The sequence below is a fragment of the Rutidosis leptorrhynchoides genome, chromosome 5, assembly GCF_046630445.1.
Source record: "Rutidosis leptorrhynchoides isolate AG116_Rl617_1_P2 chromosome 5, CSIRO_AGI_Rlap_v1, whole genome shotgun sequence".
Lineage (NCBI taxonomy): Eukaryota > Viridiplantae > Streptophyta > Magnoliopsida > Asterales > Asteraceae > Rutidosis > Rutidosis leptorrhynchoides.
The window spans coordinates 457,866,886-457,938,974 of record NC_092337.1 but is presented as its reverse complement, the minus strand read 5'-3'; the positions used below and the strand labels follow the sequence as shown (position 1 = coordinate 457,938,974).

Here is a 72,089-nt window from a genome sequence, read left to right as displayed (position 1 = left end):
TAAACCGATCGGTCCTTCTGTTCCACTGAATGATGAGGGCTTGCAAGCTTGAAAAGTTTTGTAAGTGCACCCCACACGAGGATTTGGGTTAACTGCAGCACCTCTTGCAGCCTCGACCCATAACATTCTGTCGTTCACTCGCTGATTGATGAGTTCCTGGATTTCTTGTTCCGTCATTCGGTTCAATCGCGCCATATTCTTCTATAAGAATGAAAAGAAAATAATTATTCACATGGAATATTATAGATGTAGTGTATATTTACAGTACATTATAGCTTATTAATAATATGAACCAGGTATTATTATAAAAGCCTTTTCTTCTTATTAGCGTTTTATAATTATATCTAGGGTAGTACCTACCCGTTAATGTCCATACTTAATAGCTTAGTACAGAATCAATTACTACCATCTAAATAATACTTAACCATGGAAAATTATTGCATTTCACACTTCACTATTTTACATATGCTTATCTTACATCGAACATTAAGCAAACCACACTAATAATATTATACAAAACATTATATGATCCCATGGTTTAATACGGCAGCGCATCGTTTGGTCTATTTTCTAGGACGTTTAGGTTCAAAGAATCGCTTAACGCTTATCCTGGCTGTCTGCCTATATTTTGGCTGTGGGACTGAAGAACTGGATGCCGGGATAGAACGAATAGGAATAGCGGGAATAGGGGTGGTAGTGTCTAGTGGAGTTGGTGCCACATCATCCTTATTAAACTCAGGATTTGAATTTTCTAATTCATTAGCCTTTCGTTTCTTTCCTAGTTCGAACTCTTCTTTTGTAATTTCCTGTATTTCTTCCTCGGGTTCACTTTCCTCCTCGGGTTCACTTTCCTCCTCGGGTTCACTTTCCTCCTCGGGTTCACTTTCCTCCTCGGGTTCACTTTCCGGGTTCTCTATAGTCGGTTCATCCGAAATTTGTGAGTCTTCTCCAAAGATATTATTTTCGTCATCGGATAGGTTAATGACTGGAACACCATCTGAAGATTCTGGTTCGGAGTCGCTGAATGTGATAACAAGTTTTGAGCCCGACATCTATCACACAACAACTAACCCATTAGTACTACATAATATTTACATATAAATTTTAACCAACAATGATAAGCAATGGTTTTTAAATCAGACCCGGTCAAAGTCCAGACTTACTAATGTATCCTAACGACTTATCAGTTAGACACACTAATGCAAACCTGGTTCACTAAGACCACCGCTCTGATACCACATGTCATAACCCGTCCTTAACCCTAAGAACGAGTTAGATAACGTATGATTTCATTGCGAGGTATTGACCTCTATATGAGACATTTTTAAAAGAAAACTGCATATATTTTACATTACAAACTACAAATCTTATTTTTGATACAAGCTTTAGACGATAGAAAGATGATTATCGTTTAGCGATAATCTTCGACTTACAAACTTTACAAATAATGATAACAACACGATTTCTAGTATATTTTACAACACAAATCCTCGGGTATGCAGTTTTATTTTTGACACAAATATGCGTACGCAAGATCCTGCTCAAATTCAACATAATGCAGCGGAAGCTTCTAATTATCACCTGAGAATAAACATGTTTAAAACGTCAACATAAAGTTGGTGAGATATAGGTTTAATGCCGGCAGCAATATATATATAGACCACAAGATTTCGTATATAAACAGTTTAATAAAAATATTCTAAGTGGTTGAGCACTTGGTAACCATACTTAACAATTAATCACGTCGCATATTCCCTTTAATATGAAATCTTACTACACTGTACCAAGTGTAGTCACGAAACGAAGTACTGTGCAACCGTTGAATACTGGTCGTCCAGTCCGGCTGGGGTTGTCAAGCCCGATAGATCTATCAACAGGATTCGCGTTTACAATACCGCTGTAAATATTAGTTACCAAGCTACAGGGAAGTATGCCAGTGGTACAACTCAACGTAGAATATATTTTTCAGTTACTTGTGTCCATAACGTAAAACATAAAATACATGTATTCTCATCCCGAAATATTTAGAGTTTAAAAGTGGGACTATATACTCACTTTCGTCTTGAAGATATGTAATTTCGACTTGGTCTCCGATTGATATCACAAACCTATCCATATATAGTTTATCAATATATTTCTATTTTAAACAATCGTCACATATATATACTTTTTATACTTTTAATAGTTTTAATAATTTCTTAGTCCGTAGTTAGCAGTCCGATGTTAGTAATTCAATTTTAATGGTTCATTTTTAGGTGTTTAATAAACCCCCAATGAAATAAATAAAAACCCCCATCGTATATGTATTGGTCGAGATTAATCTTGACCCATGGTACCGGTGTTGTCAAATGACGTGTTGCGTACATAAAGTACTGGTGTTGTCAAATGACGTGTTGCGTACAATCATGGGATCTTATGATTAATCTTCTCGTATTGTTTACGGGTGATCCTGAACCATATAAAATTAAATTATGAGTACATATATATAAAATATCATGTTATTTTAAAAAGATGTGATTTATTTAATTTTCTCCAATTATTTTCGTAGCCAAACTAGTCTTAGATATCCGATCTCGTTTTGGTCATAGTTTCTTCGTTACAACTCCGTTTTCGTTGATTCAACTTGCCACTTCCTTGGATCGAGTCCCTCTTTAAGACTATGAACTGTAAATACCTTAGTTTGTATTCGAAATCACAGGTCATAGGTCAAACTTTAGTGAAACTTATGAAGTTAATCATTTTCCATCATGTAAACAACCTTAAATAATTATTTTTCTAAAAATACTTATACTTTGAGTTAAATCATGAAATTTTTATGTGTTATCATATTCATAGTAAAAATCATTTTTCCAGAGAATAAACCTCCAATTCAAAGTTTAAGATGGTTTTTAATTATCCAACCCAAAACAGCCCCCGGTTGCACCCCGACGTCATAAAAACAGTTTTTAAGGTGTTCTTTGAAAAACCAAGTTATACCTTGTTAAATTAGCATATTTTTAAGTTATATTACAGGTCTTGAAGTATTTTAAAAGTTAAGTTAGAAGGATCTATTTAGTTTGCGAACAAGTTTGAAATCATTCAAACTATGTTCTAGTTTATAAACTCTTATATATATAGCTATAAATATATGAATTGAAAAAGAGTTGAAGTAGAGTTTTTACCTCAAGTTTAAAATGTAAAGTTGCTGGAAAGAAGTAGTAAAATAAAAGTTGAGAGAGTTCTTGCAAGTGTGTGTGAAAATTGGAAGTAAAATTTGGAAAATGAATGTGTAAAAATGAGTTAGAAATGGTGCTTATTTATTGGCTTGAAAATTTGGTTTTTAGTGAAAATATCTAAGATAAGTTAAAATTTATTATGTCATGAATGACATATTATTCCAATAATTGAAGATTTATATTGGTATATACCAATAGTAAATACTTCTAGAAGCTGTGTATAGTACCCTAGATATACGTATAGGATTATTGAGGAAACGGAACGAGAATTCAAATATAACTATCTTTTGTAAATATACTTATATTGTTTTATGTATAAAATCCCTTTAAAAATGATTAAATACATTACTTATACGATATATGTATAAACATTATAAATCATCAGTATTTATGTCAAATAACGTTACGTATGGTTATTGTTTTGAAAACTTAAGTTAGTAGTTTCAAAATATACTTATGACTTTTTGTTATTAATACAAAATGAGATATTAAAACATCCTTAGATCATGTTAAATATGTATGTATAATTATCATATATTGTATAGTTCGTGATATCATCGGTCAAACTAGACGGTCAAACGTTGTGTAAAACTCTTTTCAAAAACATAAGTCTCAACAATTTGGATTGCTTATCATGTTGGTAAGGTTTAATTTATGTAAATATTAATCTCATAAGTATAGAACGATCGGAAAAGTCCGGGTCATTACAGTATCAAATCTTTTAATATTCTTAAAGAGAAACTCACTAATGCGCCGATCATGATAACACCAAATTGGAATCTACCATTTGAACTAATGTGCGATGCAAGTGATTTTGCAATGGGAGCCGTTTTAGGACAAAGGATTGAAAAATGATTTCAACCTATATATTATGCTAGTAAGACGTTACAAGGAGCACAAATGAACTATACAACTACTGAAAAAGAACTCCTTGCTATTGTCTTTGCTTTTGACAAATTTCGATCATATCTCGTTCTAGCAAAAACGGTAGTTTATACCGACCATTCTGCTCTTAGATACCTATTTTCGAAACAAGATGCTAAACCAAGATTAATCCGTTGGATCTTACTCTTACAAGAGTTTGATATTGAAATCCGAGATAAAAGAGGAGCAGAAAATCTCGCCGCTTATCATCTTTCTCGTCTTGAAAATCCCGAATTAGAAGTTCTAAATGAATCGGCCATACAAGACAACTTTCCTGATGAATATCTATTGAAGATAGATTATAAAGAAATTCCATGGTTTGCAGACTATGCAAACTATTTAGTATGTGGATTCCTTGAAAAAGGATTATCGTACCAACGACGAAAGAAATTCTTCAGTGATATAAAACACTGTTTTTGAGAAGATCCACATCTGTTTAAAAGTTGTCCCGATGGAATAATACGCCGATGTGTATTTGGAGATGAAGCTAGTAAAATATTAAACCATTGTCACACAGGACCAACAGGAGGGCATTATGGGCCTCAACTAACAGCAAGAAAAGTTTATGATGCTGGATTCTATTGGCCTACAATTTACAAAGACGCACACCTTCTTTGCAAATCATGTGATGCTTGTCAAAGGGCCGGAAAAATAAGTCAACGTGATGAAATGCCACAAAATGTCATACAAGTATGTGAAGTATTTGACATTTGGGGTATTGACTTTATGGGTCCATTTCCAAAATCTCATAATAATCTATATATACTCGTAGCCATTGATTATGTATCTAAATGGGCGGAAGCACAAGCTCTCCCAACTAACGATGCACTAGTTGTAGTCAACTTTTTAAAACATCTTTTTGCAAGGTTTGGAACACCGAAAGCTTTAATAAGTGATCGGGGTACTCATTTCTGTAATAATCAACTTGAGAAAGTTCTTAAAAGATATGGAGTAACTCATAAAATCTCCACCGCATATCATCCACAAACAAGTGGACAAGTTGAAAATACCAACCGAGCTTTAAAACGTATTCTAGAGAAAATCGTAGGATCAAATCCGAAGGAATGGTCCATTAAATTGGAGGATGCACTCTGGGCTTTTAGAACAGCCTACAAAACTCCAATTGGAACCACACCTTTTAGACTTGTTTATGGAAAAGCATGTCATCTTCCAGTAGAAATGGAACACAAAGCATTTTGGGCTTTGAAGACATGTAATCTTGATTTACATGAAGCCGGACGCCTACGATTAAGTCAACTAAACGAATTAGAAGAATTAAGACATGAAGCATACGAAAATTCATTAATCTATAAAGAAAGAACGAAGAAATGGCATGATAAAAGAATCAGAAGTTCAAAAGAATTTAAAGAAGGAGACAGAGTTCTTCTTTTCAATTCACGATTCAAGCTATTTCCTGGAAAATTGAAATCAAGATGGTCTGGACCATTCATAGTCAAAAGAGTTTTCCCATACGGAATGATAGAATTAATAAATTCAAATGGGATTGAATTTAAAGTTAATGGTCACAGAGTTAAACACTACATAGATAGTCCGATGGAAGTCGACAACGAAGTTAATCACAATTTCGACACCACAGCTAACTAAGTGTGGGGAGAATCAAGTCTTTAAAGGATAATATGTATTTCTGTTAGAGTTAGATTGTCTGTTTTCGTGTAGTTCTCGAAAATGGAACCCGAATGGTCTTTCCCTAGCAGACCCTAAAGAACTAGTCTTCTCCCCCCATTCTGAATTTTTATTTTTTTAGGTTTTTACAAAATGAAGACTGCCTGTGAACTAAACCATGGTCTAATGCTACACGCTTTGATCACTAAACGTAATAATGACACACTACCGAGTGAAATAGTATCAGTAATCAGAGAAAGATTGGACGGAGTTAGAAAAGAATCCAGATGTGAAGATAATAAGTTACAATTTGGTAAAGGAAAATCAAAATCCGCAGCGAAAAGAAGAGCACGACACCTAGAAAGATGTCACAAATGCGGAAAATGGTCACATGGAGGTAAATGTTCAAATAATCAAACCTATTCAAATACCGAATTTGTTACTTTATGCAGAGACGGACCGTTCATATGTTTAGAAGAAAAGACACTGAATGCTCAAGGTTACGCCTATGTAGCCATGGAAAACCAATAAAACCGACTATCTTATGAATGGGATAGATCATATAACTAAGAAATCTATTTCACAGGTATGTTTGTACAGTTTTTATTTTTTTTATTTTTATTTTTAACCTTTTGATAATAAACGCTAATTTGTTCGCTATAAAGTATTAAATTGGTATTGAATAAAATTAGGTTTGGCGACCGAAATTATTGATATCATTCAAAAATTTATTACATCACTGCGAAATTTAACGTTTATTCTTAAGGTATAAATATCTTTAATCAATCAACCCAAAATATTTCAAAAATTCGTCATGAGTTAAATTAGGTCTTGGAACCGAAATTACTTTACCGAAAAGAGGGGCGCATATTTTTGATAATATTTGATTGATTAAAGTGGGATAAAAAGCCAAAAAGATTTTTAATTTTATTTTTACCATGTTTTTAAAATTAATATTTAAATCTTAAATTAATATTGTAAACTTTGTAAAAACAATATTTTTAAAATTATAAATATTTGAAAAATTAATATAAGTTTGGTGTGAATTTATAATATGAATTTTTAAATTAAGTTTGGTGTGAATTTTTAATTTTTAAAATATGAATTTTTAATTTTATGCATTTCAAATTTTAAGTTTGGTGTGAATTTTTAATATTAATTTTGAATTTTATATTTAAGTTGTGTGAATTTAAAAACAAAAATTTACTTTATCTCATTAAGTTAAAAATATGATTTTTAAAATTCGTCGTGAGTTGAAGACTAGGTCTTTGAACCGAAATTGCTTTACCCGAGAGAGGGACGAGAACTTTTATTATCATTATTTTTAATCTTATTGAATTAAAGTATGCCAAAAACATTAAAAAAACCCAAAAATCTTAGCTTTTAAAACAATCGCTACAAAAAGACAAATTTTAAAATTTTGTCGACGGACGGACTAGGACATCGATCCGAAACGACCTCGTCCTAAATAACAAGGGAAACAAAATTTTAAAATTAATTACTTAATTGTTTTAATTAGTATAAGATGTTATAAAAAAATAAAAAAAATAAACTCCGCGAGTCGCGGAGTTTGAAGGGTAATATACCGCGACTCGCGGAGTTCCTAAAATCCAGAAAAAAAATATAAACGCAGAACTGATCAGTCCCCAACCCACAACACAGAAAAAAACTGCGAAAATACTGCCGAAAAAACCCGCAAAAACACCCCCAAAATCACAATTTTTAACCGTTAATCATCAAATCTTTTACTAAAATCATGTTGAGAAGGATGCCATCAAGGAATTACTCAAGAAAAATGGTAAATTTCTACACCTAAACACCATTTAATCCGAAAATTAGTGTTCTTGAGCAATTTTTTCCCCAATTTGATTTTGATGCTTTTTAGTGTAATTATGCTTAAATTGCTTATGTATTATGCTTGTATAACCTAGATTGATGCTATTTAACATGATTAGAAGCCTTAAACTTCAAATTTTGAGTAATCTAGGGTTTGTGTTCTTGAGCAAATTTGGGGCTTTTTGATATAAACAGGTTATGGCCGATTTTTGTCATGAATTGTTGCTAAATTAAGTAGTGTAACATGTTTAGGTAGTTAAATGATCCAAACTTTGAGCCTAAACATGATTTTGAGAATTAAAGTGGACTTTTTCAAGTCTAAAATTCATGAACTTGATTTTTGAAAGATAATGCCATTTGAAACTTGTTTAATTGCTAGTAATGATTATTTTGACATGTTATTTGAGTTAAATGCTTATGAACTTGGCGAACATTTTCGTATATGCTTATTTGAAAAAGTGTAGATTTGATAAAAATATGAAAATGAGCTTAAGTTTGATATAAATTGATCATGTCATTGTAATTATTTTGATTGATGATTTTGCTGACACTAATGCATATTTGGATGCACAAAAATTATGTTTGATGTGTTTTGCAGACTGAAAGGGGTGAATCTTCATCCCAAGCTCGCAATGCTCCTGCTGAGAATGCGGAACAACAGGAGGTGGATAACTACTACAAACAAGATATACCTCATCCAGTCATGATATTTTCTGATATGCACTTGGAAGATTTGCACCCGAACCTGAGATTTGACAGACTTTGGATAGATTATCCAAAATACCAAAGGGGTTTGCATACTCTTCATTCTAAAGTTGTTGAGGTATCTAGGGTCATAGAATGGGGACCATTAGAAGCTGTAGAATTGGCCGGGCCAATTAGGGAATTACTTGCACAGAGGTACGGTAATTCTACTTTTAATGACTGGGTACGTTTATTCACCATGCGTAGACCTGTATATAAAGTATGGTGTGAAGAATTGTTGTGTAGTATAGAATTAAATGATCGGGTAGCTAGTTTAACCGATCGATCTTTTATTAGATTTTTGTTAGGAGGTTCGATGCACCACATGTCTTTACTAGACATGGCTCAGGCTTTACGTATATATACGCCTGAGGAGTTAGCATCTGCCGATTGTAGAGGGTTGATACTAAATGGTAGAAAGATAGATGAAAATTTTGATACACATGGTGTATGGAGTCAAATGACAAGCCATCACCGATTCAAAGGGGGAAATTACTCTTATTTGGATATAGATAGAGCTGAATTAAGAGTAATTCATAGGTTTTTAGCAAATTCGATTACACAAAGAGGTAAGAACAAGGAAAAGGTAAATGAACAGGATTTGTTTTACCATATGTGTATTCGAGACCCACAAAGCGCTGTAAGTATACCTTATTGTGTGGGTTATTATTTATCAGCTATGGTTAGGGGGATGAGACCGCATAGCATAATAGGAGGTGGTATATTTATTACTTTGATTGCTGAATATCTCGGTGTGGATATAAGTCGGGGGGGATTATTAGTCGAAGAACTAGAACCCCGCGATACAATAGGTTTAAATGTATACCATGGTGCGAAAGTTTTGAAGAGGCGAAATAACGCCGCAGTACGATACCATGGTAGACATCCACAGGTTGAGAGAAACCAACAGCAAGGTAATGTAGGAGGGGGAAATGAAATGCAAGAAATGCAAAGGTTTATAGCTTCACAGAAGTACGAAAATGCTAGACAAAGAGCATTTGAAGATTGGCAAGTTCATCAAAACCAAATCATAGCTTATTACCAACATATAGGTAGAAACTATATTCCTACTCCAAAGCCCATATTCCCTCCCTGGTCTATAGAGATTCAACCACCGTATCCTACGTATAACCCAGCCGAAGCATTTTATAGCACCTATGGTTATGCATGGAACCCCTATTGGAATCAGTATCATCCCTAGTCTACTTAGTTTTATTTATTTTGTAATTTGTAATGTTGATACGTTTAATACTTATGTTAATATTGTAATAGTTTTTATAATTTTCTAACTTTTATTCTTAGATTTTAATAATTTTTGAATGTGGGGTAATATACCAAACTTCAAAAATATGTATATATGTTTGCAGTTTATCTTATGTACAAAACAGGGTAAAACAACGCATTTTCAAAGACTGACATTAAGTTCAGCAAAAGCAACTAATTTTGAGGACAAGATGCAAAATATATGTGAAATAACAACAAGACGGAATGAATAAATGATGTGCACCATTTATCATTCAGCAAACAAACGCCAATATATTTGGAAACTTTGGTAAAATTTAATCATTTTCACACAAATCAAGAACATATGTTTGTCAATAAATGTCTATCAAGCTAGGTCAGGTCATAGTGTATCACAATCCTAATGCTCGAGATCGACATACAAAAGTTATCCAAAGTCGTTTCAAAAAGTCAATTTTGACAATAGTTTAACAAAACGAGACGTGCCTTACATAAGGATTCATTTACTCGGTTGGTAATATTCAAAAATCTAATTTATCAATCTTACAAACAAGTTGTTTAAATATTAATTCCAGATTCAAAAGCAATTCCAATTAACGTCAATCATAATTCAGTTGATCATATCTTTTGATTCGTTCACCGAAATTACGCGATTTCTAAATGAAAAGTTATTGATTTTTCGCCAGCTTTCCAAAAACATGCATATCATATACCTTTTATCAGTAATATATGTATTTAATTCGTGATTCATCATAAACTGTTTAATGATGAAATTTAGCATACAAGCATGCATAAACATATATACTCGAGCACTAGACATGGATACGTTATTAATATATAAAAGATAAGATATGAATACTCACGTATCAATATTGTGATTCAATATTGCAGGAAAGTACGTAGACGTAACAGAGATGATAAACACTAGGGTTGACTTGCAAAATAATACCCACGAACATTACCCATAACCTCCATAGCTATAACCCATAGTTTCCTTAGCTCTATCCCGCTCGAAAACCATTTTGAAGGTGACACGCTCATAACCTCGTCGTAGTATTTTATGTATAATACTAATTAATAATACTAATAATAATAAGATTAATAATAATATTAATCTTAATAATAATAATAATAATAATAATAATAATAATAATAATAATAATAATAATAATAATAATAATAATAATATAAATAATATAAATAGATACTTACGGAGTAATATTAAGAGTGGGAGAAATACATAACTGAAATCGTGCAATTTATAGAACCTTTTCTGAAAAAGTACCCCATGCGATCGCATGGGATTTGTGCTTCAAGGCCATGCGATTGCATGGCCCTCTGATCCAGCTCACAAACTTTTGTTTTCTTGTTTGTCGACATATTTAAATATAATATATATAATATATATATAATTTAAATAATTAATTATATATTATATTAAATTCATGTGCATAGTTGACTTGTAATTTTCGTTCCGATGACTCGTACGTTGTCACTCGACCTATGTCCCGGTTCCGGTTTCTCGAACGCATTTTCGTACGCTTAGAAAACCCGCAATTTACGTTTTGTGACTCGTACCTTTGTCAAAATATAGTCTTAAATTATCAATAAACTATATCATTCAAAGTGTGTCTTAAACTTTCGAGTGTTTTGGTCATTTACTTCTATAAATCATTGTCTCGCTATTTGTTAATATAATAACAAATCGTTTTATGACCAAGTTAATATATATTTTCAACATTCATAAACACGTTTTAAATATACGTCGCAAGTTATTCATACAATTAATATTCCAACTTATCATATATATTCAAATAAATATTTAAACCAATAAGTTTAATGTACAGTATCAAACAATTAATACATTGTTGCGTTTTCAAGTTATAGTATATATATATATATCTATATACATATAATTGTTCGCGAATCGTCGAGAACAACCGAAAGGTATTTGAATATATGAAAGTAGTTCAAAAATTTTGAGATTCAGTTTTACAGACTTTGCTTATCGCGTCGGAAATATTAATCATACAAAGATTAAGTTTAAATTTGGTCAGAAATTTACGGGTCATCACAGTAAGGCGGTCAACGATAACCCAGATGGTATCGTATCCGCCCACCGTCCTTGGTAGCTTGGTAATGAAATCTATTGTTATCCTTTCTCACTTCTATTGTGGGATTTCCGGTTGTTGAAGTAATCCAGAAGGCCTCTGTTGTTCGGCCTTAACTTTTGAGCAAGTCAAACACTTACCAACATAAGTTATAACGTCCTTCTTAAGATTAGACCACCAGTACTGTTCCTTAAGATCGTGATACATTTTGCCCGCTCCGAGATGAATCGAATATCACGACTTGTGGGCTTCATCAAGTATAAGGTTCCGTAGATCCCCATAACGAGGTACCCAAATTCTTCCGGCATAGCATCGGAGTCCAGTCTCCTTAACTTCAAATCGAGAAACGAGAATGTTCAAGTATTCATGAGATATATTCTCCTCCTTGAGAGCCTCATCTTGGGCTACTCGGATCTGGCTATTGAGGTTCGAATGAATGGTGATATTCAGTGCCCGAACACGAAGAGGTGTCATCCTCTCCTTTCGGCTCAAAGCGTCAGCTACAACATTGGCCTTGCCAGGGTGATAATGAAGTTCACAATCATAGTCGTTCAGCGTCTCGATCCATTGATGCTGTCTCATATTCAGTTGCTTCTGATCAAAGATGTGTTGGAGACTTTTATGATCGGTGAAAATAGTGCTCTTAGTTCCATAAAGATAGTGTCTCCACAGCTTTAATGCAAAGACGACAGCTCCAAGCTCGAGATCGTGCGTTGTGTAATTTCGCTCGTGAATCTTCAGTTGACGAGAGGCGTAAGCGATAACCTTTGTGCGTTGCATCAGTACACAACCAAAACCACTTTTCGAAGCATCGCAATAAACGACGAAATCGTCACTGCCTTCAGGAAGTGATAAGATAGGTGCGGTGGTTAACTTCTTTTTCAAGGTTTGAAATGCTGATTCCTGTTTGGGTTCCCAAATGAACTTCTTCCCTTTGTGAGTTAGCACGATCAAAGGACGCGCAATTAGAGAGAAACGTTCAATAAATCTTCGATAGTAACCGGCGAGACCTAAAAATTGGTGAATATGCGTCGGAGTAGTGGGGGTTTCCCACTTGCTGATAGCTTCAATCTGGGCAGGATCAACTTTGATACCCTGGTCGCTCACAACATGACCCAGAAATTGGACTTCCTTCAACCAAAATTCACACCTGGAGAATTTGGCATAAAGTTGCTCTTGTCACAAGAGTTCAAGCACTAATCGGAGATGTGGTTCATGTTCTTCTTCGCTCTTAGAGTAGATGAGGATATCATCTATGAAGACGATAACGAACTTGTCCAAGTATGGTTTGCAGACACGATTCAAGAGGTCCATGAACATGGCAGGTGTGTTGGTTAATCTGAATGGCATCACGAGAAACTCATAATGACCATAACAAGTTCTGAATGAAGTCTTCATCACATCGCTCTCTTTCACCCTCAACTGGTGATAACCGGATCACAAATCGATCTTAGAGTAAATGCTCGATCCTTGTAGTTGATCGAAAAGATCGTCAATTCGGGGAAGGGGATACCGATTCTTAATCGTCAATTTGTTGAGTTCACGGTAGTTGATACACATGCGGAATGATCCGTCCTTCTTCTTCACAAATAAAACATGTGCGCTCCAAGGCGAGAAACTTGGTTGGATAAATCCACAATCTAACATTTCTTGTAATTGACTCTGCAACTCTTGCATTTCGGAAGGTGCGAGTCGATATGGTGCGCAAGCTACAGGTGCAGCTCCTGTCACTAAATCGATCTGAAACTCCACTGCTCTCGGTGGTGGTAATCCAGGCAATTCTTCTGGAAAGACATCGAAAAATTCGTTCACAATTCGTACGTCATCCACGCTCTTCACCTTAGTTTCTAACGTTTTCACATGTGCTAGCACAGCAAGACGTCCTTTCTTCATGATCTTTTGTGCTTTAACGCAACTAATGAGGTTCAGCTTTGAGGTACATCTCTCTCTGTAAATGATCAGTGGCTCACCATCTCCTTGTGGTATACGAAGAGCTTTATCCCCACGGATAATATCGGCCCTTACTTTGGTCAACCAATCCATACCGACAATAACATCAAAGCTTCCCAACTTAATGGGTATCAAGTCAATCTCGAAATCTACACCAGCTATGTTCATAATAGCTCCTCGGCTAATTTGGTCAACTTTCTCAAGTTTTCCATTGGCTACTTCTACAAGCATACTCTCTTTTAAAGGAACTAACGACCAATTTATCTTATCGCAAAAGTGTCTACATACATAACTCCTATCGGAACCAGTATCAAATAAGACAGAAGCTAATAGATTGTTGATAGTGAATATACCTGTCACCAAGTCGGGGTTCTCACTAGCATCCCTTGCATTTACATTGAATGCTCTGCCACGCGGTGGTCCGCCGTCCTTTCACTTGTTGGGACACTCATTTCTGAAGTGGCCCGTTTGTCCGCATTCATAACACTTTCTCTGTCCATTGGGGTTCGGATTCCCAGTCATGGTGGTGATCTTGCAGTCTCTGCCAATATGCTCGGTCTTTTTGCACTTCTCACAAACAACGTTACAATACCCGGTATGGTGCTTGTAGCACCTCTTGCATTGCGGTAGGGTACCCTTGTAGTTGGGGTTCGAGTTGGTGTTCAGATTGGGATTCCCACCGTTGTTGTGCCTCTTAGCGGGGGTTTGATCATAGGCTCTCCCCTTGTTGTTATCCCACTTACGCTTATCACTACTACCCGCTTCGGACTTAGCCTTCTCCGGTTCATCGATGATAATTTGGTTCATTAAGGTATGCGCCATGTGCATTGCTTCCGGGACATTAGGTGGCTTAGACGAGTTGACATTTCCCTTAATGGACTTAGGAAGTCCCCACAAGTACCTTTCTATACGCTTAAACTTTGGGGTAACCATGGTAGGACACATTAGGGCTAATTTCAGATACCTACGGTTGTAACCATCGAGATCATTTCCCACAACCTTCAACTGCATAAACTCTATCTCCATTTTCTGGATCTCTGTCCTAGGGCAATATTCCTCAATCAGGGACCCTTTGAATTCCTCCAATGGGGTAGCAAACGCCTCATCAATACCCTTTGCTTGAGCCAATGTGTTCCACCAAGTTAGTGCGCCGTCAGACAGCGTACATAAGGCATACTTGGTTTTGTTCGTCTCTGAGCAGTTACTAACTCGAAACACAGATTCTAATTTCTCAAACCACCTAGTGAGACCAACTGGCCCTCAGTTTCACTAAAGTTGTGGGGCTTGCAGCTTTGAAACTCTTTGTATGTGCACCCGTTACGAATGGGCTGGATAACCGGTGGCGGTGGAGCTTGGGGGTTCATTTCCGCTAAAGCTGCGGCGACTCGTTCATTGATCTTTCCTCGATTTGGACTGTGGTGGGTGTTGATCTTCCGTTGGCCATTGATGTTCTAAACAAAATTTTTGACTCAAGTCAAAATCCAGTATTCAAATAGTAATAATACAGTATATGGTAACCAACATGGAATCAACTCACACATGCTAATTAAGTAACGCAAATAGATTCAGATACCACAAAGTCATCACACAGTAACGTAAATAGAACACTGTGCAAGAATTAAACAACACAAAGTTCCATTCATTAATAATAAGTTGCATACATCCGCATAGGTTCGTACAATACATAAGTGAAACATAAAACTACAAATGAGATTACATAATGAAATCTACTACAAAAGTCCTAAGGTGATGGTGGGTGTAGGATGTCCATTACGTGGGACATCTGGTCCTCGAGTTCAGCTACCCGAGCACAGAGGATCTCCACTTCCCTTGTCAGTTCCTCGACAGAGGGAGATGGTGGGGCAGGCGGTGCAGTCGGTACGGGTGGTGCTGGTGGTGCAGATGGTCCGGCTCCAGAAGTGGAGGCTGTAAAGCGGTAAGGCTTACACACAAAAGGATCAGCAGGGTACGGTACAAGCCGCTTTCGGGCGGTAACCTTACGACGCTGACCATGAGCGTCAATGAATGGTCGACCTCCATTAATCCCTGGAATGATGGTACCATCGAAACGGTACCGCTTCTTCGGCGGGGTGGAGGGTGGCTGTACAGGTGCATCATCAGGGTCCTCATCTGAACCCTCGTCACTAGAGTCGTCAGAGGATGAGTAGTCGGATGAAGAATCGGCGAATGATGGGTCGTCTAGATCGACTGGGGGTGGCTGCACGGTTGGCTCTCCTCGGGCGGCCATCATCTTTCGGTATCTGGCTGGCCCGATCGGCACGATACGTCCATCAGGAAGGAGTCGGCACCAATGGTTATGCTCATTACGGACTGGATCTTCCCCAAGTTCTGCGGGAATCACAGCACCACCGGAATGGTGCTGTGGCTCCGAGGGTCCTGGGGCAAGTGGAGCTGGAATCTCCTGTAGGTCCTCGGCTCCGTCTGAGGAAATCACTGGGCCGGGTGCATGGCTACTAGCTTCGGAGGATGAAGCGCCGGAGTCACTGGAAGGTGTAGATGACGGGATCGAGTCAGCAACAACGGTAGGTGAGGTGTTCGATGAGTCCGAGTCGCTCTCCAAGTGAATGATAGTGAGCGGGGCATCCGACATCTGAACAAGGAAAAATAACTTTTTTCATGTCAGTAAGTCATAAAGCAAGCACATATTATGCAAAGTAACTACGACAGTCTAGATCATGTATAGCAGTACGTAGCATGGCAATAATAACAAATCGTACAGAGGTATCATGCAATCGAAGCATATAGTAGCATGCAGTAAAGTAAACATGTAGCAGTATATGGCATATAATAGCAAAAGTAAGCAGCAGCATGCAGTAAGTTCCGCAGAAACAAGTAAACTAGCAAGTTGTAGATTAGTCCTATTAGTGAATCCTACTCGGTCGGGTCTTGACTCACTAATGCAACCTAATTCCCTACAACCAATTCTCTGATACAAAATGTGACGCCCCGTACTAAATCAACATGTACGGACCATCAACAACAGGATCATTACAAGGTCAAACACTATATGCGTTTTCAAAACAAGTTTGCATTCATGATAAAAGGTGACGTCATAACCAACGTCAAATGTTTTACAACCAAAAGTATGCTTCTATGAACGGAAGCAAGTAATAATAGTACGTGACCCTTAGGTCGTTACAAATCATTGTTCAAAAGTAACAAAGTTTGAATGCAAGGTAAGATGTTTCATGCGGTAACATCTCTAATAAGGCAGCGGGTGGCTAATCAGCAAGACTAGTACAACAGCGGAAGCAAGCAACCTTAAGCACCTGAGAAAAACATGCTTAAAACATCAACACAAAATTTGGTGAGCTATAGTTTAAGTATAACAGTAATGTAATGTAGGCCACGAGATTTCAGTGCTCCAAAGAGCGTTTCAAAACAGTATGTAAAGTATATGTTTAACCGTGGGCACTTGGTAACTAACTTAACGTTTATCACCCCCTAAAAGTACACTTGGCGAGTGCGTATGTTTACAAAGTATTAAACACCCGTTAAATGCTAGCGCTACTAGCCCGAGTGGGGATGTCAAACCCTATGGATCCATATCTAAGATTCGCGTTCACCGGTTCAAAGACCAATGACTAAACGTTACCGAGCTAAGGGGAAAGTTTATGCCGTTGTATAACCCACACATATATAAAGTTTAAGTACTCGTGCCTAGTATGTAAAACATAAAACACGCATGCATTCTCAGTCCCAAAATAGTTAAAGTAAGAAGGGATGCTATAACTCACAGTGGTTAAGTAGTAGTAAAGTTGACACGGGAAAGGTAAGCAAGTATGTTTGTCCGAAAAGGTCCTCAACCTAAGTCAAAAGTTACTAGGTCAGTAAATCTTCCCAATAGGTTTAAATGTATATAAATTAGGTCTTAAGTATCATCATCATTCATCATTTAACAAAAAGTGTAAAGTAAGTTTCAAGTAAAGACTAGGGTTTGAAACAAAGGCTGAATTCGTTCAGTCACCACGACCTCTATACAAACTTAAATGAGGTGAGACCAGTGGCCATGGCTCCGTATATGAGTCCCCTAGGTACTGACCAATTTTCAGAACCAAACTTGTCTTCGTTTGACCGTGGTGATGGTTTAAGTGCGAGTAGGTCAGAAATTTCAACACAACGTTAATAGGGTGTAGTGACTTTCGGGAGGCCATAGATCCTAAACCGTAACTCAGATTAAGACGAGGTCTAAATGGAAAATCGTCTACTCGAACCGAACTAACTGAAAATCAACTTTCCAGTAGCCCAGGTATTGTGATCAGACCCAAAAACAGTAGGTTAAGTGTTTCGGTGGGTTCTTGGTGCTCGATGCTCATCACGGTTCTCATCCTTGATGCTCATAGCTTCAAGTGTACAACTCGTTGATGTGTTTGTATCATCTTTACCAAGTTTTGACCATCATAACACAAGTGCAAGTCTAAGATATGTAGCACAACTCTATTAAGTGTGGTAAGTAGTTTGATGAACCAAAGTTACATCAAGATCTTAGATTTGACACATACATGAGTTCAAATTAGTAATATAAAGCTATAACTTGAAAGTAAACTAAATAATAAAGATCTTAAGTTGTAGAACATAGTTCTTAGTTAGATCTTGAAGATCCTAGACCCAAAAGTCTAGATCTAAAGTTCTTAAGTTAGATCCTAAGTTATAACACTTGAATCTTTACTTTAATGAAACCATAAGTTATAAAACTTAGATCTTCATCTTGTAAAGTGTATGTAAGCTTACAAGCTTTTGTTTACAACAAAATAAGAAGACCATAAGCTATAGAAACTTAGATCTATCAAAAGTATATGAAGTTGTAACTAGAAAGTTAAACTTCCATGTTCTTGAACTTACAAAGTTAACTTTAGTTTCAAGAAGTATGAGATCAAGTTTTAACTAGTAATACTTGACCATGAATAATCAAACACGAATTTAAAGTAAGTAAAAATGAAGAAATAAACTAGATCTACAAGTATTATGTTCATATTTGCTTCATACTTGAGAAGATTCAAACCAAAGTTTAGATCTTAAGAATTCAAGTCTACAAAACATAAACATAAAGAAGATTATAAAACTTATGAACTTTTAGTCTTGAAAACACTTAAATGTAGAACCACAAAATAACAAGTTTGAGTTCTTGTTCTTGGTTCTTCATCAAACAAGAGATGAAAGTAACCAAGATCCATGAAGATTCAAACTATAAAGTTTGATCTTGAGTAATAACCAACAACAAACAACTAACAAGACAAGTAACAAAATGATGATGAGATTTTCGGTTTTTAGAAGAGAAAAGAAGAATAATGATGTTGTTACTTACTAAGTTTTGAGAGAAAATGCTAGAGAGAAAAGTAAGTGCAAGTAAGTGTGTGAAAATGAAGTGAAATGCAAGTAGATATGTAGCAAGGAAAAAAAAAAAAAACTCCCTCCTTGATCAAGAGTGCCGACGGTTTGGGTGCAAAAATGGGGTCAAATGCCACTTTCTAGTATTGGAAGAGTGTTAAAGCTAGGAAAGGGTAGTGAGGTTAAATGCATGGAGAAATGGTCTTGCATGCTTGCACACTTTGTCTCCTATTTAGCTTAATAAATTCATACTTAACCTTAATGTAATACTAGCTAATATATTGGGCTCACAAGTCCAATATGGGTGTAGGGTGGGCTTACTAGTCCATGAAATAAAAGTCCAAGCCCAAGTACAAGTAAGTATGCAATTTAATAACTAAAGTCCAAGTAATTAACTACTAACCTTAGTTAATTAAAATGATTAATAATAAATAATCATGAATGTAAATAATATTCAAAAATATTATTCGTGAAAAGTACGCACGTCACAAAGACAAGTCGGGCCATGGAGATGCAAATACGATAACAAGAAAATGTATATAAATACATTTATTAAAGCGCAAGTATAAATAATAAATATTAATAATAAACGTTGGAAAATTCCGGATTGTTACACGTACGGATGAAGTTCATCTGAAGCAGGAGCAGTTTCTTGACGGGTTTCATCCGTACGGGTTTCAATACATTTAGGGACTCAAATCCTCTGGTTTTACACCAAAATAACATCAAATTTGCAAGATTTTAACACCAAACTCACTTTTACAAAACCTAACCAAAAATTCCATTTATACTCAGATTTAAACATGAAAATGAAGAATCTTTACCTTGTTTGATTCCATGAAACCACAAGCTACTGATTTCTCAACACAAACAAGCACAAAAATGAGGTTCAATGAATAGGGGTTGAGTCGAGTTGAGTTAGGTACGACGTGTTGAAATATCTAGATATGGAGAGTGAGAAATTAAGCTGCATATACAAACTTAAAGGAATAAAACCTATACCCCACATCACATAGGTATTTACAATTTATATGATACTTTGTGTACTTCGTTAGACGGTCCTAACGAGGTCCAAATTAAATAAACAAACATATTCTATGACCCTTGTCACAAACTGGTCTTAACCAACCCGTCAATTAATTATAAATAATTAATTAAAATAAATCATATAATTAATAAATATAAACCTAACGGAAAAAAGTTATCTTACGTCTAGCCCAGGTTTCTGTCTGTTACAATATTAGCCCCAAAAAGATTCTTAATATACCTAAATACAATGGTACATAAAAACAAGTATCAAAATGGTATTTAAATATGCATAGTATTTCACATGCAAAGTTAATAGTTATCGTAAGATATGAAAGTTCAAAATTCCCATTTAAAGTTAGTAAAACGCCATTTTTCGCATCGAATTTACTTCGAAAGACAGAAAGTCTTCAGTATTTTTTCTCATAGCGCCGTTATCTAGTCATCATGTGAAAATGGGTCCAATATTCAACCAAAATGTTTTTATCACATCTGCCACATAATTTAACACGATTATTAAGCATTTCCACAATGACTCCACAGGTAGTCACTCAAGTGTGAATTCTACGATACAGAAAATTACTCAACGGTACTATTGGAAGAAATTGAGAAAGCAAGTTAAGCATTATGTCCGTGCATGTGACATTTGCCAACGCTGCAAACCTGATCTGGCACAGTACCCGGGATTATTGCAACCACTGCCTATTCCAGATTGAGTGTGGACATACATCTCTATGGATTTCATTGACGGTTTACCATCCTCAAATGGAAAGACAGTCATATTCATGGTGGTGGACCGTTTAAGCAAATACGCTCATTTTATGCAATTGTCACACCCATATACGGAATCTCAAGTGCCTCGGTGTTTTTAAAATACTGTGTACAAGTTGCATGGCTTATCGGAATTAATTGTTAGTGATCAGGATAAAATTATCATCAGTTTATTTTGGCGGAAACTCTTCAAACTTCTGAAGGTCATGTTGCATCTCTCCACAGCGTATCACCCGCAGACTGATGGTCAAACTGAAATTGTTAACAAAGGATTGGAATGTTATTTGCGATGTTTGACGGGTGAGCGGCCAAAGTGTTGGACTAAGTGGTTACCATTGGCGGAGTATTGGTATAACACCAACCATCACACGTATATCAATTGTACTCTGTTTGAGGTTCTTTATGGCCAGAAACCTCTTTTGCCGATCACGTATGTTAAATGTGAAAGTCATGTGGATGCTGCGGACCGTTCTTTGATGACAGGGAAGAAGCTTTACCATTGTTGAAATTTCATTTGAAGCGTGCTCAAGATTGCATGAAAAGTTTTACTGATATGAAACGTTCTGACCGTGTGTTCCAACTTAACGATTAGGCTTACGTGAAACTTCAACCCCATTATCAAGTAACGTTACGTGGTGGGAAGCAACACAAGTTCTCACCAAAATATTATGGTCCATTTCAAGTTGTGGGAAAGGTGGGACAAGTTGCTTATAGGCTACAATTACCAACTCAAGCTCAAGTGCCTGATGCCTTTCATGTGTCACAGTTAAAGTTACACAAGAGCTTGGAAAAACCTTCCATGGGTGCCTTCCCTACTATATCGCCAGAGGGTTTGATCATTGCGGAGCCATACAAAATCCTTGATCGAAAGATGGTTAAGCATCATAATCGCCCAACAATGCAAGTTTTGATTCAGTGGACTGGCGGTACTCCAGATAATGCTACGTGGGAATGGAGGATATATGGCAACGATTTCCCCAGTTAGACTTGAACGCCCTATATGCTTGAGGACAAGCATTGTTCGCAGGAGAGGGGATTATCATGAATCATTTTAGCTTCACATGTGTTATGCACATGCTTAGTTCCTAGTTTGTGTATGCTAGTATAAATATGACTTTAAGTCATTGTGTTGAGTTAGCTTGGTAATTGTTGTGTTTGTAAACACATTGTGACGATCGCTCCAAATCCATATGGACGAACACGTCATTCATTGATTTCATTGCGAGGTATTTGACCTCTATGTGATACATTTTGTAACATTGTATTCGTTTGAAAAGGTATTTCATAAATAAATATATAAATTCCAGGTTTTTAACATCTGATGATTCCTACGTATAGACAATCACCATTTAAATGGTTTACAATAATACATCTGTTGACAATACAGTCAAAATAAGATACATGGTAATGGTTTGGTGAATGCAAGTTTCTTGTATATAGCATGTATGACTCCAAGCACATATCTTGTATCACGTATAAGCAAACAGCGGAAGACTTCTAGAAACCTGAGAATAAACATGCTTCAAGTGTCAACACAAAGGTTGGTGAGTTCATAGTTTTAATATTACACATAATCCGTATATCAATGTGGATTACAAAAGTTCAGTTGTTTTATTCAAAACGTTTATCAATAGGTTTTACATAAAAGGTGGATCACAAGATTTCAGTTGTTTCATTCGAAACGTTTATCAATCGGTTCTACAAAATTGAGCACCCTGGTAACTAAACTTTAATGCTTATATTATTTGTACCCTTTGTATAATCATCTTAATAATACACGCAAACCAACGTGTACGCTTCTCAAATAGCATACGTCCGTTAAAAGGCTAGCGCTCTAGCTCGGACGGGGATATCAAGCCCTATGGATCCATATACTACTACTCGCGCCCACCAGTTCTTATAACTGGCAGTTAACAGTTACCAAAGCTAAGGGATTTTCGGTTCAAACTCAGTGTAGAATTTAGTATGTACTTGTATCCATTGCGTTTAAAATAAAGTGCATATATTCTCAGCCCAAAAATATATTGAGTAAAAGGGATCATATGAAACTCACACAAAATCAGTTTTAGTATTTGTATCCATTTAGTAAAACAGTTTATAAAACTGCGCATGTATTCTCAGCTCAAAAATATATTGAGTAAAAGGGATCATATGAAACTCACACATATAAATATTGTATATAGGTTAATAAAACATTTGCATGTATTCTCAGCCCAAAAACATATTGAGTAAAAGGGATCATATGAAACTCACACATATAAATATTGTATATAGGTTAATAAAACATTTGCATGTATTCTCAGCCCAAAAACATATTGAGTAAAAGGGATCATATGAAACTCACAGTTAAATATTGATATACAATATTGTAGGAAAGCACGTAGACGCATCGGAGATGATAAACACGAGGTTTGATTCACAAAAAAAATACCCCCGAACATTACCCATAACCTCCTTGGCAATAACCCATAATTTCCTTAGCTCTAGCTTGCTCGAAAACTCATTTTGAAAATTACTTGGACAGCACTCCGTCGTAATATTTTTTGTACATTATTATTTTTGTATCGCAAAAATAATAACACTAATAATAATAAAAAATAATAAGATTAATAATAATCTTATTAATAATAATAATAATAATAATAATAATAATAATAATAATAATAATAATAATAATAATAATAATAATAATAATAAATAATAAATAATATTACGGAGTATATATATATATTTGTGTATGTGTGTGATTTAATTCGAGCGAAAACACTGAAATTTATAGATGTGGCCTGAAATCTGGAGTCATGCGACTCGCATGGAAATGGCCTTCTGGCCATGCGACTCGCATGAGGACCAGGGACAGCTCACATATGCTTTGTAATTTAGCTCGTCGACATAATTAAATATTAATATAATATATATAATTTAAATAATTAATTATATATTATATTAAATTCACGTGCATAGTTGACTTGTAATTTTTGTTCCGATAAGTCGTACGTCATCACTCGACTTATGTCCCGGTTCTGGTTTTTCGAATGTCCTTTCGTACGCTGAGAAAACTTGCATTTTACGTTTCGTGACACGTACCTTTGTCAAGATATAGCCTTAAGTTATCCATAAACTATACCACTCATAGTATATCTTAAACTTTCGAGTATTTGGTCATTTACTTCTATAAATCATCGTCTCGTTATTTGTTAAAAATACATTTTAAAATAGTGTTTTACTGTAGCAAAGTTACTGTAGCAAAGTCAAATTTTACTGTAGCAATTCACTGTAGCAAAGTCAATTTCACTGTAGCAAATAGTGATTTTCGAAAACACTGTAGCATTTTGAGTAATGTGGCAATTTGAAAACACTGTAGCAAATTAGTGTTTAACTGGTTCATCTTAAACGCTTTAGTTAACTTATCTAAATATCAATTGAATCAATAAACGAATGTTACTATCGTTTATTATATATATGTATATATCTTTTTAATATACATAAATCAGTTTTTAAATACACATTGGACGTTATTTATAAATAAATTTTAATAATAAATATTTCAACTTATCATATACATTCAAATAGATATTTAAACCAATAAGTTTAATGTACGGTATCAAACAATTAATACATTGTTACCTTTTCATGTTATAGTATATATGTATCTTTTTACATATAATTGTTCGCGAATCGTCGAAAACAACCGAAGGTATTTAAATATATAAAAGTAATTCAAAAATTTTGAGATTCAGTTTTACAGACTTTGCTTATCGTGTCGGAAATGTTTATCATACAAAGATTAAGTTTAAATTTAGTCGAAATTTCTGGGTCATCACACACATCCTTCCTCCATTTCCTTTCAATTGTAATTCTTCCAATTTTAGTTATAATACAAATACAAATTTCGGTCTATGATTCAATTTCATTTCATGTTTGTGGAGTTCAATCATTTACTTGTGTGACTACAAATTCGTTCCTAGAAACACACTACATCAACCTTACAACTACTATATAAAATCTTATTAATGGAACAAATAAAAATTTGATTTGATCCTTAAAAAAACTCGGTATACTCGCGGGTTTAAAGCTAGTTAGTTTTATTTTAGTAACAAAATAAACTGGTAAATATATTAATGAGTTGTAATCCCTTGCAACCATTAATTTGCTTGAAATCCAAGGAACCAATGAGAGCGCGACATGTGTCGCGAAAATCACATGTGATTGAAAAAAATTCAAAAAAAAAATTGAATTTTTTTTTTTTCGAAATTTTTTTTTTTTCGCAATTTTTTTTACAATCACATGTGATTTTGCATGTCAATCACATGTGATTTTGCATGTCAATCACATGTGATTATGCATGTAAAATTCAATCACATGTGATTGTGCAGGTAAATCACATGTGATTGTGCAAGTAAATCACATGAGATTGAAGAAAATTTTTTTTTTTAAATTTTTTTTCGAAAAAAAAAAATTTTGAATTTTTTTTCCAATCACATGTGATTTTTGCGCCACATATCGCGTTCTCATTGATCTCTTGGTTCTCAACTTAATTTATGGATTCAAATGAATATTCCTCATTCTTCATATATTAATATCAAAAGATTTAAAGAAAAGTTCACGGTACAAAAATATTTATTATCCACAAATTGGTTTGAAGGATCGTGGCCTCGTGGGCAAGCCAAGGAGAAGAATTCTGATCACATGCTGAAAGTAGTAATTCGGGACAGTTTCACTGTTCAGCTTCTTAATGGGCCTCCGCCCTCCAGCTCGCCAATTGGGCTTTCAATCCAGATCACAACCTGGACAGTGTTGAGTGGACACATTAAAACGATACCTTTTGGACTGCTGGACCATGGATCAAAATTAAAAGAAAGCAACAGAGAAGTGAATAGTCGTCGAATTAATTAAACTGTTGATGGTCTGATCCATGGACATCATCATGCGTGGACACCTACCTGATATCAATAACCTAATCTTGGGCAACACGCTAACGGATGGCTACTTATATACGAAGTAAATAATAATCACTTCAATAAAAATTTGAGGCATCTAATCAACTGGAACCTCATCGATTGGATCATCACGAGATAATTTTAGGAAATCATAATTTGTTTGATCAGTAAAAAAGCAACAAGACATGGCAGAAAGAAGGGTTTTGAATTTGCGTTATCCACCGGATTTTGACCCGGCTATGATTCAACGAATGCGTATGCTCAACAAACAACAGAATATAGTTCATCAATTATTGATGCTTCCGATTAGTATTCAGTGTAGCACTTGTGGAAACTTTATCAAAAAGGGTAGCAGGTTTAATTCACGTAAAGAAGACGTTATTGGAGAGACATATCTTAGAATTCAAATATTAAGATTTTATTTCAACTGCACAACGTGCTCAGCTGAGATTATCATCAAGACAAACCCTCAAAACTCTGATTATAGTGTTGAGTCGGGAGCTACAAGAAAACTTTGAACCTTGGCTTGAAGGAGTTGATGCATTGGAATTAATTGATTTAGAGAAGCAAAAAGAAAGACACCTGTTGATTATTAACAAACGGAAGAGACTTTGAGATCAATTTACTCTATGTTTTAGTTCATATTTATGTTTGACGTTCTATTCAACAATTAAAGAATTGATACGTTAATTAGTTAATATAAATATAAATGATCATTCCATCGAGTAATACTCCGTATATGTTTAATTGTCTATTCACTTAGTGGATAAGTTCTAGTTTTAGATTGCGATGAACCCTAGTTTTGGAATTAATTTGGATTGTTTATCATTATGTTTTAATTATTGTTGCATTATTATATGTTTGAAGGTTGGTTATCGGTGTATCTAGTGGCAATGATGCTTTCCTGATTATTGGTTAGTAGCCCAAAAGTGGATTTTTTTGAACCACAGCCCAAAGGTTTTTATTCATGAAAGTTTTGGAGATCAAATCAGATCATGACTCTCTACTTCACAGGGTTAATGTATTGTTTCTATGCATCTTGTTTACTTTTGGTTATTAGTTATTTTAAAGGCAATATAATTTATTAAAACGCTGTTCAGCAAGGAGCTAAAAGACACTTTACACAGATTTTAAAACCAAAAGTTCCAACTAGTTACATCACCAAATTTAGCCATACACCACTAAATATGCATTACGATTAAATTTTTTTAGATCACTTATTTTTATATTTTGTTTGTCACATTATTTCATAAACTTATTTATGTAAAATAAGGGTTTGGTTAAGCAAGCCATTCAGATATTACAAAAGACCCAGTTTTGACCAAGTCTATCTTCTTCCTTTTATTTCCATTCATTCATTATTTATTTTTATTTTTTTAACGGCTATTTCGACATCAAATGCTCTCATTTGTCACTCACACACGCATTAAGAGGAAACTCTTCACGCACCATCGCCGCATTGAGTACCCGGCGTGCTTTGGATTAAACCGAGTGGGTTAGGACATACACTTTTATTCACCACAACAGAATCCTTGTGAAAATCTCCCCCTGGATTCGAACCTGCGCCAACTACGACTCAGATCCAACCCAGAGCTTATACTACTCAGACAATGCCTCGGTCATTCATTCATTTATTACATATTAAAAGAAATTGAAAGCTAAATAAAGTTAGGAATACTCAATATTGTAGCCTCTCTTCCCATTGTTCCTTCCAACCGCTCACTCAGAAACAAAAAACCCGTTAAGAGACTCTTAGGTTGGCCTCATTTTATTAGTACTCTTTTGGCACAGCCACTTTGAAAGTATAAATATATGTATTTGTATTGTTATTGATCAAGGAAAATAATGAAAAATATCATGGTATCTGAACAATACTAGCTAGGTTGAATCACCTCTCTCAATGGCAACCACCTAGCCATATCTTCTTTGCATGACTACATTTCTCTACTTTTTTTTCTCTTACTTTGAATAATCGGTGTGGGGATGAGCAACCTAGTTTAACTAGATTCTAAATACCAAAAAAGAGAATATATGTCAAGATAACTCCTTTTTTGTTGCATTTTGGAAAATTGTTATTGTTAAACAAAGTTGTTTATTAAAGTACAACTCGATACTTCGGCAACGCAAGCCACGACGGCGTTGAGTAAAAGAAGAAAAGTGCTTAATCCTTAGGCAATGAATGCCACGACATCGTTACGGAAAAGGAGAAAGTCGGAACAACATGCAACTATGTCGCCGGTTATCAGTTTAATTCATGCAACGAATAAAGAAAAAAAAATGATCCAGTTTGAGTGTCCGTTCTACTCCTACTCCAACTCCAACTGCGTTGGGATGTTAAGAGACTCTTGAATTGTCCTCAATTTATTAGTAGTCTTTTGACGTATAAATATATGTATTTGTATTGTGAAAACTATCAAAACCCACCAAACATTTGCATCATTTATTACTCCTTATTTCATGCGGTTTACGAGTCACCAACACTATGTACACTATATACTTTCATGATGCTTTCCTATCAAATCTTACCAGAAGTAGACCTTCCACGCGCTCCTTAGACAATTGCTCGAATTTTGTAATTTCGCTCCTTTCAAAGCAATTTTTGGCCAAATTTCGACGAGTGCTCTTTCACCGCCTTTGACCCTGTCTCCTGATAGTAACGCACCAAAAGAATCTGTCACTCTTCTCCGTTTATTTCATGGGAAAAAGTGTGGTGATCCAAAAATAGGATATCGACAAAAATTAAGCGAATCATCAGATGATGGTTGGGTTTGGTTTGTTTGTTCGGGCAAATATTTCGAGTTTAATGGTAGTGTTGGTGTCGTTCGTTAAAAACAAGGTCAAATTTCGAATTACAAGTTGATGTGTTTTTGGATCTTAAGCAAAAAAAGTTGTTGATGGTTTTAAGTGTTATTTTTGGATTATAATTAATACTAGATAGTTGGTTAAAACAAGAAAAATGATTAGCGCGCTCCGCTACGCATATATTATAAAAATAAATTCGCATAATTTAATCTTGTTTACACTTTAACAATTCAAACTCAGTTGTTAAAAATAGTTGCACAAAAAAAACCCCTTAAACATAAGTCAATTAACATACAACACAAATATAAAAAACAACACCCCCTCTTTTTCTATAAATTATATATTGTCTTAATTTGGTGTTGCGTAATTTAAATTATATATATATATATATGTATATATATATATATATATATGTATATATATATATATATGTATATATATATATATATATATATATATATATATATATATATATATATATATATATATATATATATATATATATATATATATATATATTAATTTTGAGAAAACTAAGTTTGTTTAAAAAAAATAAAAAAAAATTGGTCGTGCTATTCATTTTCGTAAATAGCTTTAATACCAACTCAAAAAAATTGGGTTTTTAACATTACTAAATATAATAACTTTAATTAATTTTTTTAATTAAGTTATATATAAAGAATGAGTGATGATTAGTAAATATTCAAAATTATTAGCTGGTAGTGGTCTGTATCTCTTAACGAGAGGTTAGAATTTCGACTCTGCTGGACTGCAACATTACACTCAATGTTATCCCCGACTTTTACCGATCATGTCCTCGGATTGGTCCGGGTTTCCTCCAAGACAGTGGTTAGGAATGGCGAGACGACTTCCTTCTGGTGCGATGTGTGGATCGGAGACAAAAGGCTGATGGATGTTTTCAAAAGACTGTATCGTTTAGAAAATGTGAAAAATGTTAATGTTTGCAACAGATTTGTCTATAATGGATCGGGCTTTATCCTCACGGGTGATTGGGCCAGACAGCCCACTGGGCGTGGAGCAAATGAGCTAGATACACTGTCTGGCTTGCTGGATGGATTGGAACTCAATGACAGCGATGATATATGGGTTTGGAACTTGGACGGCGGCAAGGATTTTACAGTCAAAAAATTATCCGGTTTATGTGACGATAAGATACTTCGAGTAGGTAGCAACAATTCAAGAACTTTTCGCAATAATCTAGTGCCGAAAAAATAGAGGTATTTGTATGGCGTCTCATGAAGAAAAGGCTACCGGTTAGAATCGAGTTAGATAAAAGAGGCATCGATCTACATAGTGTGAGATGCCCCATTTGCGACGACGACATCGAGACCACGGACCACATCGTTTTATTTTGTTCGTACGCTCAAGACATTTGCAACAGGGTTTTTCGATGGTGGGGACTGGGATCATTTTCGAATCTTAGCTTCAACGAAATTCTTATAGGTAATGCCGGGGTTAACATGACTTCTTTTGGAAAAAAATTGTGGCAAGCTATCGAATGGGTGTGTGTATACTACATTTGGAAGAACCGCAACAACCATACTTTTCGTGGCTCTTCATAGAGTGCTTCAGTTACTTTGAACGAAATCCAGGTTAAGTCATTTGAATGGATTTCTCTTCGTTCGAAGGGGAAAAAATTTGAGTGGCTTACTTGGCTTAGTAACCCTCATGTTTATCTTACTTGTTAGTTCTTAGATTTCTAATGGCTTTGCAACCAAGTCTTCGTTGTATTCGTGACATTGTATCTTTCTTCGTGAATATTAATATATATCGTCTTGCTTTTCAAAAAAAATAAAAAAATAAAAAAAATAAAATGAGAGATGAACGTGTGAATAGTTTAGTTTCCTTGTATGATCCTAAACTGATGTCCAAACAAAAATTAAATATGCAATATAATGTTGTTTAAATTTGTAAAATATTTTAGCGGTATATGAATAATTTAGTGAGATCTCTAAATACTGGATTCTATATTATGCTTCTTACCAAGGATTTGATCCAGATTCGGCGACGGAGTTTATGCACTTTTTAGCTTTATTTACGTCTAAAATTTCGATTCTTGTCACAAAAAGAAACATTACACATTTGTTTGGTAAAATATATTTCAAATTGAACCAAACAGACAACATAAGATTGGTTGAATCTTCCCCTAATTAATTATTTTTCCACCTCGTGTTCTAACAAGTCATACACGTTGTTTTCAAGCCGCCTGTTTTTAATTGATTTCATAATTTTATAATATATAATATAATATAATATATAATATAATATAATTATAAAATTAAAATTATATAATTATAATATAATTCGCCAGCGTTTCAAGACTTCTAACAATTACAGTAACAAACTTTGAATTTGAATTTGTATAAGTAATAATGGAACCACACTATTATCTTGTCATCATCCCTTTTCTTCAATTTCTTCTTCTACATTTTGCAAGTCTACTTTATTTTACTCGGTCAACTCTTGTGTGTTTATCACCACATCTTCAACAAAACCCCATCATAACTTCGATAGCCTCCGATTTACCTTTTAAAGTTGTTGTTTTGGAAGATTCAGATTCACCCACCACCTGTTTGATAAAATGTCTCAATGAAGTTGGAAGTTGGAAAGACTTGATCTTGAGCAATCTTTTGAAGTTGTTAGCAATCAAAGTTATTTATTTTTGTGAATTTTTGTTTTGATTTGATCTGTAAGATGGCAGAAGTGGGCTATGATGGATCACAACATGGACAGAGTGTACAGGTCGTTCCTTTTAAGACCTCTAATGCATCTCTGAAAGTACTATTGTTACATGGGAATTTAGATATATGGGTCAAAGAGGCTAAAAACCTGCCCAACATGGATATGTTTCACAACAAATTAGAAAAAGTATTTGGGAAGATGCCCACGTTTAGTGGAGGGAAAAACAAACCCGAAGATGGGAAGCCTAGTAAGGTTACAAGTGACCCGTATGTCACGGTTTCAATAGCGAATGCTGTAATCGCAAGAACTTTTGTTATAAGTAACAGCGAAAACCCTGTTTGGATGCAACATTTTTATGTTCCTGTAGCACATTATTCAGCTGAAGTACAGTTTGTTGTAAAAGATAGTGATGTTGTAGGTTCACAAATCATGGGGGCTGTTGGTGTACCTGTTGAGCAATTAGTTTCGGGTTCGGTTGTTGAGGGTATGTTCCCGGTGCTAAACGAAAGTGGGAAACCATGTAAACGTGGTGCTGTATTGACTTTATCAATTCAGTACATACCCATGATGAGAGTGCCTCTTGATCGAAATTTTAATGGCGTTTCGGGCACATATTTTCCACTTAGGAGAGGAGGTAAAGTTACACTTTATCAAGATGCACATGTTGATGATGGTTACCTTCCAAGTATGCGTCTTGATGGTGGTTTAACGTATGCAAATGGAGATTGTTGGCATGATATCTGTGAAGCGATAAAGCAGGCACGTCGTTTGATTTACATTACAGGTTGGTCTGTTTTTCACAGTGTTCAGCTTGTGCGTAATGGGGCGGGTGCAAAAGACAGTTATTTAGGGGAGCTTTTGAAAACTAAGTCTTCAGAAGGTGTAAGAGTCCTTCTCCTTGTATGGGATGATCCTACTTCAAGGAGCATTTTGGGAATAAAGACAGTAAGTTCTATCTTTTAGTTATCGTACTTAACTTAAAATTTGTCTAAATTACGTTTGACCTTTCAAGTTTTGTATGTTTAGCAAGGGGTCATGCAAACTAATGATGAAGAAACTCGACGTTTTTTCAAGCATTCTTCAGTAAAAGTACTCCTTTGCCCACGTTCTGCTGGAAAAGGGCATAGCTGGGCCAAGAAACAGGTTATAATGCTGTTAAGTTGTATAAGAATTCATACACAATATTTTGAATTACTTTCCTTTTAATTGGTGAGTGAATTTGGGTTACAGGAGGTTGAAACAATCTATACCCATCATCAGAAAACGGTTATAGTAGATGCTGATGCTGGTAATTACAGAAGACGGATAATGGCATTCGTTGGAGGGCTTGATTTATGCGTGGGCCGTTATGATAGTCCAGCACATCCCATTTTCAGTTCATTACAAACTTTGCATAAAGATGACTATCACCAACCTAATTACACGGTATATACTGATTTCCTATTGCTTTTTGAACCTTTAGAAAGAAAAAAATCTCTCTTTTAGTTTCACTAGTAAAGTAATTTACATTATGTATTATTTTTTGGGATAAACAGGGACCCACCACTGGTTGTCCTAGAGAACCATGGCATGATTTGCATAGTAGAATTGAAGGGCCAGCTGCATACGATGTACTCAAAAACTTCGAAGAGAGATGGTTGAGGGCTTCAAAGCCAACGGGGATTCATAAAATGAAGAAATCTGTTGATGATTCATTACTAAAAATAGAAAGGATCCCTGACATAATAGGAATAGACGATGCTCATTGTACAAGTGAACAAGATCCCGAGGGTTGGCATGTTCAGGTAAGTTAGCCCTTGTGCAATTCTATTACTAGTAGTGTTTGATTATCTGTTTTTTTCATATCTATATTGTATCAATAATGTGCAGGTGTTTCGTTCAATCGACTCGAATTCTGTGAAAGGTTTTCCTAAAGACCCCAAGGAAGCAACCAGCAAGGTAAGATCACTTTTACTTCCGGCCTTCTTAAAGGTGGGATAATGGGCGGGTTGTATGGGTTAGGTAATTGGTGAAAATGGGTAACCATTTACTGATTGACCAGAAACACTTGAGTACAAACTATTGAAATTTTAATGAGCAGTTAGTTTTTAAAATTGTTTTAAAACTTATATTATTCCAATTATCATCTAATTTGTTTAGATATAATGATCTAGGAGGTTTTGTGCGTTATAATATACTTTTGGAGACTTTTGACCCGTTTGACACATATCGTTGAAAGCTACTAATTTTTACACATTTCTCATTAGAAATGAAACGTAGATGTAACTGACTCCTACATATTGACACCTGTGAGGTTTCATTATTTAGGTTGTGAGTTGATATTTAATATATTACTTTACGTTATCAGAACTTAGTATGTGGGAAGAACGTGCTTATAGACATGAGCATACATACCGCATATGTGAAGGCAATTCGTGCCGCTCAGCATTTCATATATATTGAAAATCAATATTTCCTTGGTTCTTCATTTAACTGGGCTCATCACAAAACTTTGGGTAAGAAAACGTTATGAGGCAAACTGTTATTTGCAATTTACTATGACATTCTTATATTGAGTAAGAATGCGTTTGTATTTATAGGTGCAAACAATTTAATACCAATGGAAATTGCTCTAAAAATTGCAAATAAAATCAGAGCCAAAGAGAGGTTTGCCGCATATATCGTGATTCCAATGTGGCCAGAGGGTATTCCGACAAGTACTGCAACTCAAAGGATTCTCTTTTGGCAGGTACATTTGAACCTGGCCGTGTTGGGTAATGGACCAGTGAGTCAAACCGGGTAACTTTTGCACCATGCAATCTGGGGTGGGTCCCATTGTGTTGACCTAAGAGACTTTTTTGTCGCAAATAGTTTACTTCTTGTATTATTAAATTTTCTTGCAAATATGAGTATATATGATGGATCTACATATATTGGTTCAGGAGTCTAATAACAATACACTATCGGCTACTATAGACTGATCATTTGACCTAATTTGTTAGTTAATTTTCTTTGAGTTTACTCATTTTGACCCGTCAAAGATTAAACATAACCTTACCCAAATCATTAATTATTAAATTTGCATAATTTGCCACCTCTTTATAGATATTTATGGAATTTGAATTACATATAAACAAAAATTTCAATATTGCCATTTGTTTATATCAGAATAAGACGATGCAAATGATGTATGAAGTGATTTACAAGGCTTTACAAGAGGTTGGGCTCGAAAATGTGTACGAGCCTCAGGATTATCTGATATTCTTTTGTCTTGGCACTCGCGAGTCTTCACATGGTGTGGAACCAATTCCAGAAGAGAAAGGGTCTAATGCCGCAATTACCCCTCAAGCACGTTTATCTTATCATGTTAACTGTTCTATACATCACATTTTTCTTGGGTTTTTTCGTAGCTAACACATTTTTTTTTCCTATGATAAAGTTACTTACTAGGAAAAGTCGCCGGTTTATGATATATGTACACTCAAAAGGAATGATAGTGGATGATGAGTTTGTGATAATGGGATCTGCAAACATCAACCAACGTTCATTAGAAGGCTCTAGGGACACTGAAATCGCGATGGGTGCTTATCAGCCCTATCATACATGGGCTAACAAACGTTCTAGTCCGCATGGACAGGTAGCTTGTATTTCATTTCATTAGAGATTGCTAAATGGGTAGTCGGGATGTTTGGGCAATATGGATATGGTTAACTTTTTATAAATGAGAAAATTGGTCGGATAAGTGTGAACAGAACATGTCTTTTCAAAAAAGAATTGAACTTTATATTAATATCTATGTTAGTAACCCATGTGTGTGTGTAACTTGTGCTGTGATCCGATGCAGATATTTGGGTACAGGATGTCACTTTGGGCTGAACATATTGGTGGGCTCGAGAGCACTTTTGAGAGACCTGAGAGTCTCGAGTGTGTGAGAAGGGTCAGGTCACTGAGTGAATCGAACTGGAATCAGTATGCTGCGGTTGAAGTGAGTGATATGAAGGCTCACCTTCTAAAGTACCCGGTAGAAGTTGATCGAACCGGTCAGGTGAAGTCTCTCCCTGGTTGTCCTAATTTTCCAGATATGGGTGGTAACATTGTGGGCACTTTTGTAGCAATTCAAGAAAACCTCACCATTTAAAAGCAGGGGAAAAAACTTTTGCAACTGTTGTTACATTCATGGCTTTGTTTGAGGGTCTTTTTTTAGTTATTATTATACATGAATACTATGATGGACAGCACTGCCAGCATAGATGCTATAGTTAATGATTATGATTATTCTATATTGTTGACATTACTTTGAAATACTATGGTCATATTATGAGATTCCATTATATTAAGTTTATATATATTTATGTAATATTCTTTTGAAATATGAAAATGTCCAATTCGTTTTTATTAGATATGTTGGAGATAAGTATAAGTAGTACAATAAAATATAAGACCATTCGTTATGGTGTATGATTTTGAGTTGGTGGTGGGGGTTGAGGTTTTTTTTATGAAGTGACGATGTTGGTTGAAAATGTAAAGTAATGGTGGTGTGTGTATGTTTGTTTGGTGGTGTATGTTTGTGTGAAGTTAACTATAATTAGACAAAATTTCATTCCTCGTCCCTGAACTTTACATCAAATTTGACTCCATGTCCTTTTTCTTTTTTTTGTGTATCCCTCGTCCATAATGTATCAAAAATCTACATCCCTCGTCCTCCCGTCTACTTTCTGTGAAAATCAACTGTTAAGTGCAGTCATGTGCTAAACATGTGAGGGTACTTTCGTCATTTACATATTAACCTCTTTGCTTTTGACAAAATTACACTCCATCTTCATTCTTTTTCCTATTAACCTCTTTCCTTTCCTTTGACAAAATTAAATTTCAAAACACTCATTACAAATCCAGAACTCGATCTGCGTATCAAAAACACCCATCAAAAAATGAATAATCCATGATTCGGGAGAATCTGGGAGTTTAGAGCTATATATATCAATTTTCACAATCCCAGAGGTTCGTAATTCAGTTCCCCCAAATTGACTTTTTCTCTACAACAACTAGGGTTAGGGTTTGGTGACTGATAGAGAAGAAGAATCTGTGGCATGGGGTTGTCGACGACAATCTACGACGGACTTGAATCAATGGTTTAAACTTGAATCAGAAACCAAGGACGATGTTGGTGGTGAATCGGATAGTGAATCAAAAACTGAATCGACATCCATGACTGAGTTTGTAATTTTATATATTTATCCTGGTTACAAAAAATGGAACATGGTCATGTGTCTGGTGATATTGTTTTGAATAGTAATTTAATTGAGTTGTCTCGTAAGTTATGTGATTAATCTAAAGCATAATGTTGATGTACCATAATTTAATAGATTATAATTCATGAGTATTTTCTTTTGAATGTGATTTGATTTTGGATTTAGATTTAGGTTTTTTTAATATTTGTTGATTTGAGATCTTGATGAAAATGGAGATGAGAATGGGTAGTGTAATTAGAAGATATTAGTAATCGATAAAATGGAATTTTGAAATTAGGGTTTCAATTGAAAAGGGGAAGAAGATGAATGAATTTGATTTTATTAGGATTTATGATTTTGGGATTAAATTGAATATTGGAGAAGAAGACATAATTACGCTCCTCGTCCCTTAGTTTAATGACCTTTTTACCCTCACATGCTCTGCACGTGATAGGGGGTAACGGCAAAATAGACAGAAAATAGACGGGAGGACGAGGGATGTAGATTTCTGATACATTAGGGACGAGGGATGCACAAAAAAAAGAAAAAGGACAAGGAGTCAAAGTTGATGTAAAGTTCAGGGACGAGGAATGAAATTTTGTCCTATAATTATCAATCAATGTTATAACTTATCATGATACCTTATGTCAGCATAATTTTTTAAATAAAAATGACTATCATCCAACTTTGGTTGTGTTTATTTTCTTTTAATTGAATAATTAAGACTGAACCGTTTAATTTCCAAACTCCAATCAGTGCTCCTTTATGGTTTTTCATTGCAGCTAGTATCAAAAAAATCGTATACATATACATGATTAAAATACGTTTTTTTTTTTTTTTTTTTTTTTTTTTTTGTATTACTCGTAATATATTTCCTCAAATGACAAAGCAGAGCACATGGCAAATCCATGAATATAAAAACACTAGTACAACATTTCAAGATCCAATCTTGGCAGTTGGCACTAATATATGTCTTCTGAATTATTTCAAAAAGTAGTAACTTTAGTTGGTGATTTTATATATTTTTATGTATTACAATATTAATAAAAATCTATTTAGTAAAATATTAATAGTTATTCTGTCGATTGACGATAATCAATTAGTTACAACTTACAAGTCATTAAGTTATAAATTGTTTATTTTAAAAGGATAGTTTTGATTTGTCAGATAAATTGCTTAATCTTTCTAAGACTTTTTTTATTAATGACATTGTTATAATTCAGTAGGCTTATAACTACCTTTAGTGGTTTGATTCTTGATGTTATAATTCAGTAGGCTTATAACTACCTTTAGTGGTTTGATTCTTGATGTTATAATTCAGTAGGCTTATAACTACCTTTAGTGATTTGATTCTTGATTTAGAATACTAATAATGAAGTGTAAGAACAAAGATGATAATGGAGAGAAAGAAAGAAACACTTTGTAAGTGTGAGAAATGGTGCAAGTTTAATGCTTGCATTCATGAGTATTTATAGCCTAAAATCTCAATATAAAAATACATACTTTGTGTACCAAAATTGACTATATGTATACACCAAAATTGACTATCCATATCTATATTATTATTATTATTATAACACTCCCCCTTGGATAGCAATTTTATTTTGTTGAAGATCAACTATAAATTACTGCCTCGTTAAAAACCTTGCTAAAGAAAACCCAGTGGGAAAAAACTTTAGCTAAGGGAAAAAGAGTGCAGCATGGAGTTGACTCCCCCTCAAGTAGACATCGCTTCAGCTGTTACATCTTTTGAACATGTCTCATGCCAATGTTATGAACGTGTGTTCTGAAAATAGCAGTTGGAAGTGCTTTCGTGAAAAGATCAGCAGAGTTTTTGCTAGATTGCACATATCTCATTTCAATCTGGTTGTCCTTAATGAGATTTTGAGTGTATGAGAAGAATCTAGGTGGTATGTGTTTTGTTCGGTCACTTTTGATATACCCTTCTTTCATCTGTGCTATGCAAGCTGCATTATCTTCATAGATAGTTGTTGGACTTTTATCGCGTTCTAGTCCACAAGAATCAGTAATGAGTTGTGTCATTGATCTCAACCAAAAACATTCTCGAGTAGCTTCATGTAATGCAATCACTTCGGCATGATTTGACGATGTAGCAACAAGTGTTTGTTTTTGAGAACGCCATGATATTGCAGTACCTCCATTTAGGAATACATATCCAGTTTGAGATTTAGCTTTATGTGGATCAGATAAATAACCTGCATCTGCATAACCAACCAAATCTTGTTTTGATTCGTTAGAATAAAATAATCCTAAATCAGTAGTTCCTCGAAGGTATCGAAATATGTGTTTGATCCCATTCCAGTGTCTTTTGGTAGGAGCAGAGCTGAACCTTGCCAACAAATTAACTGTAAAAGAAATGTCAGGTCTTGTACAATTTGTAAGATACATAAGAGCTCCAATTGCACTAAGATATGGTACTTCTGGTCCAAGAATGTCTTCTTGATCTTCACATGGACGAAATGGATCAGCTTCAACATTGAGTGATCTAACAACCATAGGAGTACTTAATGGTTTTGCCTTGTCCATATTGAAACGTTTCAAAATCTTTTCAGTATATGTTGTTTGATGTACAAGTAAACCATTAGGCATATGCTCAATTTGTAAACCAAGGCAATACTTGGTTTTTCCGAGATCTTTCATTTCAAATTCTTTCTTTAGAAGTTGAATGGCTTCATGGATCTCTTTATTTGTACCTATGATGTTAAGATCATCAACATAAACAGCTATGATCACATATCCGGATGTTGTTTTCTTAATGAAAACACAAGGGCAAGTAAGATTATTTGTATACCCTTTGCTTATCAAGTAATCACTTAATCGGTTATACCACATACGTCCCGATTGTTTTAACCCATATAAAGATCTTTGTAATTTAATCGAATACATTTCTTTGGGTTTTGCATTTGATGCTTCTGGTACCTTAAATCCTTCAGGTATCTTCATATATATATCACTATCAAGTGATCCATATAGATAAGCAGTCACAACATCCATGAGATGCATTTCTAAATTTTTAGAAACTGCCAGACTGATTAAGTACCTAAAAGTAATTGCATCCATAACAGGAGAATAAGTTTCTTCATAATCAATTCCCGGTCTTTGAGAAAAACCTTGAGCTACAAGTCTAGCTTTATACCTTGTAACTTCATTTTTCTCATTTCTTTTTCGGACAAAAATCCATCTGTATCCTACAGGTTTCACATCTTTAGGAGTGAGAATGATGGATCCGAAAACTTTTCTTTTATTGAGTGATTCTAATTCAGCTCGTATTGCTTCTTTCCATTGAGCCCAATCATGTCTATTTTGACATTCAACCATAGATGTTGGTTCTGGATCATCATCATTATTCATGATGTCATATGCAACATTAAATGAAAATTTCTCATCAAGATTTTTCATTTCATTTCGGTTCCATAATATTTTTGAATATGCATAATTGATTGCAATTTCTGTATTGACATCATCAATCTCCTCTGCAGTAGGAGTACTGATTTGTGGTTCTTCTTGAACACTTTCTTTTACTTCATTATCAGCTGATTTTCTTTTTCGAGGATTTTTATCCTTTGAACCGATTGGTCTTCCACGTTTCTGACGTGGCAAAGATTCATGAGTGACGTTATTGCCAGCTTTTGGAATTTCAATTCGAGCTGGAGTATTTACTGCTGGTATATATGATTTTGTCACCGTTTTTGTATCTGTAAATGCATCAGGCAATTGATTTGCAAGTTCTTGTATATGCATTATCTTTTGAACTTCTGTCTCGCATTCTTTTGTGCGAGGATCAAGATACTTTAATTGAGGTTCACACCATGAAACATCATTTTCTTTATTTTTCATTTCTCCCCCTAATCTAGGGAACAATGTTTCATTAAAATGACAATCAGCAAAACGTGCTGTAAAAACGTCACCTGTCATAGGTTCAATATACCTTAATATTGAAGATGTTTCATATCCAACATATATTCCCAACCTCCTTTGAGGACCCATTTTTGTACGTTGTGGTGTCGCAATTGGAACATACACTGCACAACCAAATGTTCTAAGATGGGAAATATTTGGCTCTTGACCAAAAGCAAGTTGTAGGGGGGAATATTTATGACTTGCACTTGGTCTGATGCGAATCAATGCAGCAGCATGTAAAATTGCATGACCCCATATAGATACAGGGAGTTTTGTTCTCATTATCAATGGTCTAGCGATTAACTGTAAACGTTTAATCAATGACTCGGCTAAACCATTTTGTGTATGCACATGAGCAACAGAATGTTCAACAACAATTCCTATAGACATGCAATAGTCATTAAATGCTTGAGATGTAAATTCACCAGCATTATCAAGTCTCACCCTTTTAATGGTGTAATCAGGAAAATGAGCTCTCAATTTAATAATTTGGGCAAGAAATTTTGCAAATGCCACATTACGGCTTGATAACAGACAAACATGAGACCATCTGCTAGATGCGTCTATTAGAACCATGAAATATCTAAATGGTCCACATGGTGGATGAATTGGTCCACATATATCACCTTGAATTCTTTCAAGAAACATTGGTGATTCTTTCTCAACCTTAAGTGGTGAGGGTCTAGTTATCAATTTTCCAAGAGAGCAAGATGTACATGGAACCATTGTATCATGATGGATTTTTCTATCCTTTAGTGGATGTCCATGAGTACATTCAATAATCCTTTTCATCATTGTTGATCCTGGATGGCCTAATCTGTTATGCCATAAACTGAATACACCAGGATCAATATATTTTTCGTTAACTACCATATGTATTTCTGGTACATTTATATGTGTATAATGTAATCCAGAACTAAGTCTTGGCAGTTTTTCAACCACATGACTCTTGTCAGTGATACTTAAATATTTCTCATTTTCTGTTGTCACTGACTGATAATCATACCCGTTAAGGTATATGTCGGAGAAACTCAATAAATTTCTGCTTGACTTGGGAGAAAATAAGGCATCATTTATTAAAAATTTTGTATCATTTGGTAGTATGAAATTTGCCTTTCCTATCCCTTTTATCAAGTTAGCAGGTCCTGATATTGTATGTATAGTTCCTTCCGTTGGTTTTAGATCAATAAAATATTTCTCGGATTTAAGTATAGTGTGTGTAGTTCCACTGTCTGCTATACAGAGATCTCCACCACTTGATTGATGTTGTATTCCAGCAAAATTCATATTGAACTTCATATATAAGAAATAAATAGTGAGTACATTAATATTACACAATATTTTAAACGCAAATAGATAGTACTGAAACATTTAGCAAACATAATGACAAAGACAGACGATATTAAATCGTTTATTTTTCAAAAGACACACAACTTAAACATTCAAGAAATCTTCATATAAATCAGATGGTTTCTCAGTGACTGTTGGATCAATATTATCCACAAAATTTACTTCCTTTTCTTTACCTTTCAGCGAATCCTGATACATCTTAACAAGATGTTTAGATGTTCGGCAAGTATTAGCCCAGTGGCCCATTCTACCACATCTGTAGCAAGATTCTTCAGAATTTTTAGAAGAATTTTCTTCAACATCTTGTTTAATGGGCTTGTTTTGTGGTTGATATTTATATTTTCGTGGATTACTATTTCTTTGACCACCACGGCCACGACCACGACTACGTCCACGCCCATTACCATTACCATAAGGATGGTTTCTACCATAGTTATGGCTTTTGGCATGATGATGGTGATGGTTATTATAACCACGACCTTGCCCGCGTCCTTGTCCCTGTTTATAATTATTTGCAGTATTTGCTTCAGGGATTGCAAGTGTACCAGTAGGACGGGATTGCTGATTTTTCATTAATAGCTCATCATTTTGCTCTGCAACTAAGAGATATGAATTAAGTTCAGGATATGTTTTGAACTTTAGCATTCTCAAATTTCTTTGCACTGTGATGTTTGCAGCATTCATTGTGGAGAAAGTTTTCTCCATCATGTCTGCATCACTAATTTCATGTCCACAGAATTTAAGTTGTGAACATGTATTATACAGAGCTGAGCTGTATTCATTTACTTTCTTAAAGTCTTGGAACCTTAATGTTCTCCATTGTTCCATTGCAGCTGGAAGTAAAATTTCTCTTTGATTATTGAATCTGCTTTTGAGACCTTCCCATAAAACATGGGGATCTTCTACAGTCACATAATTATTTTGTAAGCATTCATCAATATGTTGATGAATAAAGCAACATGCCGTAGCTTGTTCTTTTTCAGAACAAGTGTTGTTTTCATTTATGGTTTCAAGAATGCCCATTGATTTAAGATGCATTTTTACTTTTATAACCCATGGCATGTAGTTCTTTCCAGTTGATTCTAAAGGAGTAAATTTAAGCTTTTCCAGATTCGACATTTTCTATTATCAAAAATTAAAACAAACATCATGATAAATTAGAGTCAATTTATATTCATAAGTATATAAACATTAAACATAAATTTAATATAACATAAATGATAAGTAGGTGACAGTGTCGACCATGTGTAAGCAATCATAAATAAATGTTATATAACAAAAATATAAATATTAGTAAACATAAATGAAAATTTGGCGACAGTGTCGACCATATATTTTTTCAGGTGGTATAACCGACCTATATCATTCTGGTGGTATAACCGACCATATATCATTTTGGTGGTATAACCGACCATATATCATTTTGGTGGTATAACCGACCATATATCATTTTGGTGGCAGAGCCAACCATATTTAGTATTAAGATTATCGTGCTGATAACGTGTTATAATTCAGTAGGCTTATAACTACCTTTAGTGGTTTGATTCTTGATGTTATAATTCAGTAGGCTTATAACTACCTTTAGTGGTTTGATTCTTGATGTTATAATTCAGTAGGCTTATAACTACCTTTAGTGATTTGATTCTTGATTTAGAATACTAATAATGAAGTGTAAGAACAAAGATGATAATGGAGAGAAAGAAAGAAACACTTTGTAAGTGTGAGAAATGGTGCAAGTTTAATGCTTGCATTCATGAGTATTTATAGCCTAAAATCTCAATATAAAAATACATACTTTGTGTACCAAAATTGACTATATGTATACACCAAAATTGACTATCCATATCTATATTATTATTATTATTATAACAGACATGTCTTAGAATTAACATTGTAATATTGTGACACATCAGCGACACCCAAACGTTTCATTCTCATCACTAACTCATCACATTTCACTAGTATCTATGAAATAGTCTCACCTAAATTAATTAATACAATGTATCACTTGAGACATCACAATGAAAAAGTTGGAGATAGCAAGAAGCTTGTTAGTAGTGGAGACAACTTTTGACGCTAGTATTGGCGTACCACTACTAGCGCCCTAAGTCATTAATTTACTTTTTCAGATGACATCTTATGGATAATGCTATAAAAAAATATACTTCAACTTAAATAAAAACGTTAACATTTTAAATGAACTGACTTTACTTTTTCTTATTCATCTTTTAACCTCATTTTAAAGTAAAGGCAAAGGTTGACGGTGTGGTTGTCAAGTCGATCATAAAGACCTGGAAAGGTGAAGGTAAAGCGATTGTCGGGTAGTGTTTGAGTGGTTTTGTTGCTTTTGTGTTGTTTGTAGTTCTTTGGTTAGATTTGGTTTTCTGTATTGGTTCTTGTATTTAATTGTGTTCCGTGATCGTTTTAGTGATCCAGTTGCTCATGGCTCGAACTTAATTTGCTTAGACTCTTCGCCTAGTGATATGGCTCGTTTACTGCTTCGGAGCCTTGAAATGCGTTTGGTTCGTTTAATCTTTGTTCGTATTTTTCATCTATTGATGAAATGACTTTGTTTTATATTATCGTTATTTTAGCAAAAAAAAATAAAAATAAAAAAAAATAACTGTTATACAGATCTATTTTCGTAGTTGACTTATACATTGTGAAAAAGATAATTTTATTTTGACTTTTTATATTCAATTCAAGATAATATTATAAAAGATAAGGTGAAATAGATTCCTTTATAATCTGTAACTCGGAAACAAGGAAATCAAATGGAAGCAAATAATGATGTGTTCATACAACAATCACTCCAAACCAAAACAATACTAGTAGAGCTTAACACTATAAGTCGACTAATTGGTTTTTCAATCAATCCATCAATGGCCGTTGGCCACCTCGGTCGTCTTCTTCGCATAAAATCTCCGGTACTTTGAGTCAACTTCAGTGAGATAATAAGTTCCTGGCGCTAGATGAGTGGTATCCTTGCTTGTCACATAGTCCTTGCCGCCATATCTTTGCTCCATTAAGTGCATCAATTCTACAAACTTCTCTGGGGCAAACTGCACGTACGGAGTAATTTAGCATTGGGCTTATGACCATTGATAATCAAACACAGTAGTAGAAGTGGCAATTTCGACCCATTTCTTTGTAAAATTGGTCTGTGTGGTGTTTTCATCTTATATGGTCAAATCAGATAGGTAATATAAAATTGGATTTGCCTCAAATCTATCGGTCCTATTAGTGTACACAACCTCCTATATTTGTTTTTTATCATTTACGCATAAATAATTTCTATAAACGAGACGGTGTCTGTGGGTCAACCCAACCCATTTTGGCCTATACTAAACGAAATCCGTCTCAACGCCAACCTGTTACCAACCCATCAGAACTGCTCATTGAGATTAAAGGGGCACAAATTAGTAAGATTCAATAATTTTACAAAATTTTGTGGTTGTGTCTAGGATTTTAATAGCATACCTCTGTCCTTGTGTTCAACTTATGTTCAATATTCATGACCTTTGCGATGTTTGAAAGGCTAAAAGGTGCTTTTCCCTCACTAAGATGTAGTGAAAACATTGTGGCAGATAATCCACTACCGTATGAGAACATCATTACACGATTTCCATCCTGAAAATGCAAAAACAAAAAAAAAAAAAAAATGATAAAAATACAAATTTAGAATCTGTATGTGTCAACTCTTAAAATGAGCAAGCTGTTATGCGTACCAGGGAGCTACTCTTATTGTGAATAAGGGAAGCAAACGCGGCATATAAAGATGCAGTGTACATGTTTCCCAGTTGTTTAGGGATCAAAGTTCCTGGTTGAACCTTCTTATCATAATCGGGTTTTGCCACTTGCTGAGATGCCTGCAAGCATATAAAAACGCTGATTAGTGGTTCATTAAAGTATTAAATACGATTAAAGGAAATTGTATCAATTGATAATAGTACCTTTTCAAGATCACGGCTTTGGTAGCTTTCATCACCTTCTAGAGACGTGAATTGTACTAGCTTCTCTTTAGCGGATTCATCAAGAGAGCTGAAAACGACAAGATATTTTGTTAAACGATCTATTAATTAAGAAATGTAAATGGTGGTGGAAAATATTAATAAATGGTTGTTTAAAGTTTTGCTTTATTCAATTTGATCATCACCTGGCGTTTCTAACAACATCGCCGAACACCAAACGAGCAAAGCTCTTCTGTACAAGCTGCATAAAATTCAAACAAAAGTTAAAGCTCAACAATTTGCAAACCTCAAACAAATAGACACCCTTTCTGTTGGACGAATTACCTTGTTATAAGGACTGTGAAATACAAAATAATCAGCATCTGCCATTGAAAACTGTTTTCCTTGCAATTTCTCGTACCTATAATTCACAAGATTTTGATAAATACTAGTAATATAACTTGTAAGAGGAGTTTGTGTTTATATATTGAGAGCATACTTACTTTTGACAGTATCCCTTGTAGCAAGAGTCTAGTGCCATAAGATAACAAGTTTGAGACAGCTTTCCATCAACAACCTACAATAATCATTATTCAGTGTGAGTAAAGTTATTAAGTAGTATTTGTAATCTTTAACAGGTCAAATGGGTCAAAAGTCACCCAAAGTGTATTGGAAGTTTGGAACCTATACATATGCAACTTTAGAAGAGGGATTAAAGAATACCGGATATTCACTTGCAAGGTCAGGTTTGTAGAAGTCATAAACATGAGACATATGACTTGCCCTGAACTTGCTTTCAAATGCAATTGGAGCATCAGGGCCTATAAGCATAGCAACAGCACCTGCTCCTCCTGTTGGTCGAGCGGGCCCCTCAGCATAAACCTGATCAAAGTTATATCCAGTTGGCAGTTGACCATCTGTTTTAAATATTTGGTACTCATGTATTGAAGTGTCCTTTTTAGAAGCGTACATTCAATGTGCAAGATTATATGAAATAAGCGTACCGCACTGTCTGTGGAGACGACCAACCCATATCGCCCATCCCATGAACTACTTTCTACCCAATTCACACAGTTGAATAAAGCTGCAGTTCCACCATAGCAAGCGTTTGTTGAATCTACACCTTCAATGTCTGTGTTTCCACATTCCTCGAAGATTTTCATGAGAAAAGTCTTGATGGATTTACTTTTGTCTATCACAGTTTCACTACCAACTTCCAACCGACCAATTTGTTTCGGATCAATCTCATACTTCTCAAGTAGTGAAGTTACGGCTGTCAATCTAATTTTAAAAAAATAAATAAATAAATACTTCATACAATGATGGTTTATAGGCCACAAAAAACTAAAGCATCTAAGACCTATACTGTATGCCTCCAAAAACTACCAAGGATGACACTTATCATAAAGACATAACAATTAAGAAGCACTCCATGCAAAGCATATACAGAGTATAATATTTTAATTTTAATATATGTATATAAAATATTATATGCTCCATAAACATGATATAAAATAAAGCTAAAAGGCCAAAAACGAGAATTATAAAATACACGCGAACAAAAACATGGATCTTGAATTGAATAAAGAGGAGATAGTAGTACAAACCCCATAGAGATGACATCTTCAACCTCTGAACAAAATGCCATGCAATCCTGTCCTAGACCGATTGTATATTTTCCTTTACTTACTCCATCAAAATTCTCTAATGTCTCCTGTAAATTAATTAATTAATCAACAATTAAATATTTAATTACATATTAATCTAATCTGGAAGGAGTTTACAATACTTTCAGGGAATTTGACTAAATATTATTTTTATCAACTGCCGATAAGCTCGATTTTAACGACTTACTAGCTCGTAAGTTGAAAACCTAGGTTTTCAACACATTTTAAGCTCGTAAGGCGTTAAAAATCAATCATCGGCAATTTAAATATCACACATGCCATTAATTAATGTTTACACTTAAATATATGGATTTAAATTGAAATTCATGGATTCAGATATAAGGAAAGTCAAACATATGGAGTCAAACTAGGGTAAAGATAACAGAATACATACATTATAAACTAGCCATTCATCTACAACAATGTCCACACATTTAACAATAACAGCGACTGAATCATGTGCAATTTTACCGTACAAGTGCACTGAAGCATAGATCATCATTTCATTGTAGTAATAAAATTAAAATTAAAATTATAAAATATTTATATATGCAAACGTGCGTACCTGTTGGATGCAAGTAGGAGGGAAGTAAATTTCCATGGCAACAATTCCAACGTTTTGAGGCGCCATCTCTGTTCTTCAATACAGTTTTAATTTCAGTGAATTGAAAGTAATATAGTGCGATTAGTTAGCAGATCAAATGAAGGAAGAATCAATTAACGATGCTAATTAATTTGTGATTATTATTAACTGAATTTGGAAAAATATAGAGAAAAGGGGTTGGAGCTGAGGAGGAGGAGATACATGATGGAAAGAACGTGGTAGCATATTTATATAGCAGCAAACCACGAGAACTTGCTCACTGGGTGAATTTTTTTTATTTTTGTACCCTTAACTTTTTGTCGATGTACATAATGTGCCGTTATCTAATTCAAAAAATATATATATTTTTGTTATATTTCAGTAGGCTTATAACTACATTTAGTGACCTGGTTCAATATATTCAAATTGAAAGAACCAATAAAAGAGAGATGTGTTGTAGAAGATATAGGAGAGAAAGAGGTTGAAGAGAGGTGTGATGTATTTAATGTATATGTGTGTTTTTGTAACTTACATTATGCACATATATATAGTACAAATTTTACTATCTATATTTGACTAATTACCATCCATATTTAACTACTAAATTTACAACACTCCCCCTTGGATGGTAATTTTTTTTTAAAGAGCAATTAATACTGCCTCGTTAAAAACCATGCTAAAGAAAACCCAGTGGGATAAAACTTTAGCTAAGGAAAAAAGAGTGCAACATAGAGTTGACTCCCCCTCAAGTAGACAACGCTGAGTCGTCACATCTTTTGAACTTGCCTCATGCCAATATTGTGAACGTATGTTTTGAAAACAGTGATTGACAGTGCTTTGGTATAAAGATCAGCAGAGTTGTTGATTGAACGTATCTCAATTTAATCTGGTTGTCTTTTACGAGATCTTGAGTATATGAGAAGAATCTGAGGTTTTCATCTGAAACTGTATCATCTAAATCTTTTATTTACAAGTTTGACCCTTGTGATTTGTCTACATTCTCCTTCATGGTTTGCTCAAACTGTTGTTTCAATTCCTATTTCCTTTCAGTCTTTTTCTGAGCCTTACCAATATACCATTCTTTTCCATCAAACTTATGACCGTTAAGACCGTTTATAGCTTTAGCGCCTCGTCAGCATTTATGTTTTGTTCTGTCATTTTTGATACTCTTCTTTCATTTGTACTATGTAAGCTGTATTATCTTCATAGATAGTTGTTGGGCTTTTATAGCGTTCTAGTCCACAAGAATCAATAATGATTTGTATCATCGATCTTAACTAAAATCATTCCCGAGTAGCTTCATGTAATGCAATCACTTCGGCATGATTTGATGATGTTGCAACAAGTGTTTGTTTTGAGAACGTCATGATATTGCGGTGCCTCCATTTAGGAATACATATCCAGTTTGAGATTTAGCTTTATGTAGATCAGATAAATAATCTGCATCTGTATAACCAAACAAATCTTGTTTCGAGTTGTTAGAATAAAATAATTATAAATCAGTAGTTCCCCGAAGGTATCAAACTATTTGTTTGATCCCATTCCAATGTCTTTTGGTAGGGGCTGAGCTGAACCTTGTCAACAAATTAACTGCAAAAGAAATGTCAGATCTTGTATAATTTGTAAGATACATAAGAGCCCCAATTGCACTAAAATATGGAACTTCTGAACCAAGAAGATCTTCATGATCTTCTAGAGGATGAAATGGATTAGTATCAATATTAAGATCTAACAACCATATGAGTACTTAATGGTTTTTGTCTTGTCCATATTAAAATATTTTAAAATCTTTTCGGTATAAGTTGTTTGATGTATAAGTAAGTCATTAGTTATATATGCTCAATATGTAAATCAACGTAATACTTGATTTTTTTTTTATTTTAAAATCTTTCTTTAGAAGTTGAATGGCTTCATAGATTTCTTTATTTAAGATAATTGATATAAACAGCTATGATCACATATCCGAACATTGTTTTTATAAAACACACGTGCAAATAAGTTTATATGTATACCCTTTTCTTATCAAGTAGTAATTTAATCGATTATACCACATACGTCCCGATTGTATAAACTCATTTAGAAATCTTTGTGATTTAATGGAATATATTCCCTTGGGTTTTGCATTAGATGCTTATGATACCTTAACCCTTCAGGTATATTCATATATATATCACTATTAAGTGATCCATACAGATAAGTTGTAACAACATCCATGAGATGCATTTAAATAACTACCAGGTTGATTAAGTATCTAATAAGTAATTATATTCATTATAGGAGGATAAGTTTTTCTCCTAATTCATTTCTGGTCTTTGTGGGAAATCTTGAGTTACAAGTCTAGTTTTGCCTTGTAACTTCATTTGCACATTTCTTTTCGGATAAAAATTCATTTGTATCCCATTGTTTCACATCTTTAAAAGTGATAACGATTGATCCAAAAACTTGTCTTTTATTGAGCGATTCTAATTCAGCTCGTATTGCTCCTTTCCGTTGAGTTCAATCACGTCTATTTTGATATTCAATGACAGATTTTGGTTCCAGATCATCATCTTTATTCATGATGTCATTGTAACATTATATGAAAATATTTCATCAAGATTTTTCATTTCATTTCAGTTTCATAATATTGCATAATTTATTGCAATTTATGTATTTACATTTATCAATATCCTCTGCAGAAGGAGTATTGATTTGTGGTTCTTGTTGAACACTTTCTTTTACCTCATTATCAGCTGATTTTCTTTTTCGAGGATTTTTATCTTTGAAACCAATTGGTCTCCCACGTTTCTGCCGTAGCAAAGACTCATGAGTGACATTATTGCCAGCTTTTGTAATTTCAATTCTAGCTGAAGCATTTACTGCTGGTATATATGATTTAGTCACTTATTTTTTGTACCTTTAAATGCATAAAGTAATTAATTTGCAAGTTCTTGCATATGCATTATATTTGAACTTTCTTTTCGCATTCTTTTGTGCGATGATCAATATTCCTTAATTGATGTTCACACCATGAAACATCATTTTATTTATATTTCATTTCTCCCCCTATAGGGAACAATGTTTCATTAAAGTGACAATCGACAAAACTTGCTGTAAAAACATCACCCGTCATGGGTTCAATATATCTTATGATTGAAGATGTTTCATATCTAACATATATTTCAATCCTTCTTTGAGGAATCATTTGTTGTGGTTGTTCAATTAAAAATACACTGCACAACCAAATGTTCTAAGATGAAAAATATTTGGTCTCCACCAAAATTAAGTTGGTAATGGAGAATATTTATAACTTGCACTTGATTTAATGCGAATTAATGTCACATCATGTAAATTTACATGTTCCCATATAAATATTGAGAGTTTTGTACTCATTTCTAATTGTCTAGTTATTAGCTGTATGTGTTTATCTATTGATTCAGCTAAACCAATTTTGTGTATGCACATGAGCAACTGGATGTTCAACAACAATCCTTGTAGACATATAATAATCATTAAAAGCTTGAGATGTTAACTCACCAGCATTATCAAGTCTCATCCTTTTAATGGTGTAATCAGAATAATGTGTTTTTAATTTAATAATTTGTGCAAGAAACTTTGCAAATGTCATATTATGGCTTGATAACACACAAACATGAGACCATGCGTTAGATGCGTCTATTAGAAAAATGGTCCACATGATGGATGAATTGGTCCATATATATACCCTTGAATTCTTTCAAGAAACATTGGTGATTATTTCTCAATGTGCTTTTCATTAATCGCCATATGTGTTTTTCGTTAATCACTATATGTGCTTTTCATTAATCACTATATGTGCTTTTCATTAATCACTATATGTGCTTTTCATTAATCACCATATGTGCTTTTCATTAATCACCATATGTGATTTTCATTAATCACCATATGTGCTTTTCATCATATATCATTTTCACCATATGCGCTTTTAATCATATGTGCTGCGCTTTTCCTCATATGCACTTTTCATTATATGCGCTTTTAATTATATGCGGTGCGCTTTTCATCATATGCGCTTTTTATCATATGCGCTTTTAATCATATGCGCTGCGCTTTTCATCATATGCGCTTTTTATCATATGCGCTTTTAATCCTATGCGCTTTTCGGTGCTACATAGATATTTCTCATTTTCGATTATCATTGACTGATAATCATATCCATTATGATATATATCAGAGAAACTTAACAAATTTCTCTTTGATTTGGGAGAAAACAAGACATTGTTTACCAAAAAATTCGTATCATTTGGTAATATGAAATTTTGCCTTTTTCGTTTCTTATATCAAGTTTGCAAGAGCTGATATAGTATTTATAATTCCTTCATTTGATTTAAATCAATGAAATATTTCTTAGATTTGATCATAGTGTGTATGTTACTACTATCTGCAATACATAGGTCTTTACCATTTAATTGATGTTGTATTTCTGCAGGATTCATACTAAAACTTCAAATAAGATAAGCAAATAATGAGTTATATTTCAGCAAGATAATCAAATTATATTACCTGCAAACAAGTTATAATCTGAAGTACATAAAAGATAACACTTAATAAAACATATGCGTTATGGTCTAAAACCATTTATTTATGAGTGATACATAAAAAAAACTAGGCATCTTAGAAAATTCAAACCATTCAAGTCTCAAGGTAGCTCAGGGTTAATTTAATCAAGATTTGTCAACAGATTCACTCTCGTTTTCTTTTCTTTTGGGACTTATTTGTAGAGCTAAACAAGATGTTCATGTACTCAAGAAATACTAGACTGATGATCCACGTTACCAGATCATTAATAAGAATCTCCGAAATTCTTATAAGAGCGTCTACTAATATCTTTAATTTTATTCTTTCATGGATCACCGTTATTATTATTATTATTTTTTTGATAATTAATATCGTATCTATCTTTGAGTATTTTCCATAATACACTTGGATTTTCGATCATATAATATGTAGATTCTAAGGACTCGTCAATATGTTTGCTAAGAAAAATACTTACTATTGCTTTCTCTTGTTCGGAATAATTGTTATTTTCATTCAGGGTTTCTAAAATACCGTTTGATTCGAGATGTTTTTCTACATTCATAACCCATGTTAAGTAGTTGTTCCCACTTGTTCTAAATGAACAAATTTAAGCCTTTTCAAATTCGACATTTTCTATTATCAAAAAGATGAATAACATAAATCATAATCATAATCAACTTCTATTCATAGACAAATAATAAAATGAAATTAGAATCATTTTAAATTCATAAGAAGCAAACAACAGAATAATGGTATGATTAAAAATAATAAAATCACAAGGGCAAGATAGAATATAGGTTCACCCGGTGGTATACTAGCAACAATGATGATAGTTAATATGACCAATACAATAGGAAAAATCATTCTTGTGTGAATCATTTTTACAAAAACTTTTTGAGAGTAGTAATCTGAAAAATGAAGATTGATTTGTGAAAATGTGAAAACGGAGATGTTTATTTTATATTTGAAAAATATAGTTGTTGTAACGTCGTCAGTTGACATTAACAACCGTTATGTATATATGACCGTTGTAACGTCGTTAGTTGACGTTAACGAATAAAGTCACTATATCAAAACGAGTATGAGTAATATAAAGGACAAGATTTTTTTTCTTATTTTAACTTTTAAGATTTACTTTTAATAAAAATACAAACTACTTTTTCTTATTTTAACTTTTAAGATTTACTTTTAATAAAAATACAAACTACTTTTCTTATTTTAACTTTTAAGATTTACTTTTAATAAAAATACAAACTACTTTTCTTATTTTAACTTTTAAGATTTACTTTTAATAAAAATACAAACTACTTTTTCTTATTTTAACTTTTAATAAAAATACAAACTACTTTTTCTTATTTTAACTTTTAAGATTTACTTTTAATAAAAATACAAACTATTTTTTCTTATTTTAACTTTTAAGATTTACTTTTAATAAAAATACAAACTATTTTTTCTTATTTTAACTTTTAAGATTTACTTTTAAGAATAAACATTAGTATGCATGAAATAAATAATGATTAATTGCATAAGTAATCATAAATGTTAGATAACATATAAAGACCCCATCGTATTCGTATTGATCGGAATTAATCTCGACCCATGGTACCGTGTTGTCAAATGACGTGTTGCGTACATAAAGTACCGTGTTGTCAAATGACTTGTTGCGTACAATCATGAGGTCTTATTAACATAAATATAAATGTTAGTGAAGTTAATAAGAGTTAGATTACAGAAAATATAATTCAGGCGGTATAACCGACCATATATAACTTAAATAACATAAATATAAATGTTAGTGAAGTTAATGAAAGTTAGATTACAGAAATATAATTCAGGCGGTATAACCGACCATATATAACTTAAATAACATAAATATAAATGTTAGTGAAGTTAATAAAAGTTAGATTACAGAAATATAATTCAGGCGGTATAACCGACCATATATAACTTAAATAACATAAATATAAATGTTAGTGAAGTTAATAAAAGTTAGATAATTTCTTACCTTGATTAGTGACGTGTGCTTGCTTAGATAAACCTTGATTATACGGAGCACTTTGTGCTGATAACGTGTTATATTTCAGTAGGCTTATAACTACCTTTAGTGGCCTGGTTCAATATATTCAAATTGAAAGAACCAATAAAAGAGAGATGTGTTGTAGAAGATATAGGAGAGAAAGAGGTTGAAGAGAGGTGTGATGTATTTAATGTATATGTGTGTTTTTGTAACTTACATTATGCACATATATATAGTACAAATTTTACTATCCATATTTGACTAATTACCATCCATATTTAACTACTAAATTTACAACAATTTTTCCTTTTTATTTAAGGGCATAATATTTGTTATGCATAATTGTTTTGTGCTAACTGCTATTGTTAAATCAAAAATTATAAAAAATATTACATTTTTCCTTTTCAACTCTTAATTTTTCAATGATACACAAATTTTTTGGACAATATAACTATTACGTGTTAGGTGCTAGAAACCACTACCATCATTGTTAAATTTACAAAGACGTCGATGATGTCGAGACGTCTTTGTGGTGTAACTGGATCATGCTTCTTGTGAGGACGGATGAAAACTAAAAGTAATGGTGGTGTTTATCACTAATTATTATTATTATTATTATTATTATTATTATTATTATTATTATTATTATTATTATTATTATTATTATTATTATTATTAATTATTAATTATTTATTGTTATTGTTATTTTCTTTAATAGCTAGATTAGAGTCACTGACATGATTATCCTATCAAATGAGTTCCCGTCACCCGAGCAAATTATTGTTGTTTATTATTAATTTTGTGTATAATAATATAAAGGTGACTAATCAAGGGAAAATACTTTTTGGGAGAAGGAGAAGTACTTTTTTATTTTAATTTTTTTTAAAAAATCCCAAACATTAATATCACATGAAAATATAAACATTTAAAAAGACACTTTGTAACGAATGTTATTATTTTGGTGAGAAAACGCTTGAAAAATAAATGATAACACGCATCATGAGTAATGTTTTAATTAGAGTTTTTTTTCATAGTTTTTTTCATCTTATGTGAAGTTTTTTAAAAATTTAGCCCGATTTAGAATTTAGGATTTAGTATTTTATGCTTAGTCCCTAAATTCAGAACACTGAACCCTAAACTCTAAATCGTTCGTGTTAAAGTTCAATTTGAACCTTAATTTCTAAACCCCAAACTCTAATTTCTAAACCCTAAACCCTACTTTTTAAGCCATAATTTTTAAACCCTAATTTCTAAACCCTAAACCATACTTTCTAAACCCTAATTTTTAAACCCTAATTTTTGAACCCTAATTTCTAAACCCTAATTTCAAAACTCTAATTTCTAAACCTTAATTTCTAAACTTTAAAAAAACTCTAATTAAAACATTACTCATGATGCATGTTATCATTTATTTCTTCGAGTGTTAGTCCCGCCAAAATAATAACATTTATCACAAAATATCTTTTTTAAATGTTCATATTTTCATGTAATTTAATGTTTGAAAAAAAAAAATATTTCCCCCCAAAAAAATATTTCCCTCTTGATTAAAACACATAGTAATATATTTATCGATAAGTGTGAGATCTGAAAAATTTAAGTTTTTCACTTATCTGATGATAATGTTCAATCTTTGTTTAGAATTTCTAAGACAATCGTAATGTAACCAGGGGCGAATTTAGAGGGGGGGCAGGGGGCGCCCGCCCCCAGTCGATTTCGAAATTTTAGTGTAAAAATTTGGATTTTTTTCATTTTGCCCCAAACCCAAAAGCCATTTGCCCCAAACCCAAAAGCCATTTGCCTTAAAACCTACATATTTTGCCTCAAAACCTTCAAATTTTGCCCACAATTCTCTAAATTTTGCTCCAAAACCTTCAAATTTTGCCCACAAACCTTCAAATTTTATCCAAAAACCTCAAAATTTTGCCTAAAAACCTCCAATTTTTGTCCCAAAAACTCCGTATTTTGCCCAAAAAAGCTGCTACGGTTTTAAAAAAAATTTCGCCCCCGGTGAAGAAAAATCCTGCTTCCGCCACTAAATGTAACGTTGAGCTGACTTCAATCGTCGGATAAGAGGGGTATCAATTTTTTAAAGCGTACTTACATTTTAATAGTTTGAAATTTGACATTCATATTTATGCAAGTAACGTTCTCTTGATTTAAAGACACATAAGTTTTTGATATGATAAGGAAATTTGGAAATCATAGTACTTTAAACACTGAGAATAGAATCTAACAGAAAATTCAAGCTTCATTATTCAATTATATATCTCTATTTTTTTATTTTTTATTTTGACTAAAATAACGATAAGATTAAAACAAAATCTTTTCATCGGAAGATGAAAAAGACGAACAAAGTTACAATCGAAACCACAAAATGCTACAAGGCTCGAAAACAATAAACCAACTCTAAACACTAAAATAGTGAGCAAATGCTAACTAAATCCGACCTTGAGCAACCTAAAGAAAGCAACGATACAAGAACATAAACAATAAAAAAGTGCTAAAACAAAAGCCAATACGAAACTAACAAAATAAAACTCTAATAAACAAAACGAAATCACCTGAATAAACTACCTAGCAACCGATTTTACCTTTTCAAGTCTTAATGATCGGCTTCACAACCACCCCGTCAACCTATTAAATTTCTTACCCGTCCGATTTTCAATCGAATACGGTATACATCATTTATCTATCCTATATACTAAAACACGCGCAAAAAAACGTCGTTTCAGTTGTTTTGGATTGTCGTTTTGAGTTTGCATTCACACTACAAACGGCCCCTCAAATTCGGCTCAATTTACACAACGACTCCTCAACTTTATACTTTTTCAGGGGTAGAAAGTGTAAATATATAATTTTATTAAAATAAAAGAAAATAATTCCACCCGAATTTTTAACGGGCCCTATCTTCTCGCTCGGTGCGAGTTCAATTTTTCCGAGATCACCGTTCAACTCGAAAAAATCTAATGGACACAACGGGACTAACTCAACTTTTAAAAAAACACTGTTCAACTCAATTTAATGCGCGAAACGGAAATCGTTAAAAAAACACTAAATATTTTGGGCTATATTTCATACATATACATATATACGTACAGCAAACAACTCAACTTTTAGATATATTAGGTACCAAACAACGTATATCCAAATTCGACCGCACGTTGAATACAACCGCAGCAACGCGCGGTCGAATTTTTTTCTAGTTAATAATCATTAATAATCTACATAGTACGAAGTATAATTTATAGTTTCATTGTTTCTCTATAAAAAAACAAACAGTGACAAATGGAATAGTCAACTAAAGGATGATGTGGGGTCTTTTGGTCAATTTAGTGCATCAGTCTGACGTGGCTTATAGCAACCAACTCTGTACTGCTGAAGTGGCAATAAAAACTCCCCCTTTCATGGCATATTATCAGACTCTATTGGAATTTTAGTTATCAGTTAACATATCTGATTCAGATTTACGTAAATCTTTTTAAAATTAACGTGCATAATTACATCAAACCATTTGTGTGTAAAAAATTATTGTTGTAATACTACCTATTATTGAATTATTCACCATTTGTGTGTTTCCGACCTTTGCTTTTCCCTTATACATGGACAACTTTTTTATAGAACACAATTTTAGAACAAGTTTTATAAATAAATTATCAGGTAACGTTTTGGAGGTTAAAGCACATTTTAATGAGAATGATGAAAGACGATCTTAGCTGCATTTTAGTAACCATGTGTTTTACTTAAATTGCAGTGTGCACGTAAAATGCACATAAAATGCCAACGAAGCATTACTTCAACGGAATCCCCCTTCACCTAGTGTGTTAGGGTTGGGGGTTAGGTCATGGGCTCGAGTCTCGCTCTGTTCATCCTATTAATTAATCTGCCTGAAATATGGATATCCAGATTGACCTCAAGGGGTTTTCTTCCGTATCCATTCAGGATTTAAACCCGGTCCGTCTGCCCCTCAGAATGGTTAAAGGATTGGATTCCTGTAATGCGGTTCGGGTTTCCTCCCGAACGCGTGTGTGTGTGCAAATGATGAGTTTCGTTGAAATAAATTATACACTGATGCAAATCTTGCCGTAAAAAAAAAAAAAAAAAAATGCACATAAAATGCAATGTAGCAAATCTTAATCGTTAATCAAATAAATTTATACGAGTAGTAAATATCCTTTGCACCTTCTTGCCCTTGATATGCAACTACCCTACTATATTGAATATTGACAAAGTTTTGGCTGTATTACTAATTAGTCGAGATTCTACGGCACTATTTATATTATTCATATATCATACTTTATTTCTTTTTACATTTTTGTGTACTTTTTGAGATTCATATAATACCAACAAACACACTTTTAGTATAAGAATTAAAGATGATATATCGCCAACAACATTTGTTGGTAAAACATGAAATTAAATTAGAATATATGAGAGGATAAAAATGTTACAATTGATCCGGACTCATAGTTTGATTGACAAAACTCAACGGTCTAGTATATAAATTTCAATTTCAGTTTATTTAAGCATATAAATTATAGATTTCAACTATATATGGGGTCTAGTATATGTTTCTGTTTCACGTTTTGGGTTCAAGTTGCCCACTCTGCAACTATAATCCTTTTTGCGGTTCTTGTTATAGGTCGTGGTCTTCTTCTTTTGTGATGTTCTCTGTATGTATATTCGTTCTGAGTAATAAAAAAGTTTCTTGCCTTTTTTTGAAAAAGTTGATGTACCACAAAATATAATTAATGATACAATAAATAAATTACATCCCTATAGACTATTCTGACTTCTAACTAGTTTTGTCTGAGACCGAGTACAATATTTATTTGGAAAATATGTGCCCGTCACGAAGAAAAATAGAGTTAGGTACTACATATATCGTGATTAAACATTAAATTAATATAAGAACCATTAATAAGAATACTTAGTTGATTTGATGTAGTTGGCTAGTGAATACGATGCCAAATTTGGATCGTTCAAAAGTCAAACATGGCACGCGTATGTTTATTTGGAGTGTTTATATGGTTGTCAAATTTGAATAGCATCACGGTGAAAATTAGCTTCATGACAGCCCCATAAAAATTTTCTTTTCTTTAAAAAAAAAAAAAAAAAAAAAAATTTACTTGTACTATTTAAATATTTAAAATGTATATAACGTCTGTTATAAATTGGGTACGAATTGACTGTCCGGATTAATTCTTGAATCGTGTATTCACTTTCTCTAAAAAGTATTTCGACCCAATGATTGCATTGGTTTCACGAAATCTTTACACGGATAAGACAAGAACGCAATTAGTATTTTTGACAATGAAATCACTAATCAGATATCACAGAGAGATTTTGTATGTTTTCTGTTTGTTGTATACTGAATGCAGAATGCCAAGTACGAAAATAAGAAAACAGATCCCTTCGGCAGTTACAATTTGAAAGGATGTAACCTTTCATTTCGGGCGGGAAAAACTGTTATGACACTTGGCTGGAATACACTTTCCTTGAACCCCGCAAGGGGGCGCCCCCTTGACCCCGCAATTACGCGGCAGTTAACAGCCAACTCTTACGAGCGTGTACTCCACACTCTGCGGACCCGTAAGTATAAATAGCTAACTCTTGCATTCAAGTAAATCACAATTAACTAAAATAAATGTTGGATGACACTAAAATCACCAACATCACTAAAATGAAAGATAATACTTCATATATTTTTAAAAGTCATTCTTTTAAAAAATATATAAATATAAATTACCACTCAAATTGAAAAGGACATTTCTTAATGGCGGTTAAGACTCATTGATCGGGGTTCGAACACGATGTCGAAATCCACCCACCCGATTATTTTCTGGGACGAACATTACAGTCATATAGTCATATCGTCCCTCGGGAGGAAACCTACACAACGAATCTATACGAGCATTGCGTGTGGTAAACTCCCATCGGATGAGGTTCGAACGCAAAACAAGGGCCGGATATTGAGGCGTGGAAGTCGTGCGGCCGTACATGGCCCACTATTTGTAGGGGCCCAAAAAAATTCTAATATTACATACCTAGGCCCATTTCTACATACCTATGTCCATTTGTTAATTAACAATCTAAAAAATCAAAAAATAAAATACATAATTAACGACGAATACTCTGTAATCCAATACTCTGCTCCAACACTCTACGTTATGCTCCAATACCTAGATGTCGATGCTTAGTATTATTCAACTTACTATTATATCTAAAAAAATTGTATATAAATGGCCCACTTTTATTTTTCAAACATGGCCCATAAATTGACAGGACGACCCTACGCAAAACGTTCGCAATCTCCGAGACCCATGAAATTTGCGGGTAACCTCGAGGAAAATATTGTGTAGCTAATGAGGATCGGACCCTTGACCTTCCTTATGAAAAATGAGGTCATTACTAATACATTAGTACCTTGAGATTTGTATAAGACCCTTTTTAAATTTAGATTCTAGAATCATCACTTGAAAACCAATTTACGAGTTACAATTTAGTAAGTAGAGTTTTTATTTCATGTATGAAAATGCGTTAAAGTCATACAATCTACGTATATTTTTATATATATAATGAAAAAGAAATATGTTTATGTCTCATTCAAGTGTATGTGGCTATTGACTTATACATATGATTATATGGTGTGTAAGCAAACACCACAAATCAATATAAAAGTTTTATTAAAAGTGGTGAAGAAAGAATATAAACACTACTCGAAGTTGAGTACGATCGAGTACAGGTGCTTAGGCCACACCTTACCCTGTGTTAAAACGGCGTTAGAATCTAGGCTGGCCAAATTTAACATCGATAACATCTGTTAAGCGCTATCAAATTCAAGGATGGTGGGGCATTAGTTTCAAAAGCAACTAGCAAATGAGGAGCGTTGGAATCCGTGTGCCGTTTTTTGATTGATTTAGGCGATATATCCATTTCTAAACGGATACATTTATATTCTTTTAATTCCACATTTTATAATTATAAATGCAGACTTATTTTCACCGCTTTTTATACACAATTCTACCTCTTTTTCTCTCTAAGGTTTTACATATTATGAAATGTTCCATTCATATTGATTATAAACGTTCCATATTAATTGATTTCGTTGCGAGGTTTTGACCTCTATATGAGACGTTTTTCAAAGACTGCATTCGATTTTAAAACAAACCATAACCTTTTAAATATTACGACGATTATCAAAAATGATAATCTGAAATATAGCGTTTTCACACGACCATTACATAATGGTTTACTATAATATTATAAAACAATATATGTCTTCGAATGCAGTTTTTAAACAATATTATACAAGCATGCTGACTCCAACTCTTGTCCATAAATTAGCATGCAACAACGGAAGCTCTTAATAATCACCTGAGAATAAACATGCTTTAAACGTCAACAAAAATGTTGGTGAATTATAGGTTTAGCCTATATATTTATCAAATCGTAATAATTGACCACAAGATTTTCATTTCCATTTCTCAATAACATGCAATCTGCATAAAAATCATTCATATGATGAACACCTCATGCATATAGAATATCCCCATCATTCCGGGACTCACATCGGATATGATAAATCGAAGTACTAAAGCATCCGTAACTCGGATGAGGCTTGTTGGGACAAATAGATCTATCTTTAAGATTCGCGCCAATTGGTGGCAATTATCATAAACACCAATTCTTAGGCTACCAAGCTAAAAAGGGGCATATTCGGTTCGATAATTCAACATAGAATGTAATTTCGATCACTTGTGTCTATTTTGTAAAACATTTAAAAACTGCATGTATTCTCATCCCAAAAATAATAGATTTTAAAAGTGGGACTATAACTCACTTTCACAGATTTTTACTTCGTCGGAAATTAAGACTTGGCCACGGATCGATTCACGAACCTATATATATATATATATATATATATATATATATATATATATATATATATATATATATATATATATATCAAAGTATGATCGAAATATATTCACAACATTTTTCATTACGTTTTAATGAATTAAGTTTGTTAAGTTAGTAGTCCAACGTTAGTAATCTACATATAGTTGTCCACAGTTAGATGTACAGAAATAAATCAATATATATTATCTCGAATCAATCCACGACCCAGTGTATACAAGTCTCAGGCTACATCACAACTCAAAGTATATATATTATTTTGGAATCAACCTCAACCCTGTATAGCTAACTCAAACATTACTGCATATAGAGTGTCTATGGTTGTTCTGAAATATATATATAGATGGGTCGATATGATATGTCAAAACATTGTATATGTGTGTATGGTATCCCAAGATTACATAATATATGTTAGAATACATGTATAATACAATATAAGTTAGTTAAGTTATGATTTGTATAGATTTGTTACAAATTTCACGTAGCTACAACAAGCAAAATTATCCAATCTTGTTTTACCCATAACTTCTTCGTTTTAAATCCGTTTTGAGTGATTCAAGTTGCTATGGTTTCATAATGAACTGAAATTTATGAAACTAAACAGAAAAAGTATAAGTTTATAGTCGAAAATACAGGTTACAAGTCAATATTGTAAGAGGTAGTCATTTCAGTCGAAAGAACGACGTCTTGATGACCATTTTGAAAAACATACTTCCACTTTGAGTTTAAACATGATTTTTGGATATAGTTTCATGTTAATAAGAAAAATAATTTTCCTAGAATTACAACTTCTAAATCAAAGTTTATCATAGTTTTTAATTATCAAACCCAAAACAGCCCGCGGTTTTACTACGACGGCGTACGTCTGGTTTTACGGTGTTCATCGTGTTTCCAGGTTTTAAATCATTAAGTTAGCATATCATATAGATATATAACATGTGTTTAGTTGATTTTAAAAGTTAAGTTAGAAGGATTAACTTTATTTGCGAACAAGTTTAGAATTAACTAAACCTACTGGAATGATAGTTAGTTATATATATATATATATATATATATATATATATATATATATATATATATATATATATATATATATATATATATATATATATATATATATATATATATATATATATATATATATATATATATATATATATATATATATATATATATATATATGAATCGAATGATGTTATGAACATCATTACTACCTTAAGTTTAGTAGGTAAACCTACTAGAAGTGACAAAAATTTATCTAGTTTCAAAGGATTCTTGGATGGCTTGAAAGTTCTTGAAGTAGAATCATGACACGAAAACAAGTTCAAGTAAGATTTCCACTCGAAATAAGATTGTTATAGTTATAGAAATTGAATCAAAGTTTGAATATGAGTATTACCTTGAATTAGAAAGATATCTTACTATAATTAAGAAAGATTTCTTGAGATTGTATGATCACTTGAAATGGATTTGCAAGATTGGAAGTAAGCAAGTAAACTTGAAAGTGTTCTTGATGTGTTCTTGAGTTGTTGTTTTGTATGTTGATCTAGGTTAGGATTTATGAGCTAGATTGAGCTAGATTTTGATGAAGATGATAAAGAACACTTAGAACAATGGAAGAACACTTGAGAGAGATGAGTTTGATGCATAAAAATTGAAATGGAAATGTGTTTGTGGTAGGTGTAAGTTCACGTGTATATGGGTCTCCATATAGGCTCCATAAGTTTGTTATTTTGTGTAATCATTCATGCTAGTTGCCAAAAGATGGTTCCCACATATGTTGGTGACTCACAAGGGCTGCTAAGAGCTGATCATTGGAGTGTATATACCAATAGTAAGTACATATAGAAGCTGGGTATTGTACGAGTACGAATACGGGTGTATACGAGTAGAATTGTTGATGAAAATGAATGAGGATGTAATTGTAAGCATTTTTGTTAAGTAGAAGTACTTTGATATGTGTCATTAAGGCTTTCAAAAGTGTATCAATACATATTAATACAACACATATATATACATTTTAACTAAGTCGTTAAGTCATCGTTAGTCGTTACATGTATGTGTTGTTTTGAAACCTTTAAGTTAACGATCTCATTTAATGTTGTTAACCCAGTGTTTATTATATCTAATGAGATGTTAAATTATTACATTATCATAATATTATGATGCATGAATATATCTTAATATGATATATATACATTAAAATGTCGTTACAACGATAATCGTTACATATATGTCTTGTTTCGAAAATCTTTAAGTTAGTAGTCTGGTTTTACATATGTAGTTCATTGTTAACCTACTTAATGATATATATATATAATTATCATTTTATCATGTTAAATGTAGTGTAACAATATCTTAATATGATCCATATGTATTTAGTAAGACGTTGTTATAACGATAATCGTTATATATATCGTTTCGAGTTTCTTAACTTATTATTCTCATTTTTATGTATATAACTCATTGTTAATATACCTTGTGAGATACTTACATATCATAATATCATGTTATATATATATATATATATATATATATATATATATATATATATATATATCATATAGTTTTTACAAGTTTTAACGTTCATGAACTGCCGGTCAATTTGAGTGGTCAATTGTCTACATGAAACCTATTTCAATTAATCAAGTCTTAACAAGTTTGATTGCTTAATATGTTGGAAACATTTAATCATGTAAATATCAATTTCATTTAATATATATAAACATGGAAAAGTTCGGGTCACTACATATGTGATGACTCGAAAATTTTTGACTTATTTAAACCAATTCTCTATACGATTTATTATTTTAACACGTTAAACAAAGTCTGTTAGATTGAGTCTCAAAATTTTAGAACTGTTTCATATATACAATTACCTTTGACTTTGACTACTCTCGACGATTCATGAACAATTATATGTATGTATATAGATATGTACAAGCAAAAACGACTTTCCTACATTAAAACACTATTTGCTACAGTAAAACACTATTTGCTACAGTGAAACCGTATTTTGCTACAGTGCTACAGTGAAAAACGACTTTGCTACAGTGATTTGCTACAGTAAAACACTATTGCTACAGTAAACACTATTTGCTACAGTAAACACTATTTGCTACAGTACTATTTGATGTTGACGAACTAGCAAACAAAACGGGAAAGGCGGCCATGCGATCGCATGGCAAAAACACTGAAAACTCATGCGATCGCATGAGCTACAGTAAATCGAAAAGTACTATAAAAAGGCCAGTTTGTTCGACGATATACTTCACAACATATTTTCTTATGTAAATCGAATTTTAATTTATAATTATAATTATAATTTTAATTTAAGTTAATAATAATAAAATATATTCGAGGGTATTTTTAATTCGGGTTTCAAACCGTTTTAAAATAAGGAAATATTGGGTATTGTTCGGGGTATTGTTCTTGAATCCAAGACCAACCATACAGTCGTCTACCATTATTACGTCTACGCAATTTGCCTACAATATTGAATCGCAATATTGAACTGTGAGTTATAGTCTCCCTTTTTAAATACTTTAAATATTTTTGGGCTGAGAATACATGCAATTTATTTTAAACGCAATAAGACACAAGTACATACAAAATTCTACACTGAGTTAAACCGAAAATCCCTTAGCTTTGGTAACTAGTAGCTGCCAGTACATAGGATATGGACTGGTGGGTGCGAATAATTGTATATGGATCCATAGGGCTTGACATCCCCGTCCGAGCTAGAGCGCTAGTCTTTTAACGGACGTATGTTATTTGAGTTTAAGACACGTTGGTTTGCGCGTATTAAAATGAATGGGGTAATTATCACTATAGCGTTAAGTTTAGTTACCAGGGTGCTCTGTTACGTAGAATCTATTGATAAACTTTTGATGAAATCTTGTGGTCTATCTTTATATATGTTTATGACTCGAGCAATTAAACCTATAACTCACCAACATCCGTGTTGACTTTTTAGCATGTTTTATTCTCAGGTCCTTAGAATGCTTCCGCTGTGATGTGCTTGTTGCCTGCATGGAGTCTCTCATGCTTTGTACAAAGTTTATTGCATTAAAAATAAAACTGCGTTGTGTAATAAATAATTGGACTGTGATGTCAACCTGTAAATTAAAGACTTATGTATTTCGGGGTTTTGCTTATACCTAAGCACTCGCCCACATGTTTATAACTTTCTATGTTTAGAAAGTCACTTATTTTAATGAATGCAATATTTTATCAAAACGTATCATATAGAGGTCAAAACCTCACTGTGGAATCAATGATTAACGTGCCGCGTCAATAGCGATTTTGACGGGTCGTTACAGTTGGTATCCGAGCTTGAGGTCATAGGGAACCAGAAATTACATTAGTGTGTTTAACTGGTAATTGTTAGGATGTATTAGTGAGTCTGGACTATGACCATATCTGTTTTTACTGATTTTTGCTTATTATTTGGTCAAAAACATTATATGTGATATATTTATATGCTAACGTAATTGTTGTTTCAATTATGTGATAGATGACTTCCTCTAATCCTATCATTTTGTACGACCCGGAATCGGACACTGAATCTATTATATCCACAACTGAAAAGGGCGTTCCAATACCTATTAAAGAAGAAATTGTGTTAGCCGGGGAATCTCAACTCCCGGTAAACCCAGAGGAGGTTCCAGCTCCACCCAGCTTTAGTTTTCCGGAGCCACAGTATCGTTGGCATGGACCCATGATCCCTGGAGTAAACGAGGATCGTCCATTTCTAAACAAATATGGACATTGGTCCAGATATACCGCCGACGGGCGGGTTGTGCCGATTACGCCTGGCAGATTTCGGTTCATGACCACCGGTACATATTCTTGCAGTTCGTCATCATATTCTCCTACACATGACTCAGACAGTTCGTCATCAGACGAGATCAGTAAGGAGGAGGATTTCGCTAATGAAATAAAAGAGATCACTAAGGAGAAATTCCAACTTGCTATAGATAATAAAAACAACCACAATAATAAAATGTCCTTAATTATTAAAAAAGAACAGGACCATTCGATCCGTAACCACCCTTATTGTATTAAACCCACTGAGGCAACGGGTACCTCAAAACCCCAACTAAAAATAAAATACACTGCCAGAATGTCTGTCGGACCATGTGCACACAAACAATTGGCAGAGAGAACCAAATGGGAAGAAGTTTCTGATAGTTCTGAATAAACGACCTCGCAACCATAAATCTTCCATGCGCTATTTTATTGCTTATGTGTGCTACTCTATCTTGTTATGTAAAATAGGCATATGTAAAATATCAGTATTGTATGGTATTGTATTATTTTGGTTTATTAATAATAAATGCATGGAATGATTATTTGTATTATTACTACTTCTTATTATTATTATTACATAATAATGTAGTAACTCGCTATAATTTTTCATAGTGGAATATTATTAGGATTTTAGTAGTTAATTCCTTGTACTAGCTATTATGTATGAACTTAACGGGTAGGTAATACCCTAGAAATAATTATAAAATGCTAATAAGAAGAAAAGGCTTTTATAATAGTTGGTTCATATTATTAATATGCTACGATTAACTATTGACAACTCATTTTACCTATAATATTCTATATGATTAAATTATATCTGTTGTGTTTATTGAAGAAACATGTCTCAAATGTCGGATGCTGAGTTTGAGCAACTAGTCGAGAAACGTGTGAATGAAAGAATTGCTGCAACCGAAGCAGCAAAAGCAACAGCCGAAGCAGCAGCCAAAGCAGCAACCGTAAACACAAACTCACGAAACGGATGCTCATACAAAACTTTTCAAGGATGCAAACCACAGACGTTTAGTGGAACCGAGGGACCAGTGGGTCTAACCCGATGGTTTGAAAAGATGGAGTCCGTTTTCAAAATCAGTAATTGTGCGAACGGAGACAAGTCAAAGTATGCTTCGTGCACGTTGCAAGATGGTGCACTTACTTGGTGGAACAATTATGCTAAAGCAGAAGGAATAGATACGGCATATGATATCTCTTGGGAAGAACTGAAAAAGATGCTAATCGAGGAGTACTGTCCTCGAAACGAGATCAGAAAAATGGAATCTGAGTTACGTAATCTGAAGGTTATCGGCGCGAATCTCAATAACTATGAAAAACGTTTCATGGAACTAGCCTTGTTGTGTCCCGAATTGGTTCCAAATGAGAAACGAAAGATAGAAATGTATATTGACGGTTTATCGATCAATATCAAAGGAAATGTTACATCGTCCAAACCGAATACGATGCAGGAAGCCATGACAATGGCACACCAACTCATGGACCAGATCACAGAGAGTTCGATTAAGGCACCAATTACCGAAGTCAAGACAACTGAAGGAAAGAGGAAATGGGAAGACTATAAGGGCAAAAGTACTCACCTGAAGAAACAAGAAACTTTTAAAGGTAAACAAGATGGGGCAACTGCAAGTCCAAACTATAAGGGACCCCATCCATTCTGCAAAAGATGTTACACACATCATGCAGGTTATTGTCAAGTGGTCTGTGATAAGTGCAACAAGAAAGGACATGTGGCGAAAGATTGTTATGCCACCGTTTCTGAAGTAAAGACAAAACTGACCGATGTCAAGAAATGTTTTGGATGCGGGAAGTCTGGTCACTTTATAAATCAATGCCCTGATAAGGAGAAGAACAAAGAACCCGCACGTGGGAGGGCATTTAATGTTAGTGCCAGTAAAGTACGTGAGGATCCTAATCTTGTCACGGGTACGTTTACCGTTAATAATCAACTAGCTTCTATTATGTTTGATACGGGTGCTGATAGAAGTTATATGTGTAAAGACTTTAGTTTTAAACTAAAATGTGCATCATTACCTCTAGACGATAAATATACTATTGAATTAGCTAATGGTAAACTGATAAAAGCCGATAAAATTTGCCATGGTTGCGAAATGAATCTTGCTGGTGAAACCTTCAAAATCGATTTGATACCCGTAGAATTAGGAAGTTTTGACGTAATCGTTGGCATGGACTGGATGTCCAAAACAAGAGCGGAAGTTGTTTGCGCTGAGAAAGCAATTCGCATCCCTCGTAAGGATGAAACGTCATTAATGATTTATGGGGAGAAGAGCAACTCAAAGCTGAACTTTATCAGCTGTATGAAGGCCCAGAAACTTATAAGAAAAGGTTGTTATGCTATTCTGGCACATGTAAAGAAGATCGATACTGAAGAAAGAAGCATTAATGACATGCCGGTTGTAAGAGAATATCCCGGAGTATTTCCAGAAGAATTACCTGGGCTACCTCCACACAGATGTGTAGAATTCCAGATTGATCTCATACCAGGAGCTGCACCTGTAGCCCCGATCTCCATATAGACTTGCACCTTCAGAAATGCAAGAATTACAAGACTAGTTGCAAGAATTATCGGACCGTGGATTTATTCGTCCTAGTTTTTCACCTTGGGGTGCTCCTATTCTGTTCGTCAAGAAGAAGGATGGATCTATGAGAATGTGCATAGATTACCGAGAATTAAACAAATTAACGATCAAGAATCGGTACCCATTACCGAGGATTGATGATTTGTTTGATCAATTGCAAGGATCAAGTGTTTATTCTAAGATTGATCTACGCTCCGGATATCATCAACTGAGAGTGAAGGAAGAAGATGTTCCTAAAACCGCGTTCAGAACCCGTTACGGTCACTATGAGTTTCTAGTCATGCCTTTTGGATTAACTAATGCTCCAGCAGTATTCATGGATCTAATGAATCGCATCTGTAGACCGTATTTAGACAAATTTGTCATTGTTTTTATCGACGACATATTGATTTACTCGAAGAACAAGGAAGAACATGAGCAACACTTAAGACTGGTACTGGAGATACTCAAGAAAGAAGAATTGTACGCAAAATTTTCGAAGTGTGATTTCTGGTTACAAGAAGTACAATTTTTGGGCCATGTTGTCAGTAAATATGGAATTAAAGTTGACCCCGCCAAGATCGAAGCCATTAGTAAATGGGAAACACCGAAGACTCCAGCACAAATCCGCCAATTCTTAGGTCTTGCTGGTTACTACCGAAGATTCATTCAAGATTTCTCTAGAATCGCCAAACCCTTAACTGCATTGACTCAAAAGGGAAAGAAGTATGATTGGTCCACAGAACAGGAATCCTCATTCCAGTTATTAAAGAAGAAGTTAACGTCTGCACCCATTTTGTCATTACCGGAAGGAAATGATGATTTCGTGATCTATTGTGATGCTTCACGCCAAGGTTTAGGATGTGTATTAATGCAACGCACAAAAGTCATCGCATACGCCTCACGACAACTAAAAATTCATGAAAAGAACTATACGACGCACGATTTGGAACTTAGAGCAGTAGTTTTTGCACTCAAAATATGGAGACACTATCTATATGGAACCAAGTGTACAGTGTACACCGACCATAAGAGTCTTCAACATATTTTTGATCAAAAACAACTCAATATGAGGCAACGTCGCTGGGTAGAGTTGTTAAACGATTACGATTGTGAAATCCGTTACCACCCCGGAAAGGCTAATGTTGTAGCTGATGCCCTAAGTCGAAAAGAAAGAGTAAAACCTCTTAGGGTCCGAGCTTTGAATATTACAATTCGTACTGATTTCACAAAGCAAATTCAAGCAGCACAGTTAGAGGCTTTAAAAGAAGAAAACGAAAAGGCGAAATAAGCAAAGGGTTAGAAAAACAACTTGAAGAAAAAGCCGATGGAACCCTGTATTTTGCTGGTAGGATATGGGTACCAAAACATGGTAACCTAAGGCAACTAGTACTGGATGAAGCACACAAAACGAGGTACTCAATTCACCCAGGAAACGGAAAAATGTACCACGATCTCAAGAAGTTTTATTGGTGGCCTAATATGAAGACAGAAATTGCTACTTATGTAAGCAAATGTTTGACGTGTGCAAAGGTCAAAGCTGAGCACCAAAAGCTGTCAGGATTACTGCAACAACTAGAAATTCCGCAGTGGAAATGGGAAAGAATAACTATGGATTTCATTACGAAATTGCCAAGGACTGCAAGTAGTCATGATACTATTTGGGTGATAGTTGATCGTCTAACTAAATCAGCTCACTTTCTACCAATAAAGGAGACAGACAGTATGGAGAAATTAGCACACCTATATTTGAAGGAAGTAGTTTCCAGGCATGGTGTACCCATCTCTATCATATCTGATCGCGACACCCGATTCACATCACGTTTCTGGCAGTCATTACAAAAAGCATTGGGAACTCGATTAGATATGAGCACCGTTTATCACCCACAGACAGATGGTCAAAGTGAAAGAACAATACAAACATTGAAAGACATGTTACGGGCATGCGTGATTGACTTTGGAACCAGTTGGGATCGACACTTACCGTTGGCAGAATTTTCATACAATAACAGCTATCATACGAGCATCAACGCAGCGCCATTTGAAGCACTTTACGGTAGAAAGTGCAGATCTCCTATCTGTTGGAGTGAAGTAGGAGAAAGACAACTTACTGGACCAGAAATTATTCATGAAACCACCGAAAAGATCATTCAAATACAACAGCGATTGAAAACGGCCATGAGTCGCCAAAGGAGTTATGCTGATGTAAGAAGAAAACTGCTAGAATTTCAAGTGGGCGACAAAGTCATGTTGAAAGTGTCACCCTGGAAAGGAGTTGTACGATTCGGTAAACGAGGAAAGCTAA

General features: G+C 33.9%; 2 protein-coding genes across 5 annotated transcripts; one reads left to right on the top strand and one right to left on the bottom strand.

Moving 5' to 3' along the window:
- Positions 1-30,900: 30,900 nt before the first annotated feature.
- Positions 30,901-35,567, top strand: LOC139847186 (phospholipase D gamma 1-like). 4 transcript variants are annotated; one of them, XM_071836819.1, is made up of 10 exons: positions 30,901-32,181; positions 32,263-32,379; positions 32,467-32,661; positions 32,772-33,020; positions 33,106-33,174; positions 33,584-33,731; positions 33,816-33,964; positions 34,384-34,563; positions 34,655-34,852; positions 35,060-35,567. In XM_071836819.1, the coding sequence occupies exons 1-10, from the start codon at positions 31,249-31,251 to the stop codon at positions 35,351-35,353; spliced, it is 2,532 nt and encodes an 843-aa protein (XP_071692920.1). In that variant the 5' UTR covers positions 30,901-31,248; the 3' UTR covers positions 35,354-35,567. The 4 variants fall into 4 exon arrangements, with proteins under 4 accessions (XP_071692920.1, XP_071692923.1, XP_071692922.1 ...); XM_071836822.1 differs by having other exon boundaries at positions 34,384-34,571; positions 34,603-34,852; XM_071836821.1 differs by having other exon boundaries at positions 34,384-34,588; positions 34,626-34,852.
- Positions 35,568-44,395: 8,828 nt separating this feature from the next.
- On the bottom strand, positions 44,396-48,113 carry LOC139846992 (hydroxymethylglutaryl-CoA synthase-like). Its single transcript, XM_071836589.1, has 11 exons — positions 47,897-48,113; positions 47,272-47,378; positions 46,669-46,945; positions 46,388-46,546; positions 46,168-46,241; positions 46,010-46,085; positions 45,871-45,926; positions 45,668-45,755; positions 45,443-45,583; positions 45,195-45,344; positions 44,396-44,776 (listed from the first exon to the last, which is right to left on the bottom strand). The coding sequence occupies exons 1-11, from the start codon at positions 47,960-47,962 to the stop codon at positions 44,594-44,596; spliced, it is 1,377 nt and encodes a 458-aa protein (XP_071692690.1). The 5' UTR covers positions 47,963-48,113; the 3' UTR covers positions 44,396-44,593.
- Positions 48,114-72,089: the final 23,976 nt, after the last annotated feature.

Excerpts from the sequence above, each read along its gene's own strand:
- LOC139847186 (XM_071836822.1), top strand. The coding sequence starts at position 31,249 with ATGGCAGAAGTGGGCTATGATGGATCACAACATGGACAGAGTGTACAG. Across the intron at positions 33,732-33,815 it reads GGCTCATCACAAAACTTTGG|GTGCAAACAATTTAATACCA; the intron begins GTAAGAAAACGT and ends TTGTATTTATAG. Across the intron at positions 33,965-34,383 it reads AAAGGATTCTCTTTTGGCAG|AATAAGACGATGCAAATGAT; the intron begins GTACATTTGAAC and ends TGTTTATATCAG.
- LOC139846992 (XM_071836589.1), bottom strand. The coding sequence starts at position 47,962 with ATGGCGCCTCAAAACGTTGGAATTGTTGCCATGGAAATTTACTTCCCT. Across the intron at positions 47,379-47,896 it reads CTCCTACTTGCATCCAACAG|GAGACATTAGAGAATTTTGA; the intron begins GTACGCACGTTT and ends ATTAATTTACAG. Across the intron at positions 46,242-46,387 it reads ACCTTGCAAGTGAATATCCG|GTTGTTGATGGAAAGCTGTC; the intron begins GTATTCTTTAAT and ends TGATTATTGTAG.